The 69238-nt window shown below is 50.0% G+C and overlaps 3 protein-coding genes and 1 non-coding gene across 10 annotated transcripts; 2 read left to right on the top strand and 2 right to left on the bottom strand.

The window, feature by feature from the left end:
* Nucleotides 1-301: 301 nt before the first annotated feature.
* Nucleotides 302-406, bottom strand: LOC113884039. Its single transcript, XR_003508792.1, has one exon. It is a non-coding gene; the product is annotated as a U6 spliceosomal RNA (small nuclear RNA).
* A 38822-nt stretch (nt 407-39228) lies between these two features.
* On the bottom strand, nt 39229-47542 carry NYAP1 (neuronal tyrosine phosphorylated phosphoinositide-3-kinase adaptor 1). Of its 6 annotated transcripts, none has more exons than XM_027528273.1 (8): nt 47417-47542; nt 46692-46740; nt 46031-46182; nt 44193-44551; nt 42190-43704; nt 41109-41327; nt 40790-40899; nt 39229-40295 (listed from the first exon to the last, which is right to left on the bottom strand). In XM_027528273.1, the coding sequence occupies exons 3-8, from the start codon at nt 46096-46098 to the stop codon at nt 40026-40028; spliced, it is 2541 nt and encodes an 846-aa protein (XP_027384074.1). In that variant the 5' UTR covers nt 46099-46182; nt 46692-46740; nt 47417-47542; the 3' UTR covers nt 39229-40025. The 6 variants fall into 6 exon arrangements, with proteins under 6 accessions (XP_027384074.1, XP_027384072.1, XP_027384071.1 ...); XM_027528271.1 differs by lacking the exon at nt 47417-47542 and adding an exon at nt 47014-47287; XM_027528270.1 differs by lacking the exon at nt 46692-46740.
* Nucleotides 47543-49908: 2366 nt separating this feature from the next.
* On the top strand, nt 49909-60802 carry TSC22D4 (TSC22 domain family member 4). Its single transcript, XM_027528277.1, has 5 exons — nt 49909-50594; nt 51082-52180; nt 54438-54604; nt 59638-59686; nt 60126-60802. The coding sequence occupies exons 2-5, from the start codon at nt 51356-51358 to the stop codon at nt 60333-60335; spliced, it is 1251 nt and encodes a 416-aa protein (XP_027384078.1). The 5' UTR covers nt 49909-50594; nt 51082-51355; the 3' UTR covers nt 60336-60802.
* A 517-nt stretch (nt 60803-61319) lies between these two features.
* C25H7orf61 (chromosome 25 C7orf61 homolog) lies at nt 61320-64987 on the top strand. 2 transcript variants are annotated; one of them, XM_027528279.1, is made up of 3 exons: nt 61320-61648; nt 62357-62683; nt 64518-64987. In XM_027528279.1, exons 1-3 carry the CDS (start codon nt 61607-61609, stop codon nt 64749-64751), a joined length of 603 nt encoding a protein of 200 aa, XP_027384080.1. In that variant the 5' UTR covers nt 61320-61606; the 3' UTR covers nt 64752-64987. The 2 variants fall into 2 exon arrangements, with proteins under 2 accessions (XP_027384080.1, XP_027384079.1); XM_027528278.1 differs by lacking the exon at nt 61320-61648 and adding an exon at nt 61662-62077.
* The last annotated feature ends 4251 nt before the right edge of the window (nt 64988-69238 follow it).

The following is a 69238-nucleotide window of genomic DNA, read 5'->3' as shown; positions in this document are numbered from 1 at the left end:
TGAACCCCTCTCCCACCTCCCTCCCCATCCCATCCCTCAGGGTCATCCCAGTGCACCAGCCCCGAGCACCCTGTCTCATGCATCAAACCTTGACTGGCGATCTGTTTCACATATGATAATATACATGTTTCAATGCTATTCTCTCAAATCATCCCACCCTCACTTTCTCCCACGGAGTCCAAAAGACTGTTCTTTACATCTGTGTCTCTTTTGCTGTCTTGCATATAGGGTCATCGTTACCATCTTTTAAATTCCATATATATGTGTTAATATATTGTATTGGTGTTTTTCTTTCTGACTTAAAAATATGGAACACTTCACAAATTTGCGTTTCATCCTTGTGCAGGGGCCATAGCTAATCTCTGTATTGCTCCAATTTTAGTATATGTGCTGCCAAAGCGAGCATTCCATACGTATCTTTTTATTCACTACGTGTGCATGCTAAGTTGCTTCAGTCGTGTCCAACTCTTTGCAGACCCAATGGACTGTAGCCCATCAGGCTCCTCTGCCCATGGGATTCTCAATGCAAGAATACTGGAGTGGGTTGCCATGCCCTTCTCCAGAGGAATCTTCCTGATTCAGGGGTTGAACCTATCTCTGCTGTAGCTCCTGCACTGCAGCCAGATTCTTTACCTCTGAGCCACCGGGGAAGCCTTTACTTATTTACTACAATGGAGTGCAAACTGCATTGGAAGCAGGTATTAAAAATAAAAGGATTGAGAATTTCTTGGCAGTCCAGTAGTTAGGACTCAGCACTTTCACTGTCAGGGCCTGGGTTCAATCCCTGGTCGGGGAACTAGAATCCTGCAGGCTGTGTGGCCTAGCAGAGAGAAGAGTCCCAAGACAGAGGAAGATCGAACACTCAGTGCTGCTGTCTTCCAGGAAAACTGTGATTCGCTCACTGTTTCTTCTGACATGACTCCTCTCCTATCTGGTGCTCCAGGCCCAGTGCAGCCAGTCCACGCCTGCTTCCCCGCCACAGCCCAGCGCTGAGCCCCGGGGGGCGGAGGCCTTCGTCCACTGAAGTCTTGAACCCCTCAAAGTCATCTAAGAGAGTTGGAGTCAACTACTCCCAGGCTCCTCTTAATGTTGATATTTTGACCTCTTCTGATGAATCATGAATGTTCTTCATGGCATCTAAAGTGGTGAGTCTTTTCCAGAGGGTTTTCAATTGGCTGCCCAGATACATCAGAGGAATCACTACCTCTCGCAGCTATAGCCTTACAAAGCATATTTCCTAAATAATAAGATTTTATTACTATATGTAAAATAGTATGGGGCTCTCTGGTGGCCCAGAGGTAAAGAATCCACCTGCCAATACAAAAGACTCAGATTCGATCCCTGGGCTTGGGAGATCCCCTGGAGAAGGAAGTGGCAACCCACTCCAGTATTCTTGGTGGGGAAATCCCATGGGCAGAGAAGCCTGGCGGGCTATAGTCCCTGGGGTCTCAAAGAGTCAGACATGACTTAGCAACTAAACAACAACATAAAATAGATAATCAACAAGGACCTACTGTATAGCACAGGGAGCTCTACTCAATAGTTTGTAATAATCTATGACGGGAAATTCCGTGGACAGAGGAGCCTGGTGGGCTACAGTCCATGGGGCTGCAAAGAGTTGAACGTGACTGAGTGCACACACATACACATAAGGGAAAAGAATCTGAAAAGGATTCTTTATGTATATATGTTCTGTATCTATATGTATACATCACCGTGCTGTCCACTGGAGCTAACACAACATTGTAAATCGACTCTGCTTCAGTGAAATTTAAAAAAAAAAGGGGGGGGGGGAATAAGACTTGAAAATCAAAATGGCTCCTTGATTAATTTGCTGCAAAGTGGATATTGTGTTAACAGGCATGAAAACATTAACCTTTTTAAAAAAATTAATTTATTCATTTATTTTCAGCCACACCCTATGGCATGTAGCCATACCCCAACCAGGGATCCAACCCATGCCCCCTGCATTGAAAGGGGAGTCTTAACCGCTGGACCACCAGGGAAGTCCCCCTCACCCCCCCGCCAAATTAATCTTGTTATCCTTCTCCATCAGAGCTCTTATATTTTGAAAATAATCTTTTTTTTTCCTGAGCACTAGTTCTCAACAGTGGGCTTAAATATTCAGTAAACTATGTTGTAAACAGATGTGCTATGATGCAGCCTTTGTGGTTCCATTTATAGAGCACAGGCAGAGTAGATTTAGTTTAATTCTTAAGGGCTTTAGGATTTTTGGAATGGTAAATGAACACTAGCTTCAACTTAAAGTCTCCAGATGCTTTAGGCCCTGACAAGAGAGTTAGCCTGTCCTTTGAAACTTTGAAGCCAGGCACTGACTTCTCTCTAGCTAGAAAGTCCTAGATGGCAACTTCTTCCAATAGAAGGCTGTTTTATTCTGCATTGAAAATCTATTTAGTGTAACCGTCCTCATTCATTATCTTAGCTAGATCTTCTGGATAACGTGCTGCAGCTTCTACATCAGCACTTGCTGCTTCACCTTGCACATTAACCTTGTTAACCAAATTTGGCTAGCTTCAAATTTTTCTTTGACAGTTTCCTCACCTCTCTCAGCCTTCACAGAATTGAAGAGACTTGAGCCTTGCTCTGGGGCTTCCCTGGTGTCTCAGATGGTAAAGAATCTGCCTGCCAGTCCAGGAGACCTGAGTTTGATCCCTGGGTCAGGAAGACCCCCTGCAGAAGGAAATGCTAACCACTCCACTGTTCTTGCCTGGAGAATTCCATGGACAGAAGAGCCTGGTGGGCTGCAGTGCATGGGCTCACCTGAATTAAGCTTTGGGTTAAAGGAATGTTGTGGCTGGTTTGACCTTCTATGCAGATCATAAATTTTTCTCCGTATCAGAAATAAGGTTGTTTTGCTTTCTTATCATTTGTGTGTTCACTGAACTAGCACTTTTAATTTCCTTCAAGGACTTTTCCTTTGCATTTACAACTTGGCTGTTTGATGCAAGAGACTTAGCTTTTAGTCTGTCTTGGCTTTCAGCATGCCTTCCTCATTAAGCTTAATCTTTTTTAGCTTTTGATTTAAAGTGAGAGACATGTGACTCTTTCTTTCACTTGAACACTGAGAGGCCATTGTAGGGTTATTAATTGGCCTAATTTCAATATTGTTGTTTTAGGGAATAGAGGGGCCCGAAAAGAGGAAGAAAGGTGGGGGAATAGCCAGTTGATGGAGAAGTCAGAACACATACATTCATTGCTTAAGTTTGTTGTCTTCTATGAGTGCAGTTTGTAGTGCCCTAAAACAATTACAATAGTAACATCAAAGATCACTGATCATAGATCAATATAACAAATATAATAATAATAATAAAGCTTAACATATTTTGAGAATTACTAAGTTGTGACATGGAGATGTGGAGTGAGCAAATGCTGTTGAAAAAAAATGACACAGGCAGACTTGCTCAATGCAGGGTTAAACAAACTTTCAATTTCTAAAACAAAAAGTAGTATTGTGCAGTAAAATGAGGTATGCCTGTATATACCTAAAATGATTGAAAACAGGTACTCAAATTGTTATTGTTGTTTAGTTGCTAAATCATGTCTGACTCTTTTGCGCCCCCGTGGACTGTATCTCTCTCGGTTTTGCTGTCCATGGGATTTCCCAGGCAAAAATGCTGGAGTAGGTTGCCATTTCCTTCTCCAGTGGATCGTCCCGACCCAGGGATCAAACCCATGTCTCCTGTATTGGCAGGTGGATTCTTTACCACTGAGCTACCAGGGAAGTCCACACTCAAACAAATACTTTTACTCCAGTGTTCATAGCAGCACTGTTCACAACAGCCGAAAGGCGGAAACAACTGGGTGAATGGATAAAGGAATTGTGGAACAGACACACAGTGGAATATTGCTCAGCCATAAAAAGGAGTGAAGTGCTGAAACATGCTGCAACAACGCAGAGGAATCTCAAAAACGTTACGCTGAAGTAAAAGAATTCAGATGCAGAAAGGTCCAAGTTGTATGATTACATTTACATGAAATATATCAGAATAGATAAATCCTTATAAATCCATAGAGACAGAAAGTATGTTGGTAGTTGCCTGGGTTTGAGGGAGAGGGGACTGAAGAGTGACTGCCTATGAGGCTTTCTTTAGGGGAAATGAAAATGCTTTAGAACGAAATAGACACTGTGAATGTGCTAAATGCCCCTGAGTTGTATGCTTTATAATGAATAGTTATATGTTATTTGAATATCACCTTGATTTTATTTATTTAATTAATTTTATAGTGCCAGGTCTTAGTTGTGGCATGTGGGAATCTAGTTCCCTGACCAGGAATTGAACCCAGGCCCCCTGTATTGGGAGCAGAGAGTCTTAGCCACTGGACCACCAGGGAAGTCTCTCATCTCAATTTTTAAAAAAGATATTTGATCTAAATTCTCTAAATTCCCTAAATTCTCTTCCTATTTAGGGCCCACAGGTGGATGACTGCCCCTTCTCCACTTGGAAAGAACATTGGAGGTTTATTCTTAGAAAATGTAAAACAGAAGTTTTCTGGACTATGGGATACAAGCCTAGTTGAGGATTAGGGTACTTTATTGAAAATACAGGGATTTAAGGAAAGTGAGACATGAATTTGAGCAAACTCTAGGAAAGAGTGAAGGACATGGGAGTCTGGCATGCTGCAGTCCATGAGGTTGCAAAGATTCAGGCAGGACTTAGCGAATGTACAACAACAGCAGCAACAAAGAAGCTGGTGTAAGATGTCGAGACACCAACCCTACCCCCACACCTAGCCTTCTAATACCTTAGAAGTGTTTTCTGAAATATGACTAGCCCCAGAGAACTGACTTAAAGACACTAACTTTGGAGTTCCTCCACGGAAATGGCTCTGCCGGATCACCCTACAGTGAACCTTGCAGGCATAAAGCTCCAACCAGTCACGCAGAGCTGCCAGGCATCTTCTAGTACTCGCTGCAGTGCCCTGCTAAGGACTACCAGTATTTCTGAGGGGAATCTTTTATACAAAAGGCATAGATACAAAACCAGAATCCGACGATCGAAAAACCAAACCAAAAACAGAAATAAGCAACTTGAAAGAAACAGATACAATGTAGAGAGAAGATTAAAAAAAAACCCACCATAATTAATATCCCTTGATAAGAGAAGGTACTACCCTGATTAAGCAAAAATAGGGTGCCTTTTTAAAAAGTATAGTCAGAGAACAAGAAAGAGATGTTAGAAATTAAAAATATGAAAAAATATGAGAAGAAAAAAAATGAGGGAAAAGTATAACTGAAAAATTTTAAGAAATTTCCCAGAATAAAGGGATGGTATGGGGAGGGAGGAGGGAGGAGGGTTCAGGATGGGGAACACATGTATACCTGGGGTGGATTCGTTTTGATATTTGGCAAAACTAATACAATTATGTAAAGTTTAAAAATTAAATAAAATAAAAAAAATATATATATATAAAAAAGAAATTTCCCAGAATAGAAGGGCATGAATTTCTAGATATAAAGGGCCTATCAAATATCCCAACACAATTGAGAAAAACCAAGAACCTCACCAAGGCACATCCTTATAAAATTTAAAATACTGGAGATTAAACATATGTATTTAATACATATATATTTCTAAGGATATAAGCAAATGGTCCAAATTAGAATTTATAATAACAACTCTGGAAGCTAGAAGGTGAAGGAGAAAAGCATTAAAAATTCTGCTGGAATATAATTTCCAACCTGCAATTCCATACACAGCTAACCTGCAATTATGAATTACTCTAGAATAAAGGCATATTCATTAATTCCAGGTTCAGATGCAAGTGACAGAAACCCAAAACAGTAGTTACAATTTTCTTTCTCACATGAAAGTCCAGGTCACTAGAGTGGCTCTGTTCCATGGAACGCTCAGCATCTCAGGTTCATTCCAGTCCTCACTCGGCCATGGCCAGATGTGGGCTTCATCCTCATGGTTCAGGATGGTAGCATCTGCGTCCCAGCCACCTGACAGATGGAGGAAGGGATGATGAAGAAGGAGCAAAGGGCATTTGACAGCTACATCTTTAGGAATTTCTCAGAAGCTGCCAAGTAACACTTTTGCTTACATCGCACTGGTCAGAATTTGTTCACCTGGAAAATGTAGAAATAAAGACTTGATTTTGGATGATCTTGTGCCCAGCTAAACACTTTATTACTATGGAAAAACAGGAGACAGGTGTGTGGAATAAGTAGCAGTCCCGGTTACACAGTCTTGAACATTATTTGAGCATTGTTTTCCTGAAGCTCCTGGCAGAGGGTACAGCTGTCCCTCAGTGTCTGCAGGGGATTCATTCCAGAACCCTTCCTACCAAAAATCAATGATGCTCAAGTTCCTTATATAAATGGCACAATATAGTTGGCCATATGTACCCATGTGTTCTGTTGCAGGTCTGTACTACCTAAAGTGAAGGCATAAGGCAAGAAAGAGGAAGACTTGAGATCCATGAAAAGGATATCTAATACCAGGGAGTCCCTGGTGTTGCTTAAAGGATGACAGCTGAGTTACAGTCCTAGATGGTAGCCAGCCCAGAGTAGAGAAGGTCAGAAGGTTCCAGGAGGGATTTCTTTAAGAAGATGACACTGACAGAAGACTTCGTAATTTACTTTCACCTGACAGGCACAGCAATATACCTTTACTTCTATGAGAGTCTACTCCATATGTTTGAATATAATGAGAAGACATTTATATATCAGAGGTTCAGTTAGGAATAAATACCTAGAAAACTAGGCAAATGAAAAGACAAAGGAATTATTAACTCAAAAGTAATTATTAACTCCAAGGAAAGCATGTGGAAAAGTAATAATGTCATAACATAGGGTTCAATCGTGAATAGCATTTACATAGTTATAAAATTATAATCCTAGGCTTCCCTGGTGGCTCAGTGGAAAACAATCTGCCTGTCAGTGCAGGAGACACAGGTTTGATCCCTAGTCTGGGAAGGTCCCACGTGCTTCAGAGCAACTAAGCCTGTGTTCCACAAGTGCTGAGCCAGTGCTCCAGAGCCCGGAGCTGCAACTGCGGAAGCCCGCATGCCCGAGAGCTTGTGCTCCACAGCAAGAGAAGTAAGAGGAGCCCACACACCTCAACTCGAGAGTAGCCCCACTTGCCACAACCGAAGAAAGCCCTCAAAGCAACGAAGATCCAACACAGCCAAGATGAGAAATAAAATTAAAAATAAATATAACCTCAAATATCTTTCTGACTAAAATCACAAATGTGTATTTGGAGGATGGTGACATAGTGTGTGTGTATGAGTGTGTGTGTGTGTGAGAGAGAGAGAGACTGGATAATGGAAGAGAGCTAGATCTCATTGTCTAATGCTGGTAAGTCAACAAATAATGGTTAAAACTAGAAAAATCAAAAATTAAAAATATATCCATATTATTTGAAAATATGGAGATAAATATCAAATGCCAAAATAATCAGCTATAAGAACTGAAAAAGGAGCTTACTTCTGAAAGAGCTGGAGATGAAGAAGGGTTGAAAGGGATCTTCCATTTTTTACTAACAAGCCTTTGGAAGTTTCTCACTATTTACATGCCAAACTTCATTAAACATTAAAACATGAATTTTTTAAAGAATAGGTAGTTAGATTCTCTTTCCTGGGCTCTTCAGGTGAGAAATGTGGCATCAGACAGTAGGAGACAAACACTGACAGGAATGGTAGACAGTGGCTGAGTCACACTCAGAACCTGGGATAGAAGAACATCCACGGATCCCTCTTCCCAGAGTTCTTCCGGACTCCCGACTTCCTCAGGCTCCCATTTACATGAAGCCTGATCCCATTAGAGCCTCAGATCTGGGAGAGTTCGTCTCTCTCATCAATCTGTTTCCCTTATTTGAGCTTTGTTGAGTGAACTTCTATTTCTTGCAGTGAAAAAAGTCCTGCTAAAATAGAGCTATGAGGGACTTCCCTGGCAGTCCAGTGGTTAAGACTCGGTGCTTCCAGTGTAGGGGGCATGGGTTTGATCCCTGTTGGAGAAACTATGATCCCACATGCTGTGGGGCATATGGGAACATTAAAAAAAAAGAAAATAGAGATACGTGTTGCTTCCAAAACTCCTGCTGTCTTGCTCCACTCCATTTTGAAGGAGCAATTCCATTATACTTTATGACCTCCTAAGACTTCACTGATGTGGCAGGTCCTTTTATTTCTGCAAAATTCCCCTCACACCCCATTACAGTCATGTCTCAGCAACAGGACGAAGGTACTTCCTATTTGGGAATTCCTTGGTGGTCCAGTGGTTAGGACTCTGCACTTTCATTGCATGAGGATGCAGGTTCAACCCCTGGTGGAGGAACTAAAATACCTACAAGCTGTGAACCGCAGCCCCACTAAAAAAGGATACTTGCTACTTCCTAATGTCCAATGCAAATCAGGATGATCCTGTATCATCAATGCAGCAGATTAAGGTGACATTCATGAAGGAATAAATTAGAGTAACCAAGCATCCCTGTTGGCCAGGGACCCAGGGGTTTCCTGGGATGCAGAACTTTCAGACAGTCCTGGACGTCTTTTGGTAAAGTGGACGAGGTGTCTGTGAAGATACCCTGCTATACCTGCCACCAGAAGATAAATACCTTCTGCTGGTATGAATAAAGAGATAAAATATTTTTTTAATCATATACCAAGTACATACATAATTAAGCTTGAGATAACCCTCCATTATTTTTCAAGTCCTGTCAACCTTTGGTCCCAGCCAGCCTGGAGAATGGAATGATGCCTTCCTTCAAGGTTCCCAAGGAAGCAGCCTTCCTCCAAGGTTCCCAAGCTCTAGGTCAATAACTGACTCAGGCTGGTTACTGCCAGAGGGCATGTGACTGTGTACTGTGCTGGCTTGACTTACGTCTTTGTTCATTAAACTAAGGATTTATTTTGCTGTACAAATCAAGCAGAACCGGGACCTGCCCATCTGTCCTGTTCCTGCCAACACCTCATGCAGAAGCCAAAACCTCAGCTCATGTCTTAGGCCATTTCTTGCACCAAAAGGACCACACCTACTTGGCTTTTGCTTTTCTGTGGCCACAGCTAGGGGTGATATTCAAAATATTTAGCAGCTGGTTACCACATGGCCACCAGCCAATTAGAATAGACACTGACTGTAGCAAGGAGACAGATTCCAGGAGGCCAACAGCTGTGCTAGGGGTTAACCATTTAGTTGCGGGATCAGAAGGAGGTCCAGGGCCTGGAGACAGGTAAATGGGGGCGGGGCACTAGGGGGCTCGAGGCAGCAATTTACAAACTGATGGAAAGCATTTCAGTCCTTTAACAACCAGTGTGGCCACAGCAGAAAGTCAGCCTGGCCTCAGCAAAGAACAGACTGGACAGTCCGTTCACTTTGCTTTTAATACCCGCCTCTCTTTGAGTCTGAGCACCTAGGCTCCACCTTTCCCAGTGATTATTAGTTATCTCATTTTGGTTAACCACCCTCCTTCCAGGTTCCTGGCTGGGACAGCTCTTCCCGTGCCCCGCCCCGCCCATCCCCCAGCGAAGAGGCTGTCCTAAGTAGTGTTTCATCAGTGGTGAATTTTTCTGATGATGAAGACGTCCTCTGATGAAGTGTGTGTGTTGGTGAGGCGGTGGATGTAGCCGTCAGCAGGTCATTGGTGACATACTGGCATTCCTTCTCCTTCGGTCTTGGTATTTTTTCACCTAGGATGATGTGCCAAGAGTCCTCAGGCTCTTCAGAGTCAGCTCAACAAAGTATAGTCAGCCAATCTGTGAGCAGGAAGAGAAAGGAAAGGGGGGTAGGGGTGGGGAGGAGGGAACAGAGATGGAGACAGAGAGGAAAAAAGGGAGGCAGGAGGGAGGAAGGGAGTGAAGTCAGAGTCTAGCCTTCTTTATTTGTTCCATCTTCCTTGATTGTGAACCCATGGAATCCAAGTCCACATAGACACTCCTACAACAACTCCCTAGAAAATATCTGCAATCCATTTTGCCTACGATTCCTCTTTTTCTCTGCTTGGATTTTGCACACCATCCTTGGTTTCACAGTATTTCCAAACTCCTGTGACCAGATGTTCCTCGTTAAGAAGTGACTCATCACACTTGCTTGGCAATCGTGGTGAATGCAGCAGAGATTATTTGGAGGGGCCCAGGAGACTGGGGAGTTCCATCCCCTCAAGATATGGCTATTCCAACCGCCAGGATTTCAGCCTTTGATAATCAAGACCTCAATTTTAACCATAGAAACCCAGCACAGTTGTGAACTTAGCAAACACTGTAATTTGGCAATTTACAGTGTCTTTTTTTCAATGTAAAATATTTCACAGGAAAATTTTGTTGATAACATATTTGAAAATATACAAAGAATACGTATTACACGTATGCATGATGCATAAAAATAAATGAGCACTGGTAAACCTGCTACTCAAGTGAAAAAATAAAATATGACCAATATTTGCTTTAGGGAGAATATGATAAAAATTTACCAAAATTTACTTTTCAATGGTTTCCAATCACTGGCTAGTAATAAAATGGTTCCTTGTTAACAGGGCCACTGAGTAGCCTTGAGTATTGTTACGGATTCTATCCAGGTACCCTGGGACTAAAATCTGTTCCTTCCTGATTCAAATCACCTAATGCTATGAAAAGTGTCCCTACAGTCTTTATACTCTTTATTCCCTGAGAATGTCTCTCAAGCAGTGGTTCTCAAACTTCAGTGTACTTTAGGATCAGTTGGGGAGATTTGAAAAAACCTGATGCCCTGGTCCTGCCCTCAGAACAATGAAATAGAAAATCTATGGATGCAACCCAGCTATCCATACTTTTTATTTCTTAGTTTTTGGTTGCACTGGGTCTTCGTTAGTGCCAGCAGGCTTTCTCTAGTTGTGTGGGGTGGGGATTACTCTTTTTGCAGTGCGGGCGCTTCTCATTGCTGTGGCCTCTCTTACTTTGGAGCACAGGCTCTAGGCACACCCGCTTCAGCAGTTTTGGCTCACGGGCCCTAGAACGTGGGCTCAGTAGTTGTGGCGCATGGGCTCAGTTGCTCCATGGCATTTGAAATCTCCCAAGACCAGGGATCAAATGCATGTCACCAGCATTGGCAGGCGGATTCTTATCCATTGTACCACCAGGGATGTCCCACCCACAATTTTAAAAATACTTTAGGTGATTTAAAGTGCTCTAAAGGTATGGCAATAAAGTCCACCAAAGCTTTACTATCTTAAAAAGAATTTTTTTTATTTGCACTGAGTCTTTGTGGCACTCAGGATCTTCAATCTTTGTTGTGGCATGCAGAACCTTTTGATTGTGGCATGTGAGATCTAGTTCCCTGACCAGAGATGGAACCTGGGCCCCCTGCATTAGGAGCTCAGAGTCTTCACTACTGGAGCACGAGAGAAGTCATCAATGCTTTACTTTTAATGGATATAATATCAGAATACCAAGACTTCCTGAACTGTTTTATTAATCCATGGACTTCGAACTTCCCAAATAGGGATGTAGAAATCATCTCCATCTCTCTCTCCACTGTATTGCTACAGAAGAGCCCATACCTCTTCTGAGATTATGTTGCTTATAACTCTACTCCTAGAAATAAACTGTGTTTGTTAGGGTAGTTTGGTATTTTGTTTGCAAGAAATAGGGCTAACTTTGAAATTTTTAGGAAAAAAAGAGTGTGTGGGTATACTCTCGGGATATAGATGGTCTTGAACTGGAAGTCTACTCAGAATCTGAGGTTGGACTGGGGACAGGTTACTGTCTTTTCTGTCATTCAGTAGACAAAGCAAACTACACACAGAGGAAACCCAGGTCAGTATGTCCTCACTGGTGAATTCTACCAATACAGAAAAGAAGATCAATACCAGTTATTCACAGGCTCTTCCAAAAAATAGAATAGGAGGGAATACTTTCATTCCATGAGACCAGTATTACCCTGAGACTAAAGCCAAGAAAGGGACTTCCCTGGTAGTCCAATGGTTAAGAATCCACCTTTCAATGCAGGGGACTTGGGTTCAATCCCTGGCTGGGGAACTAAGATCCCACATGTCAGGACGCAACTAAGCCTGCGTGTGACAACTACTGAGGTCGAACGCCACGACTAGAGAGCAGCCTGTGTGCAACAACGAGCTATCTGCCGCACTTGAGACCTGGTGCAGTCATAAATAAATAGATATTTAAATAAAACCAGGCAAAGACATCAAAGAAAACTATAGACCAATATGAACATGGACACAAAAATCATCAACAAAGTAGGAGCAACTGAATCCAGAAACACATAAAAAGGATTATACAGCATGGCAAAGTGGGATTTATCTGTGGAAGGCTGGATCAGTTTAACATCCAAAAACCAATTAGTATAATACACTGTATCAGTAGGATAAAACCCCCAAACCATATGATCATCTCAATAGATGAAGAGAAAGCATTTGATAAAATCCAACACTCTTTCATGATAAAAACTCTAAACAAACTAGGAATGAAGGGACCTTCTCCAATCTGATAAAGGAAATCTGCAAAAACCTTACAGCTAGGATCATGCCTAATAGTGACAGACTGAATGCTTTCCCATTAATGTTGGGAACAAGACAAAGATGGCCTGTCTTACTCCCTTTTGTTAAACATTATACTGGAGGTCTATCCAGAGCTATCGGGCAAGAAAGTGAAATACAAGTCATCTAGATTAGAAAGGAAGAAGTAAAACTATCTCTTTTCACAGATGGCATGATCCTGCATATCAACAGTCCTTAAGAATCCACTAAAAACCTATTAGAACTAATAAATGAGTTTGACAAGGTTACAAGACACAAGACCAATAAACAGAAATCAATTGTATTTCTATACATTAGCAATGAACAATCTGAAAGTGAAATTAAGAAAATAACTCAATTTGCAACAGCATCAAAAATAACAAAATACTTTAGAATAAATTTTTAAAAAACAAATGTAAAACATACTCTGAAACTTACAAAACATTGCTGAAAGAAATTTTAGAAAGAATGAAATAAGTAGAAAGGCATGGAAGACTTAATATTAGGATGGCAATACTACCCAAATTGATCATCTGAAGATCAGTACAACCCCTATCAATCAGTACAACCCCTATCAAAATTCCAGGTGACTTCTTTGCAGAATTTGACAACCTGATTCTAAAAATTCATATGGAAGGAATTTCCTGGTGGTCCAGTGATTAAGATTCCGAGCTTCCAATGCAGGGGTTTCAAGTTCTATCCCTGGTCGGGAAACTAAGATCTTGAGTGCCATGTGATGCAGGCATAAATAAATAAATAAGTAAAATAAAATAAAATTCGTATGGAAATTCAAGGAACTCAGAAGAGCCAAAACAATGCAATATAGTACTAACATAAGAATTAGACATATAGTTCAATGAAATAGAATCAAAAGTCCAGCTGTTTTTATGGTAAATTGATCTTGACAAGAAAATCATATGGGGTCAAGAAAACTATATGGGGGAAAGAATAGCCTTTTCAACAAACACTAATGGGACAACTGAATAACTGCATGCAAAAGAGTGAAGTTGGACTCCTAATTCATACCGAGCACAAAAATTAATTTGAAATGATCCAAAGACCAAAATGTAAAAGCTAAAGCTATAAAACTCTTAGAAGAAAATATAGGCATAAATCTTTGTGACCTTATATTTGGCAAAGGTTTCTTAGATATGACACCGCAAGCATAAATAACCAAAGAAAAAGTAAACGAATTAGACTTCATCAAAATTAAAAACGTCTGTGTTTCAAAGGACATGGTCAACAAGCAAAAAGACACCACACAGATTAGAAGGAAGGAATATTATTACAAATCATATATTGTACAAAGGATAAAAGAGTTGTATCTAGAACATATAAAGAACTATTACAATGCAATGTTAATAAGACAGATAACCTAATTAAAAATGGGCAAAGGGGGACTTCCCTGGTGGTCCAGTGGCTAAGACTCTGCAGTCCCAATGCAGAGGTTCAATCCCTGGTCAGGGAACTAGATCCCACATTCCGAAGCTAAGAGTTTGCATTTCGAAACCAATGATCCTGCGTGCCAAAACAAAGATCGAAGATCCCATGTGCCACAGTCAAATAAGTAAATAAATATTTCTTAAATGGGCAAAGGATCTGAAGATAGTTCTCCAGAGAAGATATAAAAATGGCCAATAAGCATATGAAAAGATGCTCAACATCATTAGTCATTCAATTCAGTTCAGTTCAGTCACTCTGTCTTGTCCGACTCTTTGCGACCCCATGAATCGAAGCACGCCAGGCCTCCCTGTCCATCACCAACTCCCGGAGTTCACTCAGACTCACGTCCATCGAGTCAGTGATGCCATCCAGCCATCTCATCCTCTGTCATCCCCTTCTCCTCCTGCCCCCAATCCCTCCCAGCATCAGAGTCTTTTCCAATGAGTCAACTCTTCACATCAGGTGGCCAATGTACTGGAGCTTCAGCTTTAGCATCATTCCTTCCAATGAACACCCAGAGCTGATTTCCTTCAGAATGGACTGGTTGGATCTCCTTGCAGTCCAAGGGACTCTCAAGAGTCTTCTCCAACACCACAGTTCAAAAGCATCAATTCTTTGGCACTCAGCCTTCTTCACAGTCCAACTCTCACATCCATACATGACCACAGGAAAAAACACAGCCTTGACTAGATGGACCTTTGTTGGCAAAGTAATGTCTCTGCTTTTGAATATGCTATCTAGGTTGGTCATAACTTTCCTTCCAAGGAGTAAGTGTCTTTTAATTTCATGGCTGCAGTCACCATCTGTAGTGATTTTGGAGCCCAGAAAATAAAGTCTGACACTGTTTCCACAGTTTCCCCATCTATTTCCCATGAAGTGATGGGACCAGATGCCATGATCTTCATTTTCTGAATGTTGAGCTTTAAGCCAACTTTTTCATTCTCCACTTTCACTTTCATCAAGAGGCTTTTGAGTTCCTCTTTACTTTCTGCCATAAGGGTAGTGTCATCTGCATATCTGAGGTTATTGATATTTCTCCCCGCAATCTTGATTCCAGCTTGTGCTTCTTCCAGCCCAGCGTTTCTCATGATGTACTCTGCATATAAGTTAAATAAGCAGGGTGACAATATACAGCCTTGATGTACTCCTTTTCCTATTTGGAACCAGTCTGTTGTTCCACGTCCAGTTCTAACTGTTGCTTCCGGACCTGCATATAGATTTCTCAAGAGGCAGGTCAGGTGGTCTGGTATTCCCATCTCTTTCAGAATTTTCCACAGTTTATTGTGATCCACACAGTCAAAGGCTTTGGCATAGTCAATAAAGCAGAAATAGATGTTTTTCTGGAACTCTCTTGCTTTTTCCATGATCCAGCGAATGTTGGCAATTTGATCTCTGGTTCCTCTGTCTTTTCTAAAACCAGCTTGAACATCAGGAAGTTCATGGTTCACGTATTGCTGAACCCTGGCTTGGAGAATTTTGAGCATTACTTTACTAGCGTGTGAGATGAGTGCAATTGTGCAGTAGTTTGAGCATTCTTTGGCATTGTCTTTCTTTGGGATTGGAATGAAAACTGACCTTTTCCAGTCCTGTAGGGAAATGCAATTTAAAACTGCAAACCAATGAGATACCATTTTATACCCAATAGGAGGCTATAGTAAAAAAAAAAAAAAGAAGAAGAAGAAGCATTGGTGAGGATGTAGAGAAATTGGAACTCTCATGCACTGCTGATGGTAATGTAAAATGCTTTGTGAGAGTCTGGAGGTTAGTCAAAGAGTTAGGACTCAACAATTCCACTTTTAGGTGTATACGAGTGAGAATTGAAAACACATGTTCACACAAAAACTTGCACGTGAATGTTTGTAGCAGATTTATGCATTAATAATCAAAAAGTGGAAACAATCCAGATGTCCATTAACTGATGAATGGATAACAAAACATGGGACAGCCATAAATGAAATATTATTTGACAGTAAAAAGGAATGAAGTACTGATATATGGAAACCCTTGAAAACATTATTCTAAGTGAAAAAATCCAGACACAAAAAAAGATTGATCTCATTTATACGATGTGTCAGAATAGACAAGTCAACAGAGAGAGAAAGTTAATTAGTGGCTGTGCAGGACTGGGAGGGGATGAGGGCATTGAGGAATGACAGATAAAGGATATGGGGTCTCTTTGGGGGATTATAAACATGTTATAAAACAGGCTGTGGTGATGGTTGGTGAATACACTAAAAACCACTGAAATGTATAGCTACAAAAATAAATAGAGCAAGGCTGCTTTCCTTTAGCAGTTGGGAACAACGTAACTGGAAGGCATCATGAAGATTTACAACCTGCCCTAGACAAGAGGCTGAGATGGGAAAGGCTGAGCTCTTTGTTGCTGTTCAGTTACTAACTTGTGTAAGACTCTTTTTGACCCCATGGACTGCAGCACGCCGGGCTCCTTTGTCCTTCACTATCTCAGAGTTTGCTCAAATTCATGTCCATTGAGTCAGTGATGCTATCTAACCATCTCATCCTCTGCCGCTGCCTTCTCCTTTGGCCTTCAATCTTTCCCAGCGTCAGTCTTTTCCAGTGAGTTGGGTCTTCATATCAGGTGGCCAAAGTACTGGAGTTTCAGCTTCAGCATCAGTCCTTCCAGTGAATATCAGGGTTGATTTCCTTTAGGATTGACTGGTTTGATCTTCTTGCGGTCCAAGGGACTCTCAAGAATCTTCTCCAACACCAGAATTTGAAAGCATCAGTTCTTTGGCAAACAGCCTTCTTTCTGATCGAACTCTCACAAATGTATATGACTACTGAAAAAAACCATAGCTTTCACTATACAGTTGAGGCAGTGGCAAGGGACATGCTACAGTCACGTGATGATTTGATGAGTTGGGGACTAAGAAAAACGAAAGGTCCGATATGAATCTCCTCACACTTCCACATTCGATTAGTTACCATGTCCTGTTGGCTCCTAACAGAGCTATCTCCCTGTTGCCTCTCTCTCCCCTGCAACAGACTGAATGTTGTGTCCCCACGATATTCACACATTGAAATCCTAAACCCCAGTGTGATGGGACTTGGAGACGGCCCTTGGGAAGTGAGGCCTTTTGGCAGAGCCCTCATGAATGTGATAGTTGCCTTATAAGACAGACGCCAGGGACTTCCCAGGGGTCCAGTGGCTAAGACTGCACTCCCAATGCAGGGGGGCCAAGTTTGATCCCTGGTCAGGGAACTAGATCCCACATGCCACAACTAAGAGTTTGCACGCTGCAGTTAAGACCCAGCACAGCCAAATAAATAAATAGAAATATTTTTAAGAGGCACAACCTAAAAGTTGAGAATTATGTACATGTATAAAGAGAAGGCTTCCCTGGTGGTTCAGGGGTGAAGAATCCGCCTTGCAATGCAACAGACACTGGTTCGATCCCTGGCCTAGGAAGATCCCACATGCCTTGGTGCAACCAGGTCCATGCACCGTAACTACCGAGCCCATGTGCCTAGAGCCTGTGCTCCGCCACAGTGAGAAGCCCGCACGCCACAAGGAGTGGCTCCCGCTCACCACAACTCGAGAAAGCCCGAGTGCAGCAACGAAGACCCACCACAGCCAGAAAATAAATAAATAAATCTTTTAAGAAAAGAGAGAGAGAGCGTGTGATCCCGGAGAGCTCCCTGCCCCTTCGGTGAGGACGCCGTGAGAAGACAGCAGTCTGCGAGTCGGGAAGCAGACCCTCACCTGACGCTGAATCTGCCAGCCCTTGACCTTGGGTTTCCAGTGTCCTGAAATGTGGTGGATAAACGTCTGTAGGCTATAAGCTCCCCTCGTCTATGGGATTCTGCTAAAAGAGACAGACTGAGACATCCCCCCCAGTACATCTTCTAAACCAGAGTTTCTTTCCTAAAACTCAGCTCTAATTGTATCACTTTCTCAAAATCTTTCAAGTAATCTGCACCCAGTTTATCTCACACAGCTCTCCCACAACCTCCCCTCCCCCACTGTGCACAAGTTCACACACACACACACACACACACACACACACACACACGTCTTTCATTAGAACCACAGGGAACCACGTGACTTCTCTGATGTTGCTCCACTTCCCTCCTTCGCTCACCCTGTTCCCTCAAGTAGGAATGTTCTTCTGCCTCCACATCTACAAGGGTTGAATTTTTTTCCGTTCCTCAAGGCCTGATTGTAATTCCACCACCTTCTTGTCACCTTTCTTTATAAAAATTTTTCATTTTACTCCCCTCTCTTGGAGCACACCATCTGGTAGAGGAGATAAATGAGACAATTGAGCTCTCTATTACCAGGCGATAAGACTCTGGCTGTGTACACTGTGTCCTGGGAGGACAGGGAAGGAGGGCAGAAACTGTTCAGTTGGTTGAAAGACTGAAAATTCCACACTCGAGCTGACTTCCCAGTCCAAGGACTGAGGAGGCACTGATGTAGTCCTAATGGATACCTTGTCACTGATTCACTGTTTTCCTAAGAGTAAGGGCTATGTTTTGTTCTTTTGAATAGTTGATTTACAGTGCTGTGCCGCTTTCTGCTGTACAGCAAAGTGACTCAGTTATACACCTATATGCATTCTTTTTTTTCCACGATGGTTTATCCCGAGATTGGGCATAGTTCCCTGTGCTATACAGTAGGACCTTGTTTACCCCTTCTGAACGTAGTCGTGTGGATCCACCCCGGCCATCCCTCGCCCTCCCTCTTGGCAGCCACAAGCCTGATCTCTGTGTGAGTCTGTTTCTGTTTTATGGGTAGGCTCATTGGTGCCACATTTTAGATTCCACATGTAAGTGATATCGTATGATACTGGTCTTTCTCTTTCTGACTTACTTCACTTGGGAGGATAATCTCTGTAAGGGCTGTGTTTTTAACTTCTGTACCAATAGCATCTGGTAGGGGTCCTAGTCTACTGGTGACAATAAGTCTTTACAGAAGGCTGAAAGAAGGAGAAGGGTTGTCTAACTCACCTCAGAGAGGGGGCAGGAAGTACTTCCTAGGAGAGGTAACACATGGATTGGATCCTGGAATGTGAGTGGAGATGAGCCACCGAGGTTAGGGGAGGAAGGGGGCTCCCCAGAAGCGTGACAATGGCTGGAGGTATGAGAAACCCATCCCGTCGGGGAGTTGGAAAGAGCCCAGCAGCCCTGAACCAGAGCTAAACTGGCTTCAGATTTTCTGCAAGATTTTGAGAAAGAAAATGACACAATTAGATCTGAGTTTTGAGACGGAAACTATGGTGGCTGTTTAGAAGATGGATTGAATGGGAGGTGGTCTGGTCTGTTCGTGCTGTTATTAATATAACAGAATATCTGGGACTGGGGAGGCTTATCAACAACAGACATTTATTTCTCACAGTTCTAGACCGGAGGTTTTGGGAGAGAAGTCAGAGAGAGCGCGCTGAGAGCTGAAAAGGGCCATATCACAAGGGCTGTGAATGCCATGTCTTGTTGATGAATCTGATGCAAAAAACAGTGAGGAGCCGCTCAAGAGTTTTATGAGAGAAGTTTGGGTGCCTGTGATGTTAAGGAGATAGAATCTAAAATCATCGATGCCAACTATTTGGATGACTCTCCCTTCTTAAAATTTCAATTCAATTTGGTTTCGAAAAATAGGCAGTGCAATCACACCATTTAAAATACAAACGGTGCTGAGGCTATATTGCAAAAAGTGTCTCATTTTCAGACTCTGGGCTCCAGCTTCGTCTCCACCTTTCTGCTCTGGGGGAACCAAGTGCTCCAGCGTTCCCAGTGCCATTGCAGGCCTAGGTCTGACTTGTAGCTCACTGCTTTCGCAACTGGCCGTTTGCAGTTAACAGTATATCTTGGAAATCATTCCATATCCGTTCTTAAGGTACCTCTTAATTGCTATTCATGGCTATCTAGTATTCCATTGTATGGCTATTTCATAATTTGTTTACATTTTTCACAGGTGCAAATGTATTTGGGGAGCTGATTTTAGGGATCTCTCTTTAACACCGAAAGTTTTCACAGATCCCCATGAAGAAGACTTGATATTACCAAAGACGTCCTGAATTCAGGAATAGTTTAAGGTGAATTTGTACTTTAGCATGTTATTAACTTGTTATTTAAATTTGAAACTGTGTAAATGATACATATCATTTATCCAGTCCGTAGACAGTACTCAGTGTTCATATGGATCCAAATACCCACCCTATACTAATTGGGTGTTTCCCCCTGGGTCCCTGCCCCTCGTTATAAGATTTAGTGTCTGAGTGGTCTGAGGAGGGCGGGAAGCAGAGGTGGGAATGCTGGATGGTGCCTGGGTTTCTGATGTCCTTCACTGGAATGATGATTCCAGGGGAGCAGCAGGTTTAGGAAAGAGACAGGCACATGGTTTGGGCGTGTTGAGTTTACTGTGTCTCTGGAGCACATGTGCTGTACTTTAAGCTCTATAGCATTGTACTGCTGTGTGTGTGTGTGCGTGCACACATGCTCAGCTGCTCAGTTGTGTTCAACTCTGTGACCCCATGGACTGTAGGCCGCCAGGCTTCTCTGTCCATGGAATTGTCCAGGCAGGAATTCTGGAGTGGATAGCTATTCCCTTCTCCAGAGGATCTTCCAGACCAAGGGATTGGACCTGCGTCTCCTGTGTCTCCTGCATTGGTAAGTGGATTCTTTACTGCTGCGCCACCTGGGAAGGCCTATTGTACTACTTCCCCACCCTAAACCTTGAAATGTCCTAACCAAGCCTGAGAGATTTGCTAGGAGAGTGTTGAGGGCCTTTGCATCCAAGGACCATTGCATCCAAGTTTGTTGAGCCCATTCTCAGAAGCCAGAGAAGGTCCAAGTGTTCCGTCGTCCAGGGGATTAAATTCTCTGATATCCAAGCAATTGCTAAATATCTTTTTTTTTTTTTGCTAAATATCTTTGGAATGTTCCGTTGGTGCCAGGCCCTGTGTCAGAGCCTGTTATCGGGGTGTCCACAGCAAAACGTGTAATTATTATGTAATGCACAGTGGTTGTGGTAGTCCTAAAATATGTCCACATATTCCATGATTCTCCTTCCTCCAAAAAACAAAATCTAATTCCCCTCGCCTTTAACGTTTGCTAGGCTTAGGGACTTACTTCTGACAAATAGAATGTGATGGAGCGCTAGTGTGTGACCTCTGAAGCTGGGTCATAAAGGACTCTGCATTTCCACCTTGCTGTCTTTTGGATCGCCCATGCTGAGGGAAGCCAGCTGCCCTATCCTGGGGCCACCCAAACAGCCTGCCGAGAGGCCCACACGGGGAGTATATGAGACCTCTGCCAAGAGCCAGCACCAACTCTGCCATGGGCATGACCCACCTGGAAAAGGAATCCTCCACCCTCAGTCCAGCCAGCAAGTGGCTTCAGCCCTCCAAGCTTCCGGTCTTCCAGCTGAGGCCCCAAACATCATGGGGCAGAGACAATCCATTTCCTCAGTTCCTGACCCGTAGACCTGGGAGATAAGAAGTTATCATTGTTGTTTCAAGCCACTATTTTTGAGGTAATTTGTTAGAGCTCGTGCCGTGATGGCCAATGAACATAGAGCATTAAGAGAACACAGAGAATGGGGCATCAGCTCAGTGAAAGAGCTCAAAGAGGCTTTCTGAAGGAAAGGAGATTTACTGGGTCTTGGAGGGTGCATAAGAATTGTCTAGGATGATTGGAAGAGTATTCCAGGCATGGCGGACAGGACAGGTAAAGGCCACTGAGGCTTTAAAGAGCATGGAGTGTGGGAATGAGCTGCAGATATAACTTCCCCTTTCAAATAGGGTCCCAGACAGATGGACTTGATACCAGCTCTGCTCTAGAATAACTATATTTGTTACATGTTTCTTACTGGCAAATATACTTAGCATTCAATGGGGGGGGTCTGACTTTTTTTTTTTTTTTAAACTTTACAAAATTGTATTAGTTTTGCCAAATATCGAAATGAATCTGCCACAGGTATTCATGTGTTCCCCATCCTGAACCCTCCTCCCTCCTCCCTCCCCATACAATCCGTCTGGGTCGTCCCAGTGCACCAGCCCCAAGCATCCAGTATCATGCATCGAACCTGGACTGGCAACTCGTTTCATACATGATATTATACATGTTTCAATGCCATTCTCCCAAATCTTCCCACCCTTGGGTCTGACTTTTTAACCCATTGACCTTTCATAAAAAGAATTTCTGAAGTTCAAGAGTCTCAGAATACACACAGTTTGATATGATTTTTTTATCTTCTTTTTTAAAATTTATTTTACTTTTTGGTTGCACCACGGGGAATATGGGATGTTAGTTCTCTGACCAGGGGTCGAGTCTGTGTCCCCTGCATTGGAAACTCGGGAGTCTTAACCATTGAATTGCCAGGGAAGTTCTGACATAATTTTTTTTTTTTAACCATTGAAATACTCCTTTTTCTCAAAAGTGGTTTCTGAACATAGATAGGCATCAGAAACATGTGGGAACTTAAAAAAAAAAAATCAGATTTCTGGGCCTCAACCCAGAACTGCTAAATCTTGTCTGAGAAGGGTTCAGGATTTAATCCAAACTTCTCACTTTACAGATAAGAACAAAAGACAGAAGGGACAGAGTTGAGACTCGAATGCTGGCTTTCTCATTTGGTTGTGATTTTTTTAAAAAAATCTATTTATTTATGACCATACTGGGTCTTCGTTGCTGTGCGGGCTCTTTTCTGTAGTTGTGGCACGTGGGGGATGCTCTTCTTGTTGCGGTGTGGTGGCCTCTCATTGCAGTGGCTCCTCTTGCTGCAGAGCACAGGCCCTAGGGCGTGTGGTCTGCAATAGTTGGGGAACGTGGGCTCAGCAGGTTTGGCTCCCGGGCTCTAGAGCACTGGCTCAGGAGTTGTCGCGCACAGGCTCACTTGCTCCACAGCATGTGGGATCTTCCCGGGGACTTTTTTCAGGCAAGATCACTGGAGCGGGTTTCCATTTCCTCCTCCAGGGGATATTCCTGACCCAGGGATCGAACCTGTATCTCCTGCGTTGGCAGGCAATTTCTTTACCGCTGGGCCAGCGGAGAAGCCTGGTTGTGATCTTGCTGCTGTGGTCCTCTGCTGCCACCAGAGTTTTTTCTTTCTCAGCATCATGGCCAATCCCAGCGGTTTGATGATTAAATATTATGTGAGCGTCAGAGGTTTAGCCCACGAGGTATATCTTGATCTTCACATTCCACCTCTCCATGGTCCATGACAAAAAAAAGAAATTAATATACTATCGCATTTTTATGTCTCTTACTTTAAAATTTTTTTCCCCCGGTAAGCGGTTAGGACTCTGTGCTTCTACCCCATGGGTTTGACCACTGGCTGGGGGACTAAGATCCCACATGCTGTGTGGCACAGGCAAAAAAAAGAAAAAAAAGATTTTTTTTGTCTTAGTTTTTGCTCTTCCTCTCACCCACATACATTTTTAAAAAGTGAGGGAGTTTCCTGGTGGTCCAGTGGTTAAGACTCTGAGCTCTCACGGTGGCGGACCCAGGTTCAATCCCTGATCTGGGCACTAAGATCCCACCAGCCTTGCATCATGGCCAAAAAAGAGATTGAGGTGTAATTCCTATGCCACAAAATTCACCATCTTGAAGTGTACAGTTAGGTGGTTTCTAGTATAACCACATCAATGGATTTGTACAACATGTGACTTTTTGGTGTCTGGTTCCTTTCACTTGGCACCATGGTTTCAAGGTTCGTCCTTGTTGCCTGTGTCGGCAGTTCATTATTATGGCTGAATACCATTTCACTGTAGAGATAAGTCACATTTTGTGTATCTACTCGTCTGCTAATGAACATCTGAATAGTTGCTACTTTTTAGCTATTATGAATAATGCTGCGATGAACATTCATATTATATTCATTTTGGTGTGGACATATGTTTATTTATTTTTATGTTTTATTGGCTTGAGGGAACCTTGTTCCCCAACCAGGGATCAAACCCTGGCCCTCCGCAGTGAAAGCACAGAGTCTTAACCACTGAACCATCAGGGAATTCCCTGGACATACGTCTATAATTCTCTTTGGCATATGCCTGCGAGTGGAATTGCTAGGTGATTTGGTAACTTGGTTGAACTTTTTGAGGAACTGTTACTGTTTTTCATAATCATGTATATTTTTACACTGAGGAAATAACTCTTCTTTGTAAAAAAATTGAAAGTCACTTACCCACAAGGGGGAAAATAATCAGAAATAATATCAGTCAGAAGGACCACAATTTAGAGACTAAGTATGAAGGTACGTTGACATTTACCTCTTCTCCTTCCTGAAACACCACTGAAATGATAGTTTAAGTTTTTCTTTTAAGATATAAACCCTCGTGGATAAAGAGGACGAAAAGGAGAAAATGATAACAAAATGTTTTGAAGTTGAAAAGCTGATGGACCGTGGCAAGTGCCTCATAGCAGACCAAAGACAGCTAAGACCTAAGCTAGCAGTGGGGGATCTCAGTAGAAAGCTGGCTGGTGCCACAGATCCCAGAAAGGCTCAGATGTTAGAGAAACCAGGTATCCCTGAAAATGGTAGGCAGTGAAATGGGGTTGAACAAAGAGATCAGGCAACAGTTTATGAAAAATTTTGTACACCCATGTTCACAGCAGTGTTATTCACAAGTATTAGCAGTATTATTCCACCAAAAGGTGGAAGCAACCCACATATCCATTGGCAGATAATGCATAAACAAAACGTGGTACTTATATCCAATGGAATATTTCCAGCCTTAAAAAGGAAGGAAATGATGACACCTGCAACAACATGGACATATCTTGAGGGCATTATGTTAAGGGAAATATACCAGCCACAAAAGGGCAGATACTGTGTGATTCCACTTCGCTGAGGTACTTCAAAGTCTCAAATGGAGATGGGAAGTAGGATGGTGGTTGGCGGGGGCTGCGGGGGAGGAGGAATCGGGAGTTTAACAGGGACAGAGAGTGAGTTTTGCAAGATGAAGGGTTCTGGAGATGGGCTGCACAACAGTGTGAACAGATCTGACGCTAGTGAACTGTGTGCTGGTTAAGATGATGCATTTTATGTTACGGGTATTTTACCACAGTTAAAATAAAGTTGATAAAGAGACAGATTCTTAGTTCCCCTTCCTCATCCAGAGCAAGAGGACTGTCCCTCCACCAATCCAGGCTGCAGATGTGATGCTGACTGTCTGGAGAGGTATAGCAAGAGGAAGTCTGGGCCAGAGGGTGTAACACAGCTGAGGGTAGGGGGTTTACCAGGGCAAGGGAGACCTCCAGGAGGCCCTCTCCCTTCATGTGCCTGTTTTAGTGCTGGAAGCTAAGACCATGATGCCCACACCCCCACTGATGACTGGTGGAGTCCTCTCTGGATTCCGGGGCTTTCCTGGGGGCTCAGATGGTTAAACAAAAATTTGCCTGCAATGCAGAAGACCTGAGTTCGCTCCCTGGGTCAGGAAGATCCCCTGGGGAAGGGAATGGCTACCCACTCTAATGTTCTTAGTTGGAGAATTCCATGGACAGAGGAGCCTCTGACATGACTGAGTGACTAACACTTTCACTTTCTTTTTTTTCTGGATTAACTGACTGGCTTAAGAGAAAGATCTTTGGATACTGACATATAAACGGAGACCTAAGAGGTCATACCAACCTTTGACCATAAAAGACAGGATCCAAAGCAACAAAGAGAAAAAAAAAATGACTTTGGGAGAGCATAGAAGCAGAAGAAAATCTTAGAGAAAAAAATTAATATTGTTGTTGGATAAATAAGATTGATATTTCATTCTTGAAATAAATACAAAAGACCATGTAAAAAGAACATTCAGAGAACCCCCTTTTTGGGGCTCTTAAAAATTAAAACTATGGTATTGAAAATGAATTGAAAATTCAGCAGAAATGTTGGAAAGTAGGTGAAAAAAAATCTGTAGAACAAATGACAAGCGAAGTGAAAGTTGCTCAGCCGTGTCCGACCCTTTGTAACCCCATGGACTATACAGTCCATGGAATTCTCCAGGCCAGAAAACTGGAGTGGGTAGCCTTTCCCTTCTCCAGGGGATCTTCCCAACCCAGGGATCTAACCCAGGTCTCCCACATTGCAGGTAGATTCTTTACCAGCTGAGCCACCAGGGAAGCCCTATGAATAACAAAGACACACACACAAAATAAGAAAATTCAAGGATCCATTTAGGAGACTGATCCAACATCAAAAAATTAGACAGGAAGAAAGTATCAAAATAAAACAAGCCTCTGGAAAAATTGACAGGATTGAAGAAACTAAATTTCTAAGTAGGAAGGCCCCAAGTGTGATTTGATACACTGAATTAAAATTAACTCATACGAAGACAAACAGTCTTGAAATTTCAGAATGCAGAAGCCACAGCTAAGATCCTGCCAGTTTATAGAAAGAAAAGGAAATCAGGATGACTTCAGACTGTTCAACAACTTTATTGAAAACTAGAAGACAATAATAAAGCAATGACTTCAAAATTTGGAGGGGATATGCTTACATCAAATCATTATGTTGTACATGTAAAACCAACGCAATGTTGTGTATCAGTTACAGCACAATTTTTAAAAAAGCAGTCTTTCCATGGAAAAGCATGATATTAATACATCTTATTGAAAAGCTATCATTAAAAAAGACTGATTATGAAATTTTTAAAAATTCTGAGAAAAGATGGTTGCAACCCTAGAATTCTGTACTTCGCCAAACTATCAGTCCTGTTAGGGTAAAAGACATTTTCAGGTATGCAGAGTTGTTGAAGTGCATGTGCCCAGTCATGTCTGATTCTGTGACCCCATGGACTATAGTCCACCAGGCTCTTCTGTCCATGGAATTCTCCAGGCAAGAATACTGGAGTGGGTTGTCATTTCCTTCTCCAGGGCATCTTCCCAACTCAGGGATCGAACCCACTGTGCCACCTGGGGAGCCTTCAGGTTTGTGAAGCTGCAGAAAACTTATCTTCCTGGCACACTTTCCCAGGAAGCTGTGGAGGAGAGGCTCCAATAAAAGGAGGAAATAATCCAGGGGAGAGGAAACACAGGGCTCAGGGACAGGAGGAGGGGAGAGAGGTGAAAGGTGTCCCAGCAGAAGCTGTGTCCCAGCCTACAGCAAGCCGCCTAGAGTGTGACTGACAGGCTACAGGACAGATGGCCCCAGCTGGATTAGGCTGATCCATTACCTTCGGGGATTGATTTTGTCATTGGTAGCTGGAAAACTAGACAAACAAAACCTTGTTAATTTGACAAATAACTCCAAGAAAGAAAATATAATCATAATCTTATCAATGGGCTCAGCTGTAAATAATATTTGTATAATAATAATGTTATAAACGGGGCTTCCCAAGTGGCTCAGACAGTAAAGAATCCGCCTGCAATGCAGAAAACCCGGGCTTGATCCCTGGATCAGGAAGATCCCCTGGAGAAGGGAATGGCAACCCCCTCCAGTATTCTTGCCTGGAGCCTGAGGGGCTATAGTCCATGGGGTCTCAAAGAGTCGGACATAACTGAGCCATTTACACAATGTTATAAATACTGAATTCTGCTCTGACCAAACATTAGGATATAATTTTTTTTAGGGAGAATAGGGGAAGGGGAAGAGTTGTGTGTGTGTGTGAATTGAGGCTTAAAGAGTTAAATTCTCATTTTCTGTTTTAAGTACCTAAAACTGAACAAAATCAAGAAAAAGAGGCACAAGCATGCTGTTTAGGAACAGGAGGTCTGTACCAGAAGGATAGACCGAAAGACTTGAAAATGACTGAATCTGAGATGCGGATTGAGAGTATAATGAGGTGGGATTGCTTTTCTTTCAGGATTAGCCTTCAAGTATTTGATTTTTAAAATGATGTCTATGTCTAACTTGATAAAACAAAACATTAATTAAATCGAAGGCCAGGGGCAGGAGTAATGAAAGAGATTTAGATGAGGCCATAGAACATTTTGTCCCTTTGCATTTTAAATTAGGGACCGGGCATGTCAAACTATATAATGCATGCAACTCATAATAAAAGATACAAAAAAAATAAAAGATACAGTTAGGATTTATATGGGACCAATTATAGAGCAAAGACGAGGAGAGACAGATGAGGAGAGAGAGAAGGAGTGATAGAGAAATAAAGAATGGGAGGGAGAGAGAGAAATGAATGCTAAGACATGGAAAGACAGGGACACAGAAAGATACACCCTGATGCACATACACAAGCAAGACATGTGAAACGATACAACAGGAGGAAATCTACAAGCGCACTGCTGGAGTGTACACCCGACCTGTGCACACACCCAAGTAAGGACAGAAACCCAAGTCTTCATAGTAACCTCTCAAATTTGGGCTAAAGGCACAGAACTGGATTATTTGGAGAAGGCAATGGCAACCCACTCCAGTACTCTTGCCTGGAAAAATCCCATGGACGGAGGAGCCTGCTGGGCTGCCGTCTATGGAGTCGCACAGAGTCGGACACAACTGAAGCACCTTAGCAGCAGCAATTGGATTTTTACCACTAAATATCACTTCCACCACCACCATGAAACTGACCCTCTTCTGCTTTCAAGACTCAGCTGAAGACTCTTCCTCTTAGGAGCCTTCCTGGCGACACCATTCTGGAGCCATTGTTCTGTCTCCTCAATTTCTAGAGAAAGAAAGTCTTGTCTTACCACTTATTTGGGGGGAAAAATTACCAATGGCCTGGTGACGTTCTAACATAGCTGTGTTGAGTGATTGTTGCTTCACTTTTGAGGCTGTTTAGCTTTCCAGTGTTCATGTGTTGCTCTTCAGCTTGGTTATACGCATGTGGTGGACAGAGGAACCAAACCTTACTCACTCAGGAAACTGCCACCAGTCCAGCTCCCAGGAAGGCTTTGGATCTGAATTCCTTCTCTGCCATTTACTTGCTGTGTGACTTTGGGCAGGTTGCTTATCTCTGTGTCAGGGTCCTAAAGTAAAGTAGAAAGTAGTAAAGTAGTAAAGTCTGTAAAGTAAAACTGGTATAAGGTTGAATTATATGAAATTCCCAATTGTACCATATTTAACCAACAAAAATGGCAGTTGTACCTGGTTCAACCCAATAAAACCACAGCTTCTTAGGCGGCATGCAGATTAAACACGGTGTTGACTTGCAAGCAAGCACCATCCTGCTGCAAGAAAAATGGCCCTGGTAGTAAGCCACTCAGACCTCGGGGAGCAAAAGCAACAGCCTTGCGGTTGAGCCTTGGAATGCTTCTTGCATTCCAGCCTTGGAATGCAGAGCAACCAAGTAGAAAGAGCAAGAGCCTGGCCCCTGATACCCTGGAGCCTCCAGATATGCTCTGGATTGCTTATGTCTAGATGCTTGTATGAGCAAGAAATAACCTCCCATTTCAGTAAAACCACTGTTGTTTGGGTTTGTTTTGAAGTAGTTAAAAAGACGTCTTTATAAATAAAGGGCACGTGTGAGAGAGAAAGGATGCAGGTATTTCTGCCCCCTCAGACTGGACGTGATGCCGTGGAGCCAGGCAGCCTAAGACATGGCAGGTGGTTTGCGGGGAGGCTAACAAGTGCAGGAAACTGACCTGCTCTCCTGGAGCCAGGAGAGAGGTTGGAAATACTAGTTTGGGAACCACATGTGCGTATATGATTATTATAACCTTCAAAAAGGTAAGATCATTCTGGAAGGACACATAAATGCAGAAAGAAAAGGAGTCTATTAGCCAAGTATATCATGAAATGCTGAGAATGCAAATGATCATGATAGTTATGACCACTGCCGAAGCGCTTCACTATGAGCCAGGCAGGCTCTGAGCTAAAGGCTTCAAGTGTGTCAGTTTAATCCTCAGGATAACCCCTTTGGTGGATATCATTAATCCAATTTTACTGAAGAGAAAACAGGCTTAGTGGATGACAGACCTGGGATTTGAACTGAGGTCTGATGGACTTCAAAGTCTACATTTCTAATCTTTACTCCATAAATCTAAGCATAGCTTTTTTGGGGTTTTTTAAACTTATTTTTAATTGGAGGATAGTTTCTTTACAATGTTGTGTTGTTTTCTGCTGTACAACAACATGAATCAGCTAGGAGAATACATATATCTCCTCCCTTTTGTGTCTCCCTCCCACCCCCATCCCCTAGTTTTTTTTTCCTTAACTTTGGGATGCAGGCATATAGAGTTATCCAAACTTGTCAAACTGTAGACTTGAAATGGGTATGTTTTGTTGTATGTAAATTACACGTGCATAAAACTGGTCTAAGGGCTTCCCTGGTGGCTCAGTGGTCAGGAATCCACCTGCCAATGCAGGAGATGCAGGTTCAATCCCTGGTCCAGGAAGATCCCCTGCAGAAGGAAATGGCAACCCACTCCAGTATTCTTGCCTGGAAAATCCCATGGACAGAGGAGCCTGGTGGGCTACAGTCCATGGGGTTGCAAAGAGTTGGACACGACTTAGTGACTGAACAACAACAACAACAAAGAGATCTAAAAAATAGAAATGGAATTTCAGAGCTTTCATTGTGCATCAGGAGTCAATAACTAGTTGTTAACAGGACAGAATATAAACTTAAAATGTTAGCAAGTGATAAAGGTTAGAACTGAAGGAAGATTTTTGTAATTCCCCACCCCCACCCAGTCTACGTTAGAAATAAGAAGTCTTACTGTCACACTCAAAAAAATACAAAAACTGGTGGATGAAATAAAGCTGTTAGGTTTTACTATAGGAATCTCAAGGTACCATATTCTAAAGGTTAAGATACTCTAACTCAGGGCTGCTCAACTGCAAGACTCAAGACTTTGGAGTGCTATTGATGTTTCAGACCAGAGGCTTCTTGCAGACCAGGTGCTGGTGGGGGACCTGTCCTGTGCCTTGTAGAATCCTTAGGCAGCCACTCTGGCCTCTACCTGCCAGATGCCAGGAGCAATTCCATTCTCAGTTCTGACAGCAGTCACAGATATCCCCTCAGGGGGCAAAATCGCCCAGTTGAGAGCCATGCGGTTAGCACATCACTTGGTGGTGGAGTCTCCCCGTGGACTACAACATCACCAGGGGCAGGGACTCTCATCCACTGGGCCCATCCCGGGTGCAGGCATCCCTAGCTCACTTTCTGGCCCCTTGAGCTCTTCGCACTTACTCTCCTGGGAGGGATAGCAGTTTCCTCCTTTGCAGGACGCAGCTACTGCTGCACCCTGTCCATCCTCTCCCGGCATTGATCTGGTGGTTCGATGCCATTTCTTCATCTGCACCTCCAGGAGCAATGGCTGTCCCCTCTGCTGTCCCCTTGAACCCTCCCCCACTGCACACACTGCAGAGCACATGTGGTCACCCCTTCCACAGTGAAAAGAGCCATGGTCTGCTGGTGGACGGGGCAATGCCCCTTCTCCCAAAGAGCCCCCTGTCCCCCACTTCAGAATAGCAATGGAAGGGAATTCTTCCATCCATCACTGGAAGGGTGGGCTTGGGGCAGGCCTCTTTCGAAGCAGTGATTGAGGGCGGCAAGGTTGGGTGGGCAGCCTCCTACTCTTTTCTTGGGAAGAAGGTAGATAATCCCCACCCTGACCCCAGAAGGGAATTCTAGAAGTTGACTCTCCTTCCCACTCCGGGTGTATGGCTTTGCCTCGGTACAAAATTCCTACTAGGAGCTGTCTTGTTTCTCTTGTCTTGGGACCTGCTAGGTGGGAAAAGTGAAACTTGCTCAGTCATGTCCAACTCTTTGCAACTCCATGGACTATACAGTCTATGGAATTCTCTAGGCCAGAATACTGGAGTGAGTAGCCTTTCCCTTCTCCAGGGGATCTTCCCAACCCAGGGATCGAACCCAAGTCTTCCACATCGCAGGCGGATTCTTTACCAACTGAGCTAGGTGGAAAAAGAAGAAAAATGAAGGAGAGGAGAACTTTTCCCCACAGACCTTGCCACTCACCCAGACCCCACCTCAAAATAAAGCAGGGCGGCATCCTCCAGTTTTCAGATTTCCTTATCTCTAAGAAGACCAACCATGACAATTTTATGACCCAAATGTAAGGATGCATTTTTTGGTTATTAAATGAGCTAAGTGATTTCAGATCTGAATGGGCAGTGAAATAAATAATATATGTATATTTAAAATTTTCCCTCTGTTTCTAATTTTCCCGGAAAGTCTCCCTCATGACTCTGAAATCTCTGGAATGTGTACATCTTGCCATTCTACCCATCCCTGGGCTTTAAGGCAGGAATGTCAAACACAATCAGCATAAGGTCACCACTTGGTCAGTGGAAATTTTTTGAAATGGTGGTGACACCATCTCTGGTGCCTCCAGCCTGCTATTTCTGGCTGCCAGCCATTTTTGGTGGCAAAAGACTGCCCTGGAATGGTGGCAGAGGCCAGTGGGTGGCCTGGATGAGTCCCCAGGCAACAGGCTCCTCACTTCATCCTGAGGGCAATTCAGAGATGGCAGAGGAGCAATGGAAGCTGGACCCTCCGGATGGGCTGCCCCTCTGAAGGTGCATCTATTGGGGCACCTGAGTAAGACTAGCAAGAGGCTCTAACTCTTTGTGCCTAAAACGGTAGACACGCCTCAAGGGAAAAACCCGGCATTAGGGAGTGTGAGTTATTGCGAGAGTCCCTTGGACTGCAAGGAGATCCAACCAGTCTGTCCTAAAGGAAATCAGTCCTGAATATTCATTGGAAGGACTGATGCTGAAGCTGAAACTCCAATACGTTGGCCACCTGATGCGAACTGACTCCTTAGAAAAGACCCTGATGCTGGAAAAGATTGAAGGCAGGAGGAGAAGGGGACGACAGAGGATGAGATGGTTGGATGGTATCACTGACTCAATGGACATGAGTTTGAGTAAACTCCGGAAGCTGGTGATGGGCCTCCGGCTGTATCAGCCTGAAGGCGCCCGATCTCGTATCATCTCGGAAGCTGGTGATGGGCAGGGAGGCCTGGTGTGTGTGCTGCAGTCCGTGGGGTCGCAAAGAGTCACACACGACTGAGCAACTGAACTGAACTGAATTGAAAAAAAGAACTCGCTCTCCATCATGTGAAGACACAGTAGGAAGATGACTAGCTGGCTGCAAGCCAGTAAGAGGCCTCTCACCAGGAACGGACTCGGCCAGCACCTTCATCTTGGACTTCCCAGCCTCCACACACATCTGTTGTCCAAGCTATCCAGTCTATGGTGTTTTGTTATGGCAGCCCATGCTGACTAAGACACCGGAACACTTTGGGGCACAATTAGGGAAATGTACATATAGCCTGGATATTAGATAAGATAAAACCTATTGACATGAGGAAGTAGAGACCATTAACAGAGAATGGCAGCTTTCAAAACATCAAGTGCAAGATAATCTCGTTTTGTTAAAAAACATATATGCATAGGAAAAGTTTTGTAATGTTACACAGGAAGCTGTGAAATGGTAACCTCTGGGTGTTGGAAATACCGTGTTTATTTTTTCTTTTCAGTATTTGGGAACTTTCTACAATGCATATGTATTGCTTTGTAAAAATAAAAGGTTATTTTTAATTAGACAGGGAGTGTGATCTGGGAGGGACTTCCTAGACTGTGTACTCAAAACACTCATTTTTTTTCAAAGGAGGAAAATTTTTGACTCATCACACTGACTTTTAAAAACACAACACTTTTTATTGTGGAAAATTTCAAAGAGACTCAAGCATAGACAAAACATTCTTCCAGCCTCAACAATGATCAACTCATGCCCATGCTTGTCTCATCTACCGCCCCTCCCCCATACTTTCTCGTTTCCTTTTTATTTTGAAGCCAATTCCAGACCTTACATAATTTATCTCATTAATATTGCTGTATTGTCTCTTTAAGGACTCAAAAATACACAACCACAATACATTATCACACCTAAAAAAAAAATAATTCCTTCATATGATCAAATATCCAGCCAGTGGTCATAATCCCGATTGTCTCATAAATCAAAAAAATCAATTTTTAAAAGTTTATTTGATTGAATCAGATCCAAATAAGGCCCGTAAATTGCAATGGGCATCTTTGTCTTTGAATCTCTGGGTTCTTTCTCCATCTCTGTATTTTCCCTGGAGGAAGATTTGTGGAAGAATCCAGGTGGTTTGCCCTGAGGTTTTTCCCACAGTCCAGATTTTGTTGATGGTATCCCCTGATATTCAATGCGTTCCCCTCTCCTCTGTATTTCCTGTAACTGGTAGTGGCATCTAGAGGCTTGATCATAGTCCTAGGTTCGATTTTGGAGGGGTAGAACACTTCATAGGTGGTGGTGTCTTCTTCCAACAGGACATAGAGAATGTCTGGTTGTCCCTTGTAATGTGATGTATGGTGTTAGTTGTTAAAACTCAATGCCTGGATCCATTCCTTCATGGTAATACTCCAATTCTACAATTCTATCTTCATTTATTAGCTGGAATAGTCCCCAAAAGAAAAACTCCTCTTCAGTGGCATCATGGAGGCAGACAGATGCTTGACTTTTCCCTTTACTAACAAGTTTTCAAAATAACCAAGTGACGCTCTGGCATCGTCCACAGGTGAGCAATTTCTTGGTCATAACTCATGAATGAACTCATGAATTTAACCATATTCATCTTTCAATCTTTCGCAGTTCTTACCCTTCTTGCTGCTCAAATTATTCCATCCTTTGGCCACTGGGAATCTTTTCAGGTTTGCTCCTGAGTCTTTTTGACATGATCCTAGTAATCTTTGATAGAAATCTCCCTTCAGAGCTGAAATATGATCTCAGTGGGCAAAACGGGTCATGAAAAATAAGGCAGGGTATTATTTGAGGCCTTATTTTTCCTCTCCCCTTTGGTTTGAAAGCACTGAAGGTCTCCCCCACTCAGCTCCTGTCTCCTTGACTCCAATGTTCCAGAGCCCTCTCCCCTTTGACTGTGCTGCCCAAGAGTTCCCTGCTTTGCTGGTGTTTCAAAAGTGGGAAGTCAGCATTGGAAGTGGCTTAGTAACCCCAGAAAGGGATGTAGAGTCCCAGGTGAGTTTGTTAACAGGTGTCATGTAGGCAGGTGGAGAAGGAAATGGCAACCCACTCCAACATTCTTGCCTGGAGAATTCCATGAATAGAAGAGCCTGGCAGTCCGTGGGGTCTCAAAGAGTTGGACACGCCGAATGACTAATACACACATGCAGGCAGGGCTGGGTCCAGGCTGACCTCGCAGGGGATAATCATTCCTCCAGCTGTTTTGTGAGGTTTATAATTCCAGTACACCCTGTTCTTTCAACTTCTAACCCTTTGCAGGCCTCTGATCTTGCAGAAGGGCTGCGTGCATGCTCAGTCATAGTGGACTTCACTCTTTGTGACCCCATGGACTATAGCCCGCCAGGCCCCTCTGTCCATGGGATTCTCTGGGCAAGAATGCTGGAGTGGGTTGCCATTTCCTCCTCTAGGAATCTTTCCAACCCAGGGATGGAACCGCGTCTTCTGCATCTTCTGCATTGGCAGGCGGATTCTTTACTGCTGAGCCACCTGGGAAGCCCAGAGAGGCTGTGTAGCCCTGGCTCCAGTCAGCCTCAGCAGCCCGCCTTTGGCTGAGCCCCTCATACCCCGACTCTGTCCAGTCCTGCCTCTCACTCCAGGTTCTAGCCTCTTTATCATCTCCCTCATCTCCCTCTCTATGTCTCTCTTCATCCTCAAAGGAGACCCTGCGCTCTCTTATTCAATCTCAACAGCCCTCTCTAATTGTTCCCATTCTATAGATGAGGAAAGTGGGAAACTTAGATGTTCGTGCTGACCTGGAGTTTGAGCCATATGTGCCAGCTCCACAGCCACTGACACCTCATGCCTGCTCTGCCTCTTGGCGCTGAGCACTACTTACTTTTCTTTTTAAAAAATAATATCTCTGATTTTGGAGTGAAGACATACACATAAAAATACAAGCAGTATAATATTATTTTTTTGAAAGTAAAATTAAGACCCTTCTCTTCTCAGACCTCAAAATTATCACCATCAACCATTTGGTATATTTCCTTCCAGACTTACATAAACACTTACAAATAAATGGTTTTTTAAAAATGTGCTTTCTTTGTACTTTTCTGCACATTGCTTTATTCACTTATTAATGTATTGGGGACGGCTTCTTGTGTTTAGAACATCTATATTTCCTGCAATCTATTTAATGGCATCAGTTTTCCATTGTTAGCAAAAATCATTTAGTCAGTGCCATACCGGTGAACTTTGGGGTTGTTTCCCATTTTTCATTATTTCAAACAATGCTGCAATTAGCACCTTTGTGCATTTAGCTCTGCACACTTGTGTAAGTATTTCCGTAGGATAAATTCCTGGAAATGGAATTTCTGAGTCAAAACCATGAACATTTAAAATTTTCACAAATATATTTAAACTGACCTCCAGAGTCTATATTAGTTTACACTTACACAATGAATGCCTGTTTTCTGCATACTTGCCAGACTGATGTTGTGAATCTTTTTCAGTTTTATCTGATAGGTGAACAGTATTTTATTATTGTTTTATCTTGCATTACTTATTGTTAAGGTTGAACACATTTGTTGGTCATTTCTCTTTCTTGGCTGAATTGTCTATTCACATCCTTTGTTCACCTTTGTTGGGTTTTTTTTTTCTTTCTCTTATCAGCTCACAAATGTTTCTTATATATCATACCAATCTTTTTCATATGTGTTAGAAATAGTTTCCTAGTTTATGTTTGTAGTTTGACTGCCATATGAAAGTTTTAGCTGTGAATGAAATCAAACGTACAAGCCTTTTGGTTTATTTGTTACTTTTTAAAAAAATTTTTTATTGGAGTATAGTTAATTTACATGTTACTGGTCTTCATATCATTTTAGAAGGGCCTCCTCCCTCCCAAGGTTGTAAGAATGTTCACCCACTTTTCCCTTTTAATAATTTGTTTTTACATTTAAGTCTTTTGATGTAATGAATGGAATAGAAATCCAGCTTCCCACACTCTCCCTGGACTAGTTAGTTGTTTTAGGAAACAATTCTCAAATAATCTTTTTCCCACCATTCAAGTGCTACCTTTACCAGATACATGCTAAATTCCCGTGTGCATTTCCTGCTCTTTCTGGCGTCTTCTGATAGATCGTGCCAGTTCTGTGCCAATCCCAGCTCACATGCTTTAAATATATGGTAGCCAGGTCCTCCATTACTCATCTATTTCAGAAAGTTCACTGAACATTTTCATTTTTCTTATTATCATTCTGGATGAACTTTTGAACTGTTTTGTCAGGTTTCCCAAATTATCCTTTGGGGATTTAGAGACTGCATCAAATTTACTGACTTAGGGAAAACTTACATCTTTTACATTATGGTTTGGTAATAACTAGTAATAAGAACTAGTTAAACTAGTTATTACTCTGTAGAAATAGTTATTACTCTGTTTATTCAAGTCTTCCTTGGTTGAGTAACTCAAAAGACTTTAGTTTTATTGATTAATTGAATAGAGGTCCTATACTCTTATTAAAATTACTCTTAATATTTTATGATTCTAGTTGCTCTTATAAATGAGATAATTCCTTCCATTAATTTCCTAACTAATTATTAAAAAACTATTGGAAATCCTGCCATTTTCGATAACATGGATGGATCTCGAAGGCCTGATGCTAAGTTAAATAAGAAAGACAGAGAAAGGCAAATACTGTATGCTCTCACTTATATGTAGAATCTGAAAAAAAAAAAGAAAAGAAAACCAAACTCATAGATACAGAGAATAGGTTGAGGGTTGCCAGAGGTTGGAGGGGGCAGTGGAGAAAAATGGGTGGAGGTAGTCAAAAGGTACAAACTTCCAGTTATAAGATAATTGAGTCCTGGGGAGGGCATGCACCGCATGGTGACTATAGCTAACAAAACTATATTCTATGTTTGAAAGTTGTTAAGAGAGTAGATCTTAAGAGTTCTCATCACAAGGAAAAAAATTCTGTGGTGATGGATGTCAACTAAACTTATCGGCGATGACCATTTCACAAAACACACATATATCAAATCATTATGTTGTACACCTACATTGTTATATGTCCATTATACAATTTAAAAAAATGTAAATAATTTAAAAGCTATTCCTTGTTCTTAACTCTTATCTCTTGTCCACAATATCCCTTATAGAGCTCAGTCTTGGCCCTGAGTACCATCTTTATGTTGATGACTCCTAACATCCACATGTTTTTCAGCCCTCTCAAACCATTATTTTATCCCTAATTTGGTGTTTCCTAAATTTCAAATATTCTCACACCACTGTTATAATTTTTCATAATCTGAGTATCACCTGTACTATTATGTCTTTGCTTACTATTTTCTTTAAACCAACTCATTAAAAATATATTTAGCCTCATCTTGTGCATGCAGTAATCGACATAAATAACAAATAGTCTGATGTGCTGATTGTCGTTTCTCTCAATATGCATGAAAAGAAATACAAAACTATTAAAGTTTTTCAAAGTGTTCTTCATATCACTTAAAAGACATCTCTGGTATCATCCATTATATTTTTGAATCTCTGGTCTAGCTGGTAACAAACCCGAATATTTGCCGTTGTTTCAGAATCAACATTCTTCCTTCAAAGTCCCTCTCAACACCTCTTTCCATGGGTCGTCAAGCTGACCATTTCCTCAGTCATCTGAGCGCCAACCTAGGGCTTCATGGATTCCCCCTGCAGCTTCTTCATCTCTAACCGGAGGATGTTTTCTTTCAGCTGCATCTTGCCATCTGTCCCTTGCCCTCCATTCTCTGAAGATCTCTTTGTGATCATCCTCCCTGGATTCCTTCTTGAGGACCAGCCTCTTGGGCTTTGAGGCCCCTCTTTCTGCACCAGCTTCATCAAGGTTGACTCACTGCCATCTGCATATTTAAACAAAACTGCTGCCCCCCACCCCAGCCCCGCAGACAGTCATGTTGTAAGCTTGGGACTTTCTCCCTGCTCATCCAAACCTTACCTGTACTTTTAGGTGCACTGTGCAGGAAGCCTTGTTAGAAGAGTCCAGCCCTCTCCCTCTCTTAGTCCTGGAGCATTGTCAGGAATCTCATACCCCTGAACAGACTACAAGCTGCTGGAGGGCAGGCTTCAGTCAGAATGTTCCTGCTGCCTTGGCGCAGGGCCAGCACACATCAGATGCTCAGTTAATGTCTGTGGAGTCAGTGCACGGTGGCGTTCCCAAAGACTTACCTCCAGCTGCACCTCTCCCGCTCACTTGCCATAACCCTCCCTGCACAACCTCCAGCTCCCACCAACCAGGGGCAAGAGGGAAAACAAAACAGGTGTAAAAAAAAAAAAAAAAAAAGGCGGAGCGCACTGAAATATAAGAAGCCACTTCTAGGATCGTTAGTCTTTTAATATATTATTTCTGAAAAGAAAGGAATTAAAAAAAAGTTCCTGACATCTCTTCTGGGTTTGTTTTTTTTTTTTTTTTAATTTAAATAAATACCCTGCCCGCCCCCCCCGCCCCCCCCCGCGAAAATTCCCCTCCTTCCCCATCATCCCGCCCATCCCTGGTGCTAGACTCTCACCCTGGAGCTAAATAAGATGCCCGGTGCAGAGCAGGCCAAGCTCACTACCCAATACTGACGACCGGTAAACACTGAATGAGCCCTCTGGCCCTCCCGACTCGACTCTCCACTCTTAGAGCCCCTCCCTTCTGCGGCTCCACTGCTCTCCAGACCTGTCTGTCCCTGGCTTGGCGGGGAGTGGACGGGGCGGGGAGGGCACAGCGTGGATGGCGGGGCCTCTGGGCACTGGGGAGAATGCCAACTTGGTTCCCTTTACTTGCCCACAATTCCCCACTCCTTGTTCAGGAGTGGATCAGACGGGCCCAGAATTGCCCACCAGACCGAAATAAACAACAAAATAATTACCACCTCCCCCACTCTCTAAGAGAGCCCCTTCTACCTCTCACTCTCTGTCCCTCGCTGACCCGCCCCCCCCCCTTCCTCCCTGACCCTTCCCTCCTCCCCCATGCTGGCCTGGGGTGGGGAGGTCTACTTTGCTCAGAGGGGAGAGCAGCAGGAGAACCTCACTCCCAACTTCAAGCAACCCCTCCCTCACTTTTCTGGGGTTTGCGGCTTGGCACCCCAAGCCCGACGGGCCGGCCAACTCCTCGTCTCTGGGGGGCGGGGGTAAGGGTGGAGGGCAGCGGGGGCTTCTCCCCGGCTGCTCTCTCTCACCTGGTCCTTCAAGTGTCCCTCTTTCGAGGCCAGTCTCCGGGAGAGCCGGGCGCCCCGCCCGCCCCTGGGCCCCGGCCCCCCGCCCCTCTCAGATGGCCGTGTCCCAGAGGACTGTGTGCTGCCGGCGGCAGGGCGGCGTGCCGGACTTGCGGGGCTCGGGCCCGCGCCGCCAGCTGGGGAGGATAGGCATGCTCTCCTGCTTGCAGAGGCCCCGGTCGGGCCGGTGGCGCGCCTTGATCTCCTTGCACACGCAGCGCTTGCGCTCAATCACCTCCAGCAGCTTGCCGTCGCGCTCGCGGGCGGGCTGGGGCGGCAGGGGCAGCGGCAGCGGCAGCGGCAGCGGCAGCGCAGGCTGGGTCTGCACCCCCTCCTCCCGCCGCCGGCCCCCGACGGGGTGGGGTGGGGGAGGATGGAATGAGGGGGGTCAAGGACCTCAGAGACACCAGGCCCCGACCCCGCTGCCGAGACCCCACCAAGATCAACGCGTCGCCCAGAAACGAGTCTTCTCTTGCCCCCAAGGCCTCTTGTCCTCTCCCCCTGCGCCCTGGTGCCAGGCAAGGCCTGTCCCTGCCAGGAAGGGCTTGCCTCTTAAAAACTGTCTTCCCAGTAGAACGAATCCTTCCACCGTGGGAACGTCTTTTTCTAAAGGCACCAAGGCCCACTGAGGCCAGTGGTGCCAGCCTGGCTATGCAGGTTCACCCTCACCCCCTCGCTCTCCATCCATCCGTTCCTGTCGCTGGTGAGTCTGTGCCAAGGCCCCAGCCTGACCTCTCGCCTTTCTTCCCACACCAGGGTCTTCTTCCCTACCTGCTTCTTCACAAAGAAAAAGCCCAAACCGGTCTCCCTCCTCACCTGGCTCGGGGCATCCCTGGGCTGGCTGCAGGGCCGGGGGGTGTGGAGCGCGGCCTGCCGGACTCCGGAGGTGGAGGCGGAACGCCCCAGGCGGTAGCCTCCAGTGAAGTCTGAGGCAGAAGATTGAGGGTGAGAAAGGAAGGGGGCGCCAGGTTCCCCTCCCTCAATGACCTGAGGACAGGAGAGGCCCCTTCAGACTGACCCTAGCCTCATCTGAGGAGGGGATGGAGACCTGGTATTAGGAGGTAGGGCCCAGGACCGGGGCTCTGGGAGATTCCCCCAGCCCACCCCATCTGCGTGCGGGGGCAGACAGTGTCACCTCCGTTGCGGTGGCAGGCAGGGAAGGTCTGGCAGGGTATGGGCAGCGCCGTGCGGCCTCCTCCTCGGTCCCCTCCGTGGTGGATCCTGGCCAGCAGGCCCTCTGCCCCCTGGCTCCTCACCGGGATCCCTGATGCCAGAGGGCCTCTGTCCTCACGCTCCACCTTGCCTAGACCCTCAGCACTGCCATTCCAGGCCCGGGCACCATCCTCGATCTCTGCTGGGTAACAAGGAGAGCTCAGAAGCTGTACAATGGGAAGGGTCTTGCTGTCCCCCCAGCTACACGCACCGCGACCTGGCTGGACCAGGACAAAGAATTGCCCCGTTGCAGGTCACAGCTGGGAAGGGAGGGCCCCGACATCACACTTTACACACACACACACACAGGAGGGATGCCAACCCTGGCATCACCCCTGAGCTGAGAATTGTAGATATTTACTGCTGCCAAACCCTTTTCCCTGTTCAGAGGGGTCTCCCCTACCCCAGCTTTAACTTCAGAACCCCTCCAGCCCCCTACAGGGCCAGAATGATCTCTGAAGTGGAGAGCAGTGGGGGCTCTTCCCTAGGAGAGGGGAGAATCCCAAATTCTGAGCTGGGGGAATGTCAAGGGGGGCCTTGGGGGAAGGGCTGCATGTGAACTAAGCTCATCTCTGAGTAGGCCTGGCAGAGCATTGCGTTGCCAGGCAACGGTAGGGGCCTCCCTCTCCTCTCCCTCTTGTCTGGATGGGTTGCCATGGTAACAGCTGGGAGGCAGCTGTGTTTAGCTCCTCGTGTGCGCACACTCACAAACACACACACCCCTGCAGCCCAGTGGAGGGAGGGGTGGGGAGTAGAGCAGAGCAGGACAGGACCGGAGGAGGAGACCAGATCCTGCCCCCTCCCTACTCCAGGTCTTCCTGCCCTGTCAGCGAACACACGGGGACCTCACCCCTTCAGTCTGCTGCATGTCCCCATCCCTCTGATCTCCCAGAAAAGTTCCCAGTTCAGGACAATGGGCTGTGGCTTCCAAGTAACCCCTTCAACACCTCCACCAGATCATCACAGACATCCCCCAGGCCTCCCCGTTCCCCCTCCTCACTCACTGTCCAGCTCTTTTGCCTTCCTCCCTCCATACAGGACCTTCCGCTGCAGAGCCCAGCCTGCCCCAAACGTCGAGGCGCCCATCTCTTCTTCCTCCTCTGGCGTCCCTGCACTGGCGATGACGTGGGCACAGGAGATGCTGGCGAAGGCCCCCCCGTCTGTCCCTTGCTCTTGCAGCTGGATCTTGACCATGGGGGACGGAGCTCCCATCCCACAGCCCTTATTCAGCACCCCCCCAGCCTTGAGGCTCTCATAGGCAGGGGGTCTCTTGAGCCCAGCTGCTGCAGCTGGGTAGGTCCAGAGGGGGGTCAGGGGGCCTGTGGTTGGATCCGGAAGGCTGTGTGGGGAGGCCAGGCAGGCGCGGTGGTGGAGAACCCCAGCTGCTGCACCCAGAGCCCCACTGTGGGGGCTGGACTTCCCGGGCACAGGGGGCCTCGAGCTGGTGCACAGCATCCCATGGAGGACTGCGATTTCCTTCTCCGTCTTTGGCTCCCCAGCACCCAGGGGCGGGCCAGCTGGCAGGACGGAGTGCGTGGTCACCTTGACTGCTGAGTACACCATGGTGTAAGAGACGGCCTTGTCCTTGGGGGCGCCGGGGAGCAAGGCAGCCGGGGCAGGAGGGGCTGCTGGTGCCCCTGCCGCCTTGGGGCAGATCATGCTGTGGGAATTGGGGAGCTCCCGCTCCCCCCGGGGCTGGCCAGAGCCCTGGGGCGGCAATGGTGTTGAGTGGCTCCGGGCTCGGCCCGAGGGTCCCAGCAGCAGCAGGTTGGCAGCGGGAGGCGGAGGCGGTAGGGGAGGCGTCTCCCGCTCCCGGGCAGGCACTTGGGGAGCTGGGGTGGAGCCAGCTGGCTCCTTGGAGTGGCAGAGGACCGGTAGCCTCGAGACCCCGTCACCGGGGGTTCGGGAAGCAGACTTGGCTTGGGGGAAGGCCAGGAGCGGAGGCCGGTGCTGGAGGAGGTTGGGGAAGGGCGGGGGAATTTCACATGGAGTGGTCTTGGTGGGCGTGCCATCCCTTCGGCTCGGGAGGGCTGAAGCTGGCCGGCGGTGGGTGTGGGGCTGAAGGGCGTGAGGCTGGTGTGGCGTGGAGGCTGCGGTCAGTGCAGGGGCCCCATTGGCCCGGCCTTCCCCGGCCTCCTCGGGCAGCGGGTACTTCATCTCCTCATAGATGGCCTCACTCTCGTCCGAGTCCGAGTCAGCGCCAACGGGAGGGGTTGGGCCCCCACCCCCCAGAGGGGGCCCCGTCAGGCCTCCTCCACTCCGCCCTCCTCCCTTGAAGACATCGCCCACCATCTCAATGTACACGGGCTCTTCTTCCTGGGCGCCCGCCTCAGGGTCCCCGGCCACACAGGAGCCCCTGCTGAGGCGCTGAAGGGGCAGGTTCCCCCCTCGAGGGGAGGGGGCTGGGGGACAGGACTCATCGAAGGAGACCGACAGCTGGGTGTTGGGGCTTCGCCTGGGCTTCTGCGGAGGGACCTTCCGGCCTGACTCGCGGCCCTCGGGGGTTGGCTTCTGAGAGCCTGGGCAGGATGGGAAAGAGAACGAGACACCAGGTTCTCAGTCGGGGAAGGAAACGGGGAGACCCACTGTGGCCTCTTGACTCATCTGCAAGGACATTTCTGCCTCTTCATTTCCCCCAGCTTTCCTCAACTCACAGCGCCAGTGGGTTCCTTTCCTACCAGTTGGCCTTGGCGCCTTCTAAAGAACTTTCCAGAGTCTGCAGCTCGCACCCTCAATTCTGCCCCCCACCCTCAAGGCCCTTCAAGGCCACCCCTTTCCCAAGAAAGAACTTTTCAAGGAGCTTTTCCTGCCCTTGAATGGTTCATCTCAGGCCTTTCCAAAAAAGAACCCCCCCCCACATTCCCTGTGAGAATGGAACCTTCCACTTCCTAGGTTCTTCCCTGAATGAACCCTGCAGGCAGGCCTCCTGTGGCCCGAAATGGATCTTCCCGGTTCCCCCTGGCGGGGATGGCGCGTGGGGCTGGGGAGGGGGGGGGGAGTGTCTCACCTGCTTTCTTGCTGGGGGGCGTCTCTGCCCCCGACCCCGCCATGCTAAGCTTGGTGCTGGGGTGCCTCCGGGGCTTGGCGGGGGGTCTTCGGGTGCCGCCGTCCTCAGTGAGGCCCCCGCTGCCCCCCCCAGGCCCGCCCCCCACACTGTCCATGCTGCCAACCGAGTGGCAGGACAGGGAGCGCGGGGCCATGGCGCTGCGGCAGGGGTGGGGGGTGTGCTCCTGGGAGGCGGGCATCGTCATGAAGCCCATCCTGAGGGAGCGGCGCAGCGAGGCGATGTCCCGCACGCGGACGCCCGGCCCTGGGCCAGCCCCGGGCCCCGCCGCGGGGCCTGCGGGAGCCACCTCCTTACTGGAGCTGGGGAGAGAAGACCCAAGGGGAGCAGGGGTCGGGCCTCAGGCCTGGGCCTTCCGCTCCTCTTCCACCTCAAGAGCGAGGAGGAGCAGTGGGCAACCCTGGGGCCTCCCAGGGAGGAGGGCGGGGGCCGGGGTGGGGATGGGGAGAGGTCTAATCCCGAGGCCTTGAGAGAGGGAAGGAGACTGGACAGGGATGAGAGAAGGGGTGAGCCCTGTGCAGGGGGGCGTCCCTGGAGCTGGCGGGCCCCAGCGTGGGCACCGCACATGTGGACGGCTCGCAGTCGGAGAGAAATACCGGCGGGGGCAGCACAGCCCTGCGTGGCACATGCACCTGCCCCCGACCTCTGCTCCTTCTCCCTCTGACACGGGCCCACGCCCGGCCTCTGGCCTCCCCTCATGTCCGGCTGCTGCTGCGGCCTCCACTCCCACACCACGCGGGCGCCTCCTTTCCCAGGCCCAGACTGTACTGCCCGCTGCATCATCGGAGAGCCTCCCCCAGCTGATCTCTTTTTCCTCCCTGCCTCTCTCTCTCTCTCTCTCTTTCCCTCTCCCTCCGTTGTCATCCTCTGTTACCCTCCCAGGCTCACCCCAGTTCCCTTTCACTGTCCCTGAGCTTCTGTGTGAGTGAAAGGGGGGGCGGCTGGCGGGGAAGAGGGGCAAGCGGCTGTGGGGTGGGCTCTCATTAGGGCCCTGTCTACTAACCCTTCATTAGGGAGAGATCACTGCAGTGATAGCTCTGATTAATCTAATTAACAACAAGAATTAAACTCCACAGTTTCGAGGAGGGAGAAGGGAGCCAGGAGGTGGCTCTGACTCAGGCTCCAAGAGGCTGTGCCATCAATGCGAGTGAAGAAGAGAAGGGAGCAAGACAGGAGAGGGCAGGTGCCAGGTCCCTGGGGGGACAAGGGGAGGGGGCGAGCAGTGTGTGTGGGGGGTGTCAGTTCCAAGCCCTGGCTCTTCTGCAGGGCCCAGCCTGCATGTCCCCCACCACACACACACACACACACACACACACACACACACAATCCTGTCACTGGGAAGGGGCCAAGTGGATTGTCTCTGGTGCCCCTCAAATGACTCCATCCTGGACCATGAGGGCAGCAGGGCCTGCCCCTTCCAAGGTCAGGTGACAGGGGAACCAAGAGCCAGCCCCACACTGTCAGAGAGGAGATCACAGGCCAGAGGTGATCAGGAGGGAGTGACCTGGGCCTCTGGGGATTGGGAAGAGCCAACAGGGGGCCCCTGAGCCAGAAGCCCCCTCAGAGGCCAGGGCAGGGGCTGGAGCCAGGAGCCATGAGCAGGACAGAGACAGGGCGTGTGCAATTCCAGCAATTCTGTACTGAGCACAGACTCTGAGATCAGACTGATGACCAGGCTGCTGGGCTCAGGAAGGGCAGAGAGGGATGTGGCCCGGCTGGGTTGGGGTAGGAGAGAGCGGACGTGGGACAGAAGAGGGGGCACTCTGGGGCTGCAGCCTTACCTCCTCTTGGCCTCCTCTTCCTTGTGCTGCCTCCACTCCAGCTTGGTTTTTCGGTAGAGGAGGTTCATGTCGTGGGGCAGGAGGTGGGGGCTGGGGGGCCCTGCTCAGTGCCACCAGGCCCGGGGGGCGACCCTCCCTGGGTCCCGGATCCACTTGGTGGAGAGGGGAAAGGAAAAAAAGAAATATGTGGGGTGGGTCGGGGCCAGGAATAAATGAGAGAGAGAGAAAGGAGCAGAGATGTGACTCGGGTCCTCAGAGAGAGGAAAACAGATGCAGGCACAGAAAACCCAACTCCGCCTCCAGGACCCACAGACAGACAGACATGTATACAGTCACACACCCTGACAAAGGTGTCAGAGCCACAAAAACACACTCTGGAGTGATCAGACTGATACAGCTCCCCATCCTGTAAATCCAGCCTGATCCGCCACACAGACAGGCCCCACAGACCTACAGCAGCCCTGCAGGCGCCACACACACATTCAGACACAAACCACCGGGTCACGGCCCCATCTCTACAAACAGAGGACCAGACACACAAACTGACATAGGTAAACACAACTTAGAACAGCCAGACACAGAGACATAAACACCCCGACACACCCACAGCACACACAGACCTCCAGACACACACAGATGGGCTACACCGAACTGGACGTACCTATAGACAAGGAGTTATGCCGGGGCCTACTTGGCTACACTGCACCCGGCTGGGGAAGGGGGAGACAGTCAGACTCCCTACCCCTTCTTGGGACCTGAGTCTGGGGGGTGGGGGGTTGTCATGGGGGTAGGGCGGGGACGCTGGAGAAAGGGTGCGGGCACTCTGAGTTGGGCACCTACAAGACCACCCATCCATGTCTCTCCATTCCCTGCCGACCCCCTCGCCAGACCTGTGCCTGGGCCCGGGCTTCTATCCACCCCTATTCCTGTACCCTGGCCCCTCAGCGGCCGTCCCCGCCTCCCTCGCTGATGGCCCAAATCACCTTCCTCCTCCAGGATCTGGGAGGCTCCCGGCTTCCTTCTCCCAGTCTCCGCCCCTCCCTCTCACCCGGGGGTCTCCAGTCTGGCCCCGTAGCTGCCTTCGGAGCGGCGGCCTCCATACCTGCTCCGGTTTCCCTTCCCCCAAACACACTCTCCTCTGCGCCTTCAGCCTCGCCTCTCCTCCTGGGCGCCCCTCCTCACTGCTGTCCTCTCCCTCCCCTGTCTGTTCCAAACCTGGTCAGCTTCATCCCCCTCTCCATCCGAAGGCCCCAGGTTCCCGGGCACCCCTCCCCTTCCCCTTGTCCTGCTACCCTGGGTTTCTCCGTCTCTCGCCCCGCCACTCCTCCCTTGTCCCCCCATCCCACCTCCCCGCACCAAGCCTCCCCAATTTCTACATCACCGTACCTGGCCTGCCGGGCGCCGGCCCCCCCATGCCGGGCTCCGCCCGGAGCTGGAGGAGGGAGGAGGACAGACAGAGACCGGGGGGAGCCGAACAGGGCCCTGCCGCAGAGACAGCCCCGCCTCCGGGTCCGCCCCCAGACCCGCCCCCGGCCCCAAACCCACCCTTCCACACCCTCCGAGGACGGAGTGGGAGCGCTGGGGCTACGCTGTGCCGCTAGGCTGGGGTAGGGGGCATGGACCCAGCGGAGCCCGCGGGGGGCACTTGGAGATTTGGGGGACCCGGAGCCAGCGCGCCCCCGCTTTGGGGCGTCCGCTCCTCGCCGCCCCTCGCCCCTGCCCAGCCGGGCCGCGCTGGGTTCGGTGTCCAAGGCCCCGGCGGAGCAATCGGGGGTGCGGGGTGCCGCGCGCAGCGGCGCCCCCCAGCGGCGGCCCGGGGCCTGCACACACGCGCGTATCCCGTGCGCCTGGCGCTCCCCGGGTGCGCACCCCGCGTCCGGCCGGGGCGAGGCTGCGGCTGCGGGGCCCGGAGTGCAGTGAGGCGGCGAGGCCGGCAGGGGGGGCCGGTTTCCGGGCGGAGGGGCTCTGAGAGTCGGCAGCCGGGCCATCCGCGTCTTTGTCCAGCAGGGGGCGTGCTCCCTTGTCCGCGCCTCGTCTTCCAGCCGCCCCCCCAGGTACAGGGAGGGCAGCGAGGCTGTTTCGCTGGGTGCTCATCGCTTTATCCCTGCAGCTTCCCAGGAGTCCAGACCTTGTTTCACCGCCTGGGCTAACGTCTTCTGCCCACACGCCCCCATGGCCCAAGTCATCCTCCCAGTAACCTTTGACTCCACCAAATCATGAATACAGCTTTGTAAGTCGTAAATTGCCCCACATTTAATAGAGGGCATTATAAATGCCCCTGGGAGAGTTAACACATCAAAATACGTAACTATGGTTTCAATATTTACACACTTTGGTGTGAATAAACTTTTATCTATTCACTCAACAAACATTTCCACAAAGACCATCAATGTCCCTGGGACTGTAGACACGGAGGAGCCTAAGTTGATGCCAAGTGTCTGAGTTGGTGGGAAGGGGAGGATTCAAAGATAAGTTTGAATAGTTTGTAGCTAGTCATCGCAGAAGGAAGGAGGCTCTGGGGGCGGAGCCGCGGGGCTGTGTTGTGAATTTTGCCAGAGGGGAGAGAGTGGGGTGAGGGGTTGTGTGGGAGGCTGTTTCCTGGACCTCACCACTTGGGAGGCCTCGGGATCTGGCTGTGGTAGCCGTTGTTGCCATGAAGAGAGAGAGAAAGGAGTGCAGATGCATGTTAACAAAGAGATAAAGAAGAAATATATAAACTGGGGGGAAGGGGTTTGGTTTTGTTTTTGCTTAAAGGGTGGTTAAAATTTTCCATGAGCTAACCTGAGGAAGGAAGGACGGGTCAGCTAGTCTCAATGGCGTCAAATGCTAGGCCTTGGGCAAGTAACCCAAGCCTCAGTTTCCTCAGCTTAGACACTGGAGCTCAAAACTCACCCCATGTCTGCCCTGGGCTGTTTTGAGAATCCATGAGCTAATTATGTGAAATGGACAAATATGAAGAATTTTAATATGCTTGGAAAGAGTTCCATATGACCAACCTGGGAGTGGCAGCAGATGTGGTCATTAAACCCTGCTTTTGCTGAAACAGTTCCCTTCAGAATGTTGCCAAGCAGATGAAAGTGTTGGTGGCTCAGTCTCGTCAAGCACACAGTAGGCACTTAATGAGTGTGTGTGGATTCTCCATAGTGAGCAGGGGATGGGAAGGGTGAGAGGTGGGGGTGGGAAAGGGTCAGGGTTTGTGGCCAGCCAGGTTCCTCCTCCAGGCGGGCACATCTGTATGTGTGCTCATGTGTGAACAGCGGTTGGTAGAGAAAATGCAAGTCAGCACCTTCCTTAGCGCGTCTTCGTGGTTTCTCCCTATCTAGGGAGCCAGACAAGGACACACCTGAGTGAGAAGTGTCCCTGCGCCACCACTGACAGTCTTTTTGAACCTCCTGGGTCTCCATTTCCACATCTAACAAGAGGAACAGTGCGATGTTTGGGGTTTGATTCAAATACTCCAGCACAATATCACGAAAGATTTTGAGGGTATAGATGAAACAAGTTCGGCTGTGAGCTGAGAATTGTCGAAACTGCATCTCGGGTCCTTTAGGAGTTCCTTTTATCGTTCTCTCTACGTAGGGGCATGTTTGAAAATTGCCACAAAGATCCACTTGAAAAAATAAGAGCAGGGGAGAAAAACGGTATCTCCCTCGTTCGGTTACTGTGAAAGCCAGCGAAGATACGACAATAGCAGCTGCAGCAGCACCAGAACCATTTACTGGGCGCTGATGGGGTGGCAGGCACCCGGCGGAACCCTGGTTGAGTTCCTCCCCACTCCTCCGCGCGTCCGTAGGCCAATGGCAGCAAGTGCCTACGAGTAAGGGAATCCCTGGCCTCCCCGCAGACTCCTCCCCCTTTCTCTCCGCCCTCCGCGGCCCCTCCCTCCGAGGAAGCGCTGGGCTGCGGCCCAGCAGGTGTGGGGTTAAGGCAGCCTGTCCCGGGGCCCCCGCAGCAGCAGCAGCAGCGGCAGCGGCAACTGCACCAGCAGTGGCGGTGGCAGACCTGGCCCCGGGCCAGCTGGCCGGGAGCCCCAGGAGCGAGAGAGGGCGGAGGAAGGGGAGGAAGAGGGGAAAGAGGAGGAGGAGAGGAGCAGTCAGCAGGCCCGAGGAGGCAGGACTTCCTGGTGTGGGGGTTGTCAACAGCCCAGAAAGAAAAAGACCGAGAGGAGCGGAGAGAGACCCATCGGTGCCACGCGGGAGGAGACTTGAGAGGGCTCGTCGCCGCGACGACCACCGAGGCGGCAGCACCTGCGGGATCGGGGGGAGGGGGCTGAGCCGCCCCCCTCTCGCTTCAGTCGGCCGAGCCTGGGGACCTCAGAGGCCGCGCCTGAGCTCCGCCAAGGAGGCGGGAGTTCCTTCTTTTCTGGACAGCAAACTTTCCACGGAGATGCCTTGCGGGGCGAGGTGCGGCCCCCGAAGAGAACCCGACAGCCTCTAATCGCTGCCTGCGCGCCCCCCCCACCCCCACCCCGCGCTGCTGGGGCCAAGGAGGCCCTGGGGAAGGGACAGTCCCACACGTTAGGCGGCCGGAACCCCCGGCCCAGCTCGGTGGCCGCCGTCGAGAGGTAGGGCTCTAGGCTGGGAGGGGCACCGGGGCAGAGCCTTCCCGGGGGATAGGAGAGCTGGGGTGCGGGGGGTTGGGGGGTGGTGCTGGGGGAGCGCTCGGAGGCCCAGCACAGGCCCCCCCGAGGCCTGGCTGGGCTGAGGAGCAGCTTCACCCCTGTTCACCCAGACCTGGGAGCCCTTGCTCTTGCAACGACTTGGGTTCGCACGAGTTTGAATCCCAGGGAGAAATGCCCAACTTTGGGTCTGAGCTGCCTCTTCCTGCTCTCTGCTCCCGCCCGGATCTGCTCGGGTTCTCTGTCATTTCTGTTCCCTCTGCTCAGGTCTCTGTCATTTCTGTCTTTGTCTTTGGGTGTCTGGCGGTTTCCCCTTCCTCCCCCATTCTGCTCCCCAGAGAGGAAGCCCCAGAGGTGGCCTGCCCACTGCTTTCTCACACACACACACACACACACACTCTCTCTCTCTCTCTCTCTCTCCTTCTCTTTCTAGTTTGCAAACTCAGCTCTGGAGTTCAGCAACGACAGCAGCAGGAAAAACCTGCCCCTGCCCCCCCACTCCCGCAGCCTCCCCTGCCCTGTTCTCCCTTCACCAGCCAGGCACCCCCCAGTTCCCGGAAGGCCCTCCTGCCATGTCGGACCCAGACATTCGCAGGGGCCCTGATGTCCCCGCCATGTGGCCCCCCTGCTCCAGGGGTGCCTGAGCCCCTTGAAGAGCCACCACCAACCCCCTGCCCACCTTGGCCCAGTCCTGAGCCCCAGACACCATGAGTGGGGGCAAGAAGAAGAGTAGTTTCCAAATCACCAGCGTCACCTTGGACTACGAGGGCCCGGGGAGCCCAGGGGGTTCAGATGCCCCTGCCCTGCCGGCCCCCCCTGGGCCGCCGGCCCCAACCGGGCCATCAGCCCCAGCCCCCACCGGGCCCCCACCCCGCCTGCCCAATGGGGAGCCCAACCCCGAGCCAGGGGGCAAGAGCACCCCCCGGAACGGCTCCCCGCCGCCTGGGGCCCCCGCCTCCCGTTTCCGGGTGGTGAAGCTGCCCCAAGGCCTGGGAGAGCCTTATCGCCGAGGCCGTTGGACATGTGTGGATGTTTACGAGAGAGACCTGGAGCCCCCTAGTTTCAGCCGGCTCCTGGAGGGTATTCGAGGGGCCTCAGGGGGCAACGGGGGCAGATCTTTGGATTCCAGGTTGGAGCTGGCCAGCTTGGGCCTGGGCGCCCCTACCCCACAGCCAGGCCTGTCTCAGGTCCCCACCTCCTGGCTCCGCCCGCCCCCCACCTCCCCTGGACCTCAGGCCCGCTCCTTCACCGGGGGACTGGGCCAGCTGGCAGTGCCCGGCAAGGCCAAGGTGGAGACACCCCCACTGTCGGCCTCCCCACCCCAGCAGCGCCCCCCAGAGCCCGGGACCGCGGATAGCGCGGGCCCTTCCCGGGCTGCCACGCCCCTGCCCACCTTGAGGGTAGAAGCAGAGGCAGGAGGTTCTGCGGCAGCAGCAGCGGCGGCGGCGGCGGGGACCCCTCCACTGTCCCGTGTGAAGGATGGAGCCCTGCGGCTGAGAATGGAGTTGGTTGCTCCAGAGGAGATGGGACAGGTAAGAGCTGGGTTCCAGGGTTTGGGCAGACACCCAAGGGGCGGTGCTTGGCCCCCACTTCTATACTGACCTTCTATACTGACCTCTGTCTGCTTCCCAGTCCCTGTCAGATCAGACTGCCCGTCTTTTTTCTTCCTGCCATCTCACTCGGAAGCCCATTCCTGCTCCTTACGTGGCCCTGTTTTCTCTCTTAGGCTCCCTCTTCCCCACTTTCTGTCGTTTCTTTCTCTTTGGCCTTCCGTGTGTTGCCTTTGACCTGAGTGTCCATCTCCACGTAGCCCAGTTCCGTCTGTCGTGGAGATGTGGCCTCCTCACTTTGGCCTTCACCTTCTGTCTTGGTCTCACTTCTTCAGGCTTTGAGGGTGGAGACCCCAGGCAGTGCTGGGGTAGTTGGGCCTCTGGAAGCTGCTGAGGTTGGGGGACAAGAGAAAAAGTAGGCGCTCTGCTGTAAATCTCTCCTCTGCAGTCCCCTCTCCAGTTGGGGAAGGGGATCTTCTTTCTTTTCACTAGCCACCCTCCCAGCCCCATCTCTAGCTTTGTCCCAAGACATTGAAGAATTGGGTGAGGGTGAGGGAACCTGTTACAAGGGTGGAACTTGGGCTGGTTTATCCTTTCTACCTCCAGTTGTCTGAGCCTCTCCAAGATCAATCACTGGGGGTGGCCACCGTGGAGCTGGAGAGAGGTGGGAGGCGGCCAAGAAAGGGCTCAATCCTTTGCTCATTCTGCTTGCTGCCTCCAGAAGAGGAACAAGTCTGGGCTGGGAGGCAGGATGCCTGGGTCCTTGGGGGTGGAGGGGGTGGGCAGCCGGGGTGGGGGGGCTGTTGGATGCATCTGTCCTGAAGGAGAAAATAACACCTTGGACGCAAGGCAGGGAGTGTGAGGATGAGAACTTTTCCCCTTCCTGGCCTTGGGCACAAACCACAGTGTAAAAATAACCTGCGACTGTGTGTCTGGGCCTTGTCAGGACCAGTCAGGACCGGCTCCCCCACCCCCTCCTGGCCTCAAACTCACATCTCTCATGCCGCCCCCCCACTTTTCTTGAGTTCTTTCATTCAGTTCCTACCCCAGGGGAGAAGATGTGTGTCCTTTACTGGTCCCTCTCCCCACACGCTTCCAAAGCAAGCCCCCTTTGCCCCTAGCCTCGGCTCTCTATCCTTGAGCCCTGCCTGAGCGTCCCCTGGGCCTGTCCCTCTCCCCTCTGTGCCCCCAGCTCCCTTTCCTTCCCCCGTGCCCTGATCTCTTCCTGCATGTAGGTATCCATGTTGCTGTTTCCCTGCCCCCAAGTCTCTCTCCATCTCCACTCCCCCAGGCCTCTTCTCCCTGGGTTGCTTCTAACAGGGGCCTGAAGGAGGGCCGGGGGCACCACCCGGGCCCCCTTCCTCTGTTTAGTGCGGCCAACCACCTTGGACTCTCTGTTCTTGACTTTTCCGAGAAGCTGGGGCCTCCTGGGGCCTCACAGAGGCGTCTTGTTCCTGTGGCCCCCGCCCTTTTGCAGCCACCTCTAGCGCCTGTTGGGCTGTGTGGGTCCACGCCCAGGCTCCACCTCCATCCGTCTCCGCAACTTCTCCCCCCACCAGCCCCCGAGCTCAGGAGCAGAACTTCACCTGAGTCCCTAGAAGTTTGAGAGGAGAGACTAAAATGGGCGGAGGAGGGGTGAGCAGGGAGGAGGCGGAGGACCAGTTTCTGAGGATTCATTCATTCTACAAATAGCTATTGAACAAACTATAAGCTCTGCCCTCTGGAGCTTACCTTCCAGCAGCAGAGAGGCAAAAATAATTTTATTTCAGATAATAGTAGGGACTATAAAAAAAAAAAAAAAGAACAGTTTAGTGGAACTCACGAGTCAAAGGATGCAGAAATGCCCCTCTGAGGAAGTGACGTTTGAGTCGCCTTAAGAAGTCAGGTGACAGAAGGCACACTCTCTGACTAGCCTCTGATTAGGGGTCCTGGCTTAGGTGGGGGAAGGGTACTGGAGGGCAGACCAGAGCCCCTCTGTGATACCCCATGAGCCACTTTTTGGAAGCCAGTGAACCCAGTCCTCAGGATGGTCCCTGTTTCCCTTGCCTCTAGTGCCTACCCAGTGCTTTCCCCAGAGCCAGGGGAAAGGAGGTCTGTGGGGGAAGGACTCCTGTGTCCTCAGAAGACAGAGAGGGTGTGTGGGGAGAGCTGGGGCGGGAGGAAGACCACTAGGCAAGTTGTAAGGTGGCTGGATCCTTTCTCTTGCTCAATGTGACGGTTCCTACCTGTCTGTCTCCAGGTGCCCCCAGTCGACTCTCGCCCCAGCTCCCCAGCCCTCTACTTCTTCCCCGATGCCAGTCTGGTTCACAAGTCTCCAGACCCCTTTGGAACAGTGGCTGCCCAGAGCCTCAACTTCGCCCGCTCCATGCTGGCCATCAGTGGCCACCTGGACAGCGATGATGATAGGTAGGTGGTCTCCGGCTCCCCCCACACCCAGCACCTGGGATAACCGCGGGGAAACTGCCTGGTAGGTGTCCTTCCCCCCAGCTTGAACTTGGAGAGGGCTTCTTAAACAGAGAAGCCCGGCCTGGGCATGACACTGGGCAAAGCTGATTTGAGACCTACTCCCCTCTCTGTGGAGAGAGCTGGGTGGGACTCCCTGGCTTAAGACTGTCAAATTGTAGACTTTTTTTTTGAGTTTGAAGGGAGTCATTGTTGTCAAATTCCAGAGCTCTTGCAGATTTAGCGATCATCTGGCCAACCCTAAGAATTTACTGGCAACTGTGCAGGAGACCAGAATGGGGAGTTGGTCTCCTCCCCATTCCCCCCCTCCCTCCCAAGGGCAGTGGGACTCCTGACCGTAGAGGTGACATCCTCGGACTCCATGCAGACTACTTCAGGGCCCCAGGACCTCTGGTACCAAGAAAGCAGGTCCCTAAGTTTCTCTTCTCTGCACTAGGGTCACCCTGGACTCTGAGCCCTTCCCAGAGGCCAAGGCCAAGCCCGAGCTGTGGAGAGGCTGGCTGTTGGTCACAGGGAAGGCACAGGAGAGCAGGATCTGCTGGGGTTTGCCCTTCAGGAGAGAGTGTCCCGTTCATGGCACGGTGGGCAGAACTTCCTGTTCTGAGGGCCAGGTTTCAACATAGAAATGTCAGCAAACCAAAAGGGGAGGGACAAAATGGCTAGTCGGATGGTCAAGCGACTGCCTTCTGGCTGTGGACTGACAGGAGCCCAGGAAAGGGGCCAGGGAGTCGCCACTTTGATTTTGGAGGAGGAGTGGGACTTCCTGTTTGAAGCCCTTACGGGGAGGGACTTCCTGTTTGGAGGCCACCAAGGGGCAGGGCATTGTGGGTGCCAGGGGACTTGTTCCAGAGGGGAGTCTGTCCTTCCTGACTTGCACTCAAGTGGTGCCCCCCCTCCTTGAATCAGGGACTGAGTGTTTGAGGTAGGGCAGAGAGGAAAGAGAAGGGGTGATAGCCAGTGGGACGGAGGGCTGACGGGAGAATGGGGGACAGAGCAGGGGTGGGTCGGGCCACCTCTGGGTACCCTCCTCTAGGGAATGAGTGAGGTGCGAGGTCGGCCAGGAGAGTCACCTGCCCTCATGGCTGCTATTCTCAGCGCTTCCCACCCGCTCCCCCTCCCACTCCCACTTGGGAGGTTTGCTGGCACGGAGGGCTCCCTTCCCTCCTCCACCTCTGTTGATTTCAGAGGCCAGCCTCCTACTTTCTCTTAGCAAGTTCTGCTTCCAGAAGCCTCCTGAGCTCTATTCTTTTGGGCTCTTCCTCCCTCCCTTCCTCCCACTGTCCCACCCCCTCAAACACCCCAGTCTGACCGGTCTGCCTCCCAGCCTCCACTTTACCCTGCTGAGCTCCAAGCCTCTGGGGCTCAGGCCCAGCCCAGCCCCTCCTGCTCCACCCTGCTGGGCCAGCGGGTTTGGGTTGGACTACCTCCTTGGCCCCCTGGAATTGGGTGTGTAGCCCCCACCTCATTTCTCTGGTGTGCCTGGAGCGGGCAGAACAGGGTGTATGAGTGACATGGGGCCTCCCTTTTGATTAGGGAGAGTGGGCTGGCATAGTAAGTGTCTGAATCCCAGGTGGGGAGTTGGGGGTGCCTGACCATTCTAGAAATCTGGGGATGGGAGAACAGAGGGTGCATGGTGAAATCAAACTATTCACATGCTCCTGGGTTGCAAGAACCTTCCTGCCCCAACAGGGCCTGGAGGCTGAAAAGTACTTGAATAAATGGATGGATGGATGGATGAGGGGATAGGTGGATAGTTGGGTAGATGGCCAGCATGGGGGATCCGGGTATTACAAGGAATAAATTCTAGGAACTCAGGAAATAAATGGTGCATTTGTTTATCTAGTGCTTCCTTGGGGTCAGATGCTACTTCTTACCTCACATAATTCTAAGAGCAACTCCATGATCCCTCTTGCTAGATGAAGAAAACTGAGACTCCGAGGACGGAGGTTTTAGAAACTTGTCCAAAGTCACCCCGCTAGTAAGTGGCAGGCCTGCTGTTGGAGCCTGGGTCGGCCCCCAAAGCCACTTTCTGTCCACTCTCCTACTGAAATGCCTGTGTCCCAAGAGGAGAGGCAGAGACAGCCATCTCTGGGATGCCCTTTCTCTCCAGGATAGAGGCAGAGACAGCTCTCCCAATCCAGGCGAGGAGCCATCCTCCGCTCCCTGGCCTGGCCCCACCCCAGGGGCACCACAGATCTGGGAGGGAGTGTAGACAGGGCAGCCGGATGCCACTTGGTTGGCCTCTGGCCCAGCCCCTGGGGGCTCCTCAAAACACGGTGAGGAAGCAGGGCTGGCCCTTGTCCTCAGCATCAGAAACCCCCCCACTCTCCTAGGTGTCCAGTTGCTTCCTCCGATCCTCATTTTGAGGCTGTTTGTTTGACCTTCAAAAAGAAGGACTAGCCTCTACTGCTATCTTTGTCCCAGGACCTGAGTCCTGCAGGGCCAGAGTCCCCTGTTATGTATTGCACAACTCCAGGGGGCACCACTCACACTTGAAGTCATGACAGTTTTCAAGAAGATGGCAATAAGTGTTTTGAAGGATTTTATTCTGACTCACACAAAGTTGCTTTGGGGGCTTGTGGTGAAGGCTGATCCCATCCAGTCAACTTCAAGCCTCCCACTCCAGACCCTGATCAGGAATTCCAGCACAGTGCCAGCGGTCCCTCACTCGGGGGTTCTCAAAGGGAGGACTTGGGTTGCCAGAGTCCTGGTCCCTTGAAATGCTAATGTTAGAAAGTGCCAGTGGAAAGTGCTGTCAAAACCTCTCCAGCGCTAGACAAACAAACAGGAGATAATCATCTATCAGCCAACAAATGTTTATTGTTGTATTTTTCCTTTATTTCTGGCAAGAAGGAACAACTTACTTGGCATCTTTACTGAGCGTCCGCCAGGCAAGGCCAGTGTTTCTACTCCTGCGGATCTGCCCCTCTTTGGTCTCTGTGTACTGCTGAGGGTGGGGGTTCTTTGATGGCTCAGTCTCCACCCAGGTGTCTTGGTTTGAAACACCTTGAAAACTGCTTAGATGCTCCAGCCGGCTGGCCCTTCCTCTGCTCTTAATCTTGTCCTCTCCCCGCCAACCCCGAGTGTCCCAGATGTCCTTCCCCTACCTCACCCTATCCTGCCCTCGCAGGCCTGGTCACCCTGTTGGTTACTCCACCTGTCAGCGGCTTCCGCACCCAGACCTTGGATGGGAAATGGAAAATTCCCAGTGCCCTCGTGCTCTCTTCCTGGCTGCAGGGCCCCATGCAAGGGTCACCTTGGGTTGAGTGCTAATTCCCCCCACGGGGAAGCAAGTTGGAACTGACAACCAGGAGAGAGGGCTTGACAAGGGAGCACAAGGGTGAGGCATTCAGCATATGGGGGTATTGGGGCCACCTTTCCCTGAGAGGGGCGAAGCTGGGGGCCAGAGGTCAGGATCGGGGCTCCTGCGGTACTGGAGTGGGAGGTGGGTATGGGTGGAGGGCTGAGGCAGCTGAGGCAGAAGCTGACAGGGTGGGTGGTGAGCCACGGGGTGAGGAGAGGGAGCCTTCGAGGAGAGGACAGGGCGCAAAGGACAGTGCAGGCCCTGGGCCATGGAGAGACCAGCTTGGGGGAGAGCCAGATTCTGGAACCCAGAGCTTGGCCCTGGGGACCATTGAGCCAGGCTTGAGTCGACCTCTGGTGGCCACTTAGTAAACTGCAGCCAGACCTGCTCTCCCCTCCCTGCCATCAGCTCCCAGGAATCTTCAAAGCACCTGCACCTCTTCCCCAGGGTCCCACCTCCAGCCTCCCCTTCCCACCTCTTCTTAAGTTCTCGCTCCCTCCGAGATCCCAGATACCAGACCCGGGTTCCAGGTCCATAGGCTGGTACTTGTCTTTCAGGCTTTTTCTGTTGCTGTGGTAACCTTTCCCATTCCTCCTCACCCTCACAGTAGGAGTTGTGGGGCACCCTCTGGCTGGGCCCCAGGGGCCACCCCTGATGTGGCCTTCGTGCTTCAGGGAGATGCTTCTAGTCCAAGGGAGACCACATGCACATCAGAGACGCCCCCCCACCCCATCACCTCCACTCTCTTTCTCACCTCCCAGCCGAGAGCAGCTGAGGCCTTGAGGGAGGCCAGTGTTCACCCGGAGGGGGCAGGATGGGGTCAGAGGTGGGAAGAGGCCTCCCAGGGCCAGGCTTCCCCTTCACGCCCTTCACAGCCCTCCCTGACCCAGGCTTCTGGCCACGCAGCCCCTCCCCCGACTCGGCCCACCAGCTGACTGTCCTCAGCTGGCCCCCTCCCCTCCGTGCTGGGATTGGTGCCAGGGTGAGAAGGGGACACTGGCGCTGACCGTGTCTGGGAATTCCCGCCCACCATGGAGCGGGCGGGAGGGGGTCCCCGTGTCCCTGAGGAGCCAATAGCAGCCAGGCTTTGCCCTGGGGGATGGTGTATATCTTTCACGCCAGCACCCCCTAGGCACTGTCTCCCTTCTGCCTGCCTGGCACCAGCCAGACTCTGCTCTGCCCGGGGGCTTTGAGCCCCCCAGGCGGTCCTTCTGCTGCAGCCCTCTCCCTCTGGGGAGGCCTGAGGACCCTTTCCCCTCGGGCATGGCCCAGCCAGGGGTGTCTGTCAAGTCCCTGGTATCCTCCTATGAGACCCGAGTGGTGGGGATGGCTCCAGCACCTCCCCGGAAAAGGGGCTGTGTCTCTTCTCCTTGCTCGCCTCGGGGAGCATCCCCCATCCGAGGGGCATCTGGACCCCCACCCCACCGGGGCCTAGGGGGGCCCGGGCAGCGGCCCTCACCCCGCCGGGGGATGGACAAAACCCTCCTGTCCCTGATTCTCTACTGTCACAGGTACAGGCAGGGGTCTGGGTGGGAGGCTGCGGCGAATGGGGCTTGTGGAGAAGGCCAGAGCCCACGCCGAGGAAGCACCTGGAAGGCAGTGGGCTGGGCTGTCCAGACACCTGGCCTGGCACCCCTTTCTTCTCACCTCTCATCTCCCTGTGTCTCTCCAGTGGCTCCGGAAGCCTGGTTGGCATTGACAACAAGATCGAACAAGCCATGGTAAGAGAAACCATCTTGATCCCAGCAGGTCCCGGTCCGCGTGCTGATGCCCAGGCCCCAGCCCCGAAGCTCCATCCCCTCCGTTATTAGGGATATACTGACTCCCAGCTGCTCAACCTGCTCCCTGCTGGGTTCCCTTGGATCCTCCACCCCTTCTTGTCTCCACCTGAACCTTCAACTACATTGGTTCCTAGCCTGCTTCAGGCCCCCATCTCTGTCTTTGAGCCCTGACCTTGCCTCTGTCCAGCGTCCTTACCCACCCCCGTCCCCCACACCCTGCCCCTTCCCTGGCTGACTTCTTCTTCCCCAGCACTCCCTCGTCATCTGGGAGCAGGGGCATCTCTTAACACCCACCTCCTCAAGGCACCGGGCAGGGGCTGGGGGTGGGGTGGTGGCCTGGGACCCCTGACATTTCTTTGCCTGTCCCTGGACCCCCCAGGACTTGGTGAAGTCCCACCTCATGTTTGCGGTCCGGGAGGAGGTGGAGGTGCTGAAGGAGCAGATCCGAGACCTGGCGGAGCGGAACGCGGCGCTGGAGCAGGAGAACGGACTGCTGCGTGCCCTGGCCAGCCCCGAGCAGCTGGCGCAGCTGCCTTCCTCGGGGGTCCCCCGGCTTGGACCCCCAGCGCCCAACGGGCCCTCAGTCTGAGCCTCCCTTCCCTCACAATGTGCCTTTGGGGGGCCACCACAGCTGCTAGGCCTTGTGCCAGCTGCCTGCCCCCTCTTCCTATGCAGCTTTAATGCCCCCTGATCCCCGGGGATGGGAGTCGAAGGCTGAGAAGGGGCCTAGCCCCACCCTTCCTTGATGTCCCTGCAATGCCCAGGGACTGGGCTGGGGCATCCCTGCACATTGACGGAGGAGGGAGGGCATCGGGATGGGACATTGGGCGGAGCCCCCTCCTCCCTTCCCAGCTGTCAGTGTTCCGGGACCCCCGGCGATAGATGGCTTGGGGGAGTTGGAGGCTCCCTGGCAGCCGTCCCCACCTTGTTCCCTGGAGCGTGCCCCCCCCCTCTCCTCTGCCAGGAGAGGGAGGACGGACAGTGTATCTGGAAGTTCTGGGATTCAGGTTGTTATTGAAATAATAATTATAATTAAAAAATCTGAAGAAACTTGAATCTGGAGGTTGGCATCGTGTTGCTTGCGCCCAGATAGGGACCAGCACCACCAGTTTCCACTTGTGGGAGAAAAACAGGCTGTGGGCTCCTCTGAAGCTCTTGCCGGGCCGGGGAGGGGAAAGGTGGCTCAGCGTGGAGATGTGGGAGGAAAAGGGAGCCCACGGCCTGGGTCCTGGGAAGGGGCAGGCCAGGCAAGGCAGAGGGAGTGGGGAAGGGGGGCGCGTCGGCCCACGTGCTGGTGGGGGACAGGGGAACAATGGGGCCTTTGGTGATTGTGCAGGATCCTCCCCCCCCAGCTTCCCAGCGTGTCCCCTCTGCGGGCTGGATCCGGGTGGCTGGTTGGGGGCGGGGCGGGGGGCCCTGAATGGGCCCCTTGTCTCAACGCTGGGTGTGGGCCAGGCTCCCCGGGCACACTATGCCCTCGCCAGGCCTGGCCAGTCTCCGTGGCCTCCACCCCAAGCTGGCTGACGCTAGGGCCCTGCGGGTGAGCAGGCCCCTCCCTGACAGCCTCAGCTTCAGTCCTAGGCGGAAGAGGCAGGTGGGGAGAAGGACCCCATCTAGTGGAGAGGCAGGGAAGCAGCAGCCGCCACTCGGGAGGGCCCCGGCCTGAACTCGGGGGGACCTACCGAGCGCGGGATCCTGGGGGCTGACTTGGGGTTTGGACTCCCTGCCCTGTGGCTCCCTAGATTTACGACTTCGGCAGGCTCTCCCGGTTTCCCCGAATCTCAGCTTCCTCCTGGGTGAAATGGCCCTGACAAGAATGCCTACCTGAAGGGCAGCTGGGAGGGGTTACATGGCTCATACATGGGAAATGCCCTAGGAGCTCCAGGGATGTGTTCACTAACTGTGAGTTTCCCTTCCTTGGATTTGGGGGAAAGAGGGTCGAGGGCACAGGGATTGGCTCTGGGGGTCCTGGAAGGGCCTCGGGGGTTGGGGTCAGGGCCAGGCAGACTCTCACAATGGTCTAGAATTCTCTCGCCCTCTGGGTTCTCATCCACTATTGTCTCCTCTCCCTGTCTCAGGGAGGGGAGGAAGGGCCTAGGATTACTCACTGTGGGGATCTTTCCTCCTGGATTCCTATTTCTTTCTTCACTGCTGTGCCTGAAGTTCCCCAGAGACCCCTTAGGTGGCGGCCACTGGCCTGCAGCCTCTCCCCTCCCCGTCCCCACTGAACTAAATGCTATTTCTGCCCCCTTCTTGGGGCTCGTGTAAGCGGGAGAAATGGCGGTGGTTATTAAGTTCTTCCGATGGATTTGGCAAAAGATTAGCCGCTGGGTAAGTTTCAGAGCCCCTTTCTCCCGACATGCTGGGGTGGGGGATGCTGGTCAGTGACCTCCAGGTCACAGAAACCCCCCACTCCCTCACCTGGCCTCCTGCCCCTCCTGGCCTCCGGTGGCCAGACAAGCCGGGGAGGGAGGAGGTGAGGGATGGGATAGCTGGCAGGGAGGCCAGGACACAGCTGCCCCTTCTCCTCTGGGCCTTCCCTTCTCCTGACAGTTTTCTCTTGCTCTGCCTCCTCTCTTCTGTCCCTCCTCTCCCTGTCTTGGTTCGTAGGTTTTCTTCTGGAAACACAAAGCTAAGTCAGTCATCATGGATCATACTGACTCCAAGAAAAATGAGTTGAAGGCGGAGAAGGCTTTCAAGGTGTCTGAGACTTTCAAGTTGGTTGAACCCCCCAAGGAGGCTAAGGTCTCCAAGATGGATGTGTCCCCCAAGGTGGTTGACCCCTGCCTGTTAGCCAAGACCACCATGGATGGGGCTGCGGTGGAGGCGGGTCGCCGTCGGAGATCACTGTTGAAGCTGCCCCAGGCAGCCGTCAAGTCCGTCTCCATGCTCATGGCCTCCGCCCTGCAGTCTGGCTGGCAGATGTGCAGCTGGAAGGTCAGCACTATGTCCCCTTTGTCCCCAGCAGCCCCTCCTTCCCCTCCCAGGTCCCCCTTGCTCATTCATGCCGGTGGGAATGTAAAATGGTGTGGCCACACCGGAAAAACAGTTTGGTCACTTCTTATCAGACTAAACATGCAATTATCGTATGGCCTGGTGACTGTACTCTTGGGCATTTATCCCAGATAAACGAAAATTTATGTTCACACAAAAATCTGTACATGATGTTCATAGCAGCTTGATTCATAATAGCCCCAAACAACCCACATGTCCTTCAAAGAATGAGTGGTTAAACTTCGCTATATCCATACTCTGGAATGCTGCTCAGCCATGAAAAGGAACAATATTGATACATACAGCTTGGATGGCTCTCAAGGGAATTATGCTGAGTGAAAACAAATCCAAAAGCTTATATATATATACTATGATTCCACTTACATTATATACCATTCCAGACATAACAGAATTAGACAAATGGTGACCCGATTAGTGGTTTAGTGGTTTCCAGGGGCTGTGCTACAGAGAGAGAGTTGGGGGAGGTGTATTGGTTATAAAAGGGCAACATGAGGAATCCTTGTGTGGATGGAAATCTCCTGTATCTTCACTATGGTCGTTGGATACATGAACATGCACCGAGGATATAAAATTGGGTAGAATCCAACACAGAACAACACACAAATGAGTGCCAGTGGAGCTGGGGAAATACGAGAAAAATGCAGATCCTGGATTGTATTGATGTCAATATCCTATGAACTAGAGATCTGAAAGATTTTACTACTGAGGGAAAACCAGGGAAAATCTTTACAAAAGATTTTACTATTGTAAACAGAATAAGGAATTCATTTCTCACAAGTGCATGGGAGTCTACAATGATCTCAAAGTCAAAGTATTAATTTTAAAAAGGGAAATGTCTAGCTCACTACCAAGTCAGTTTATTTTGGTTTTGAATAATGTATTACTACATTAATAATAATTTTTAAAAGTTCACCTTGGGAATTCACTGGCAGCCCAGTGGTTAGGACTCGGAGCTCTCACTGCTGAAAACTGGGTTCAGTCCCTGATTGGGGAACTAAGATCCCACAGGCTGCTCAGCGCAGTCAAAAAATAAAATAAAAGTTCACCCGGCACCCTGTGGAGGGAGGTCAGAAGGGGCCAGGAGCAGAGAGGCAGGAAGACCCACTGGAGGTGCTGCAGTTCGGGTCAGCAGGGAAGAATGTTCTGGATGGGGAGGGAGGCATCAGGTAGAACAAACTAATGGGTTGGAGGGATATTTAAGAGGTAGAACTGTTGTGCCAGGTGCTTGATTGGGTGGTGGTGAGGGGAGAGGGACAGACAGAGGTCGAAGCAGGCTGGAGCCATTCACTGGGAGCAGAGCCGACTGAGGGAAGAGAGTGGTGAGTTTAGGGCATTGGGACAGGATAAGTTGAGGTGTCAAAGTATATCTTCAGGGAGATGTCTAGGAGGCAGTGGGAAATACAGGCCTGAGTTCAGGAGAGAGCTTTGGGTTGGAGACTGTCCTTCATTTCTCCCTGGAACTCTAGTGGGGACTCAAAGGTAGGTCAGACATGGTCCTTGGCTTCCAAGAATTTGCATGCTGGTATTGAAAACAGATGAGTCCACAGAACAAATCGTGTATAATACGTGGTGTAACAGGGCAAACCCGAGAGTAGAGACAGCCCCAGAAGGCTTCCTGGAGGAGGCGGTACCCAAGTTGTTGCCGGACAGAAGAGATGGTATTAAACAAGCCTTGCTGTTTATCTGCAGGTGTTTTCACCAGCAGGTTCTCCCTAGACCACGATGTTCACCTGTGCTCATCTTCTCTCTTTCACAGTCATCTGTGAGTTCTACCTCAGTTGCCTCCCAGATGAAGACCCGGTCCCCCCTGGAGTCGCGAGAGGCTGCGATGCTGCGGGAAGTGTACCTGGTGCTTTGGGCCATCCGGAAGCAGCTGCGGCAGCTGGCCCGCCGGCAGGAGAGACGACGCCGGCACCACCTCCGGGCCCACATGGGCCCCCAGCCCGACCCAGCTCAGGGTCTGAAACAGGATGCCCGGAGTCCCCTCTAGGGGGAACCCCACATCCTCAGAAAGCCCCCACCTCACACTTAAGTAAGGTTGATGGGAGAGGTTAGAGCAGCAGGCCAGGAATTGTGAGTGAGGAGAAGTTGTCACACTGTCACCTCTCATCAAGACCTGAAGGCCTGGCCGGGGGGGTCCCACATACACTCCCCTTCATTCCTTTTATTCAGTTTGTAAAAAGAATTATCAAAATGTTGGGAAATAATATCAGATATTTCCGAGTAGATGTAGTGTGTTTGTGGGTGGCCAGAGGCCACGAGGGGAACCTGGGTGGGATATGAGAGGGTGCCTGAGGCTCCAGCCTGGACACGTGTGGGAGTAATCTCTGGACCTGCTGGGGGGCCGCGGTGTGGCGGTGGAGGGGGGTCTGGCCCTGGGTCCACATGCTTCTCAGGGCTGAAGGCCTTTGGGGACTCTGTCCCGCCTGTCACGGTACCAGGTATCGGCACCGGTTCATTGAGCACACGCTGGGAACCGGGTGCTGAGCCCGCGCTCTCCCTGGAAATCCTGCAAGACTGACTGTTGCAGATGCTACGGGGCTTGTCCAAGGCCCCTCGCCGAACAAGACCGCGCTGGAATCTCCGCCTCCGCAGCCAGCCCACTGCTCTGCCTCTCCGGCCTTCCTGGGCCGGGCCACAGCGAGGGTCAGGGTCCCGCACTTGACAGCCGCGGACACGCATCAGGGCCGGCGGCCACCCCCTGACCCCGCTCCCGCCAAGAGCTACCGAAAACTACATCTCCCAGGGTTCCCGGGGGCGAGGTGGGGCCGCCGCTGGGAGAGGGCCCGGCCCGGGCCCGCGGGGTCGCGGGCGGAGGGCTAAGCTGGAAGTCCACCTGGCGCCTCGGGACCAGCGGCGGGAGGAGTCCGCGGCGATCTGACGCGAGGTTGAGGCGCGGGAGGCCACGAGAGCGAGGGGAGGCCGTGGAGGCCCAAGTCCCCTCTCCCTCCTTAGCTTGCCCTCTTGCCCGGCCACGCGAGGGCGCAGAGGTGGCTCCCCAAGTTAAAGCAGCGTATTTTGCAAGGCGGCAAAATTCAGGGATGCTTCCTTGGTGGCTCAGACGGTAAAGAATCCGCCCGCAATGCGGGAGACCCGGGTTCGATCCCTGGGTTGGGAAGATTCCCCCTGGAGGAGGGCACGGCAACCCACTCCAGTGCTCTTTCCTGGAGAATCCCCATGGACAGAGGAGCCTGGTGGGCTGAACTCCATGGGGTCGCAGAGAGTCGGACGCGACTGAACCACTAAGCACAGAGTCCCCAGGCCTTGGAGGTCGAGGAAGGAGCAAGGGTTGGCGACCGCGACCGAGCCTAGGGGGCAGCAGAGGCCCGAGGAGCGGGGGAGGGACGGCTGTGAGGCGGCGTCTCGCTCAGCCGGAGGTTAGCTGTGAGTAGGAGGCGGCGGGCGGGCGTGAGCAAAGCTGGGAGCCGGAGAGGAGTCCCAGGAACGGTCTGCTGGAAGCACCGAATTCAGTAAAAAAGTCAGCAAACTCCTCTTGCCCGCTCCCCACCCCCGGCAGCTCTGGCAAAGTTGGGCCCCTTGGCGGGGGACTGGGTGGCCTTTCCCCAAAGTCGGGAGCAACCCCGGGCTGCCCTGCCCTGTGTCCTGCAGCGCTGCTACCCTGAGCCTGTTAGCTGTGCACCACACCCCAACGTTTACACCCCTGGTAATGCCACCCACCCCTTATTAAACACCCACTGTGACTATTTTTATGTCTTGTTCTAAGTAATTCTCACAAATGGCTGTTATGATGACATATTATCACTTCTATTTTTTAGAGAGGGAAACTGAGGGACAGAAAGGTCATGTTTAAGGTCGTGTCGCTTTCCTTCATCGAACGAATGAGTCTAGCTCACAGAGGACATGTTACATGCAAGTTACACACAGGTGTTGCATGTGTGACTGCCGTGACCTCTCCAGGAATGAGTCCTGAGTTCAGCCTGAAGCCAGGCAGGGACTCAAAACACTAATACATGTGGCTCAGTTCTGGGGCTCTCATCACTTCTCCATTATGTGCCAGGAACTGTTCTGGGGTGGAGCAAGCCGTGGTGGGCCTGGGTCCCAGGAAGCCCGGAGGTTTAATGGGTCCCGGGGCTCTGGAGTAGTCCCTCACTGTCTAAGGTCCAAAATCTGCCCTCCCACCCCACCCCCTCCACTACCAAATCCTTAGAAATGAGCTCCTCCTCCTATTGAGGATCTAAGGTTTCAGGGATGGGAGGGGAGGATGAAGGACGGTTGCTCCTGAAGATCTCTGGTAAATAGCCTTGCAAGTACCTACAGGCCCCGGAGCCAACGGGCTTGTGGCTGTCGGAAGGAATGCTGCTCCCATTCTTCTGTCTTTAGACTGGGAGGGGAGGGAAGGAAGAAGGTGAGTTCAGCCAGCAGCCAAGGGAACTGCTGGCACCTCCCTCTGTCTCTCCCTCTCCAGACTTGATGGAGTCCTGTCTGGGCTTGGCCAAGTGGAGGCAGGAGACTTATGGGAGAGAAAGGAGGTGGGATGGAGGGGGAAAGTCCATGGAACTGACTTTTCCTCGGTGTCTCAGTGCACTCAGGCGGCCTCCTTCCTTCCCACCCCAAGTAATCCAGCCCAGAACCATGGAGAAGGCCCATGTTGGGATGTGAGGAAGAAGTCCTCAACTCGAGGGAAGGCATACAGGATCTCCTGGGGTGGAGATTTGTGTTGGGGGTGGGGGGTGGGATTCTACCCACTCAGCCCTTTCCTGTGGAGAACAGTGGGTAGCAGTGTGACCCCTGGAGAAATCTACCTCTTGGTGAGAGTCTTGAGCAAAAATCTCACGTTGGTCAAAGAAAAGAAAGAAGAAAAAGGGACTTCCCTGTGGTCCAGTGGTTAAGTCTCCGAGCTTCTATTGCAAAGGGTGTGGGTTCAGTCCCTGGTTGGGGACTAAGATCCTGCGTGCTGTGTGGCATGGCCACAAAAAGAAAAATCCCACCTTGGACACCTTGCCTTCTTGTCCCCATCAGACCCCAGGCATTTCACCTTCCCCCAGGCTGTTAGACTCCATGAGGCAGCAGTGGTAGGGCTATGGATGGCCCCAATGGGGACCAAGCGTCTTTATTTTTAAAACCCTATGAGATTGATATGATGGCATCATTGACTCAATGGACATGAGTTTGAGCAAATTCCGGGAGACAGTGAAGGGCAGGGTAGCCTGGCATGCTGCAGTCGATGGGGTCACAAAGAGTCAGCCATGACTGAGTGAGTGAACTACAACCCATCCTATTAGAGAGGGGGCGCCCTGGAAGTGTGGGGAGCAAAGGAGAGTGCTGGTCCCAGATACCCCTGCTCTATTCCCACTTCTGCCCCATCTCCCCTCCTCCCTTCACCCTCAGACTTCCTGAAATTGTTGGATCTTTTCTTCCCTGGGACTCCCCCTATAATCTACTCATTACACAGCAAAACATGTCACTCCCCTACTTAAATTCTCCAGTGGCTTCCCATCACCCTTGGGAAGAAGCCCAAACTGTCCCCTTTGTTTACAATGCCCTTCTCTCAGATCCTGGCCTTGTGGGCTCCTTACACCTCTGTACTCGGTACAGATGTGGCTACATCTTCGTGGACTCTTTCCCTGACCACACCCAATCTAGAAATCAGGGGAGAGCCACTGTCAAGGTCGTCCTCTAACTCTCACCATGATTTTTTTTTCACGGTACTTATCGGTATTATCGTATTGATTTGTTTACCAGTGTACTAGGGTGGCAGCGGGGGAATGCAGTAGTTCAGAGCATGGGAAGTGGTTTACATGAACACTTCCTGGATGTGCAACCTTGAGTAAGTTGGTTAACCTCCCTGAGCCTCGCTTTCCTCATTTGTGAAGTGGGCACGGCGGTACTGCTGTTGTCGTAGGTCTGTCACGAGGGTCAGGGAGATGACCGGCACGCCACAAGGGCTCAGTAAATGTCACCTGCTATTATGATGCTATTGGCTACGATCTACAGTTTATGATTACTGTCTCCGTGGCCTAAAACAGGGATGGATGAACCAGAAAGTAGATCTTCACCTAGATCGAGGGAAGCACTTTGCAAACAGCCCTCTGGTGGAGGGAGCACTCCTTTTGGAAGTGGCAAAGAATGCCCTGTGCAGTGAGTAGCAGGAAGAGCACTTGAGCAAGAGTCAAGAGACCTTGGTCCTGGGACCTCCCTGATGGTCCAGCAGTTAAGACGTCATACTCTCAATGCAGGAGGCCCAGTTCTATTCCTGGTTAGGGAACTAGATCCTGCATGCCCCAACTAAGAGCTCACACGCCCCAGTGAAGAACCTGCTTTCCGCAGCCAAGACCTTTGGTGTTCAGTTGCTCAGTCGTGTCTGACTCTGGGACTCCATGGACTGCAGCATGCCAGGCTTCCCTGTGCTTCACTATCTCCCAGAGTTTGTTCAAACTCATGTCCATTGAGTTGATGATGCTATCCAACCATCTCATCCCCTGTTGCCCCATGGTGCAGCCAAATAAATTAATTTAG

The sequence above is a fragment of the Bos indicus x Bos taurus genome, chromosome 25 (genome assembly GCF_003369695.1).
Source record: "Bos indicus x Bos taurus breed Angus x Brahman F1 hybrid chromosome 25, Bos_hybrid_MaternalHap_v2.0, whole genome shotgun sequence".
In the NCBI taxonomy this organism is placed as follows: domain Eukaryota; kingdom Metazoa; phylum Chordata; class Mammalia; order Artiodactyla; family Bovidae; genus Bos; species Bos indicus x Bos taurus.
This window is presented reverse-complemented; position numbering and strand designations above follow the sequence as displayed.

What these genes read in the sequence shown, in the direction of transcription:
- C25H7orf61 (XM_027528278.1), top strand. Translation starts at nt 62,024, where the DNA reads ATGGCGGTGGTTATTAAGTTCTTCCGATGGATTTGGCAAAAGATTAGC. An exon ending in GGCAAAAGATTAGCCGCTGG is followed by an intron (nt 62,078 to 62,356) that starts GTAAGTTTCAGA and finishes CTTGGTTCGTAG; the next exon opens with GTTTTCTTCTGGAAACACAA. An exon ending in GGCAGATGTGCAGCTGGAAG is followed by an intron (nt 62,684 to 64,517) that starts GTCAGCACTATG and finishes TCTCTTTCACAG; the next exon opens with TCATCTGTGAGTTCTACCTC.
- NYAP1 (XM_027528273.1), bottom strand. Translation starts at nt 46,098, where the DNA reads ATGAACCTCCTCTACCGAAAAACCAAGCTGGAGTGGAGGCAGCACAAG. An exon ending in GCCCCCCAGCAAGAAAGCAG is followed by an intron (nt 43,705 to 44,192) that starts GTGAGACACTCC and finishes CATCCTGCCCAG; the next exon opens with GCTCTCAGAAGCCAACCCCC. An exon ending in GAAGGCAAAAGAGCTGGACA is followed by an intron (nt 41,328 to 42,189) that starts GTGAGTGAGGAG and finishes CTTGTTACCCAG; the next exon opens with CAGAGATCGAGGATGGTGCC.
- TSC22D4 (XM_027528277.1), top strand. Translation starts at nt 51,356, where the DNA reads ATGAGTGGGGGCAAGAAGAAGAGTAGTTTCCAAATCACCAGCGTCACC. An exon ending in CTCCAGAGGAGATGGGACAG is followed by an intron (nt 52,181 to 54,437) that starts GTAAGAGCTGGG and finishes GTCTGTCTCCAG; the next exon opens with GTGCCCCCAGTCGACTCTCG. An exon ending in ACAAGATCGAACAAGCCATG is followed by an intron (nt 59,687 to 60,125) that starts GTAAGAGAAACC and finishes TGGACCCCCCAG; the next exon opens with GACTTGGTGAAGTCCCACCT.